At 39.6% G+C, this 72,089-nt stretch overlaps 1 protein-coding gene across 1 annotated transcript; it reads left to right on the forward strand.

Annotated features, from left to right (window-relative positions):
- Window positions 1-10,652: 10,652 nt before the first annotated feature.
- Window positions 10,653-51,242, forward strand: rtn4r (reticulon 4 receptor). The gene is made up of 2 exons (XM_010736838.3): window positions 10,653-11,191; window positions 49,521-51,242. Exons 1-2 carry the CDS (start codon window positions 11,170-11,172, stop codon window positions 50,900-50,902), a joined length of 1,404 nt encoding a protein of 467 aa, XP_010735140.1. The 5' UTR covers window positions 10,653-11,169; the 3' UTR covers window positions 50,903-51,242.
- Window positions 51,243-72,089: the final 20,847 nt, after the last annotated feature.

Consider the following 72,089-nt stretch of genomic DNA (forward strand, 5'->3'; position numbering starts at 1 on the left):
CTGCGGTGTCTTTTGAAGTCAACCCAGGAACTTGCTCACAAATTTGCATCCATTCATTACAATTAATTAATTGCAGACAAAATGCTTTAGTTAAAGAGCACTAATTATACCAAAACAAGCTGTCCTCATGCTGATGCTGTACAAATTAAATGCAATCAAAGGAATATAAATCACAGTGAATATCATTTTCTTTCTGTGACACCATGTGAACAAACATTCAAGATTCATGATTTAAGACATACCTGTGGAAAAAAGAAAAGAAAAAGCCACTCGTGTTAACATGCTTCTTTCTTTGATTTCACTGGAGAAAATCACAAAGCTAAGACTGCTGTTTACTCTCCTTAACATCTTCATGGAAATTTGAGTCTTCAGTGTGTTCAAAGGGGATTTTTCCACTTTACATAGTAACACAGGAAAAACATCCATGCTTATATGAATATAAAGTACACATGTTATTTTACATAAAAGATGTGTGCAATTACGAGATCTAGCACTGTGACGACTAAGTATGTCTCTGCATCAAAGACTGCCACCAAAGCATCGCAGTGTTATGACATTTATGAATGGACACATTTAAGCTGTACATTTCTTTGTTCAGCTCATGTGAATCATGCCTGAAATAACCTGTTTCATTATCACAGCATAATTACAGTCAACAACATAGTAGGATTAATCAAAGTGTTTTTTCCAAACCGGCTGGAATTGTCTCTTTCTCATTTAGAGGAGAACATCCAATCATGACATCACAGGCACATCACAACAAATTAGATGGGGCGGTTTCCATCTAATGATGTTTATCACTTGATGTGTAGATGTAGGGACTTAATCACATTTCCTTCACTTGGTGTGAAACTAAGTGTTTATCCTTGAGCCCGGCTAACACATTTGTGTTTAGTGATGCTGTAAGTGCATCATGACTGGAAAGTTATCTACAGAGGATGTTCAATTACATCTTGACAAGAAGGGAGGTCTTTCAAACTCCACGCAAATGCTTTTTTGCTTTAAGCCAATTAAGGGTTTCGACGAAAACACTTCTTTCATTATTCATCATAAAGCGTGTCGGCCTTGTCAAATAGGACTGCTCTCACCCTGATCTAAGTGTTGTTAAACACAACACCACTGTGAATAGTGAAATGTGTCAGAAACACAGATACTGGCTCCGGGAGCTGACGGTCTGTTTCCACCAGCCCCTGCCAAGGATTTAGTCCTGTGAAGATGGCCTGCCGAGCTGACGGTAATTAAACTCCACATTTCCATTGATCTCCTTCATCTCTTCCTACATCCTCCCAGCCTCCTCCCTCATTCCCATTCTCATCCTAAGGAGGAATCTTGAATAAATAATGCAGGCTTCCAAGTGCGAGCATGTTAATTGGGCTGTCTTTATGAGCCTAGAGGGTTCCTGCTGACCTTTTGCGGAGATAGCCAGTAGCCCGGGGCCAGACGCCTGCAGAGAGACAAAGTGTGAACTGTTAGCCATGGGATTGTGCGGAGACAGCTGCCCAGAACTTCTGCTCTAGAAGAAATTAAATCCAGCCTTTGAGCTCATGTAATACCATCTCACCTGTGATCATCCCATGAACATCAGTAATCACTCTGAGACCAATTGTTGGCCTTATTTCATTTGAACCTAAAATTTTCAAGTCATATCAACTGAACAAACATAAAACCACCTGATAATGCATGGACTCACATCCACGCAGTTCTACATATTCACAAGAGGGTGGCGTCCTGTACAAGTCTGTTGGCCACATACAGTAGGAGCAGCACAGCATGGGTTAAAGAGGAGCACATGCTAAATGAAGGGAGGGTGTTATTCATAAACTGTTCACACCCACTGTTTCTCCCCTTTACACCAGTGAAACCTCCAGTCACAAGCTTTGCTAACCATGAGACTATGTTGTACCAATCAATGTGCTGTACTCCACAGAGAATTAAAGCCCACCCATAATCAATCATCATGGTTGTTGCGTTCGAATTGCTTTGATTTTGGCTCTGGTCATACTCAAGTGTTCTTTTTCGTCAAAACTTAAATCTTAGCTATTGATGAATAATATCCATTCTGTCCACTGAGCTGAGATGTGACTAGAAATCCCCAACAGAGCCACAAAAATGCTAACTAATGGTCCATCCCAGTGTGGTGCCTGGCACTGCAGATGGCAGGTCCAAGAGCCAAATCTGTGACTGCAGGACATGTGAAGTGTGTCACCAGATGACATGTGAGACATCAATCACTTATGAATTTTTCAGAAATGTTTTGGACACGGAGAGATGGCAGTAGACTTCTAGCTGACCCTTGAACATTTCAGCCATATATCATTGTTTTCTGTATTAAAATGGCACAATCCTCTACTCTGCCCGTACATGCTCCCTTGGCGCCTGTTATGAGTAATGTAATGGATTTCAATCCATTGTTCATTAATTTCTGCACTAAGCACCAGGCTCATAAGTGCCTTGTGTTCAAATGATAGAACACCATGTTCTCCTTGAGAGATCATGCCAGTAAGAGAAGGAGTCATTATTTCATTTAGAGTGGATCATGTATTGGTTTTAATGTAAATAGTGGTAGCCGCATGCATCTCTGGATAGATGCTTATATCTACCAGAAAAGAGATCTGCCTGTTGTGAAATTCAGAGTAAAGTCATCAACATTAGCAAGCTTCTATTTTAACCTAAATTTTAAAAAAAGACCTTGGATTTAGGTTCACCTGTTTTTTTTTGGGATATCGAAGAAGACCTGACAGGCTTAGGGCTAGTTTCCGCTTTCACTTCCTGCTCAGGGATACACTGAAGCCCCTTGCACATGGAAAAGTTGCTTAAATCAAATGGACTGCCTAATCTGTAATTCATTTTGGCAGAGTACATGTGCTATGGATAAGAAAGATTTAGACAGTGTTTCTAAGAAACGTATCTTTATATGTTCTGCTAAGAGGCTTTTATGGGAGGTTTTGGCTGGCAGAGAAGATTGTTTTAAGGAAAAGGAATAGTTATGTAAGCCAGACTGGCACATTTCTGACAATCTGAAATATATAAGAATTTCTTTTTTTAAATTTGATTCATCATGTGCAGGCATTATTCTTTTAGTGACCATGTGCGCACAATCTTCTTGCTCACATCTTGTCACTTTTTGTAAGCATGTTGAGATTCTATGCCAGATTCTCAGTACAGTATCCCAGAAGGAACCATATTTTCATGAAAGATTTAACCGCAGAACACATTTAAATTCGAACATGCACATACCATCAGACTATATCAATCTGGATCTATCTCTGTGTAATACATGCCACCCTTTATTGATGTAATGGTATGATACCGCCAATATATCATAAGAAGATCTCATTATATGATTTCACAAATCATAAAGTCAGTAACTGTGGCCACTGATGGTATTTGGATTTTAATATTGGACTCCAGTGGATTGAAAGATCACCAATTGATAAAGCTCTCTGAAATAACTTTGTTGCGCATAGTGTTACATTTACTGAAAAGGAATGACTTTAGATGGTAATTGTCTTGAGGAATACAACAAATCTGATTGTGCTGGGAAAAAGCACTGCATCACTGCACTTCTTGTAACTCTTTTCACAAGATTAATACAATGAGAGAACGGGGGAAAAAAAATAGAATAAGCTCATAATCCAATATGATTCAGAACTACAATGAGATCTGCCTTCACTCAGCTTGTGAACAACAGAAGCCCCAAAAAAGCCTCAAATTTGGTGGCAAATCCTAAACTCCCTTAATAATTTGATAGGTGGAACTGAGGCAACTGTTGGGTTTAGGACCAGCTGTTGTTTGTGCTGTGTGTGTGTCTTCTGCATTTAAGTGATGACTAGTTTTGTCTCATTTGCCATGCTCTGGGCATAAAACAGCTTTTTTCTAAATCTGATAGTAAGAAAGAGAGGGAGTGGTTGAAGTGAGGTTGGCAGTGGAGATTACACTGAATGAAGTGAGTGAGGCAAATGACCTAATTCCATTTAGGAAAGGTGTATAATATGCTTTATCTACCTTGGACATGGTATTAGACTCCTAAATCATCTGTAATGAGAAGGATTTAAGAAATTAAGAACCAAAAGTGTAGTGCCTCAGCTTTCCTTGTCAGCTTATTTTATAGACTAATAATCTGACCTGAATCGACCTGGAATCCAAGGGAGTGCAATGTGGCTTCCTTAATGCGAGACTCCATTGCTCAGAATTGTTTCTTTGTCCAGGGCAAGTCAGGACAATTTATTCTGGTGTTACGCAAGAACACAAAACAGACTACATAAAAGACAAGTGTTTGATCTTAAGGGTGGTTGAGTGGCTTGTTTTTAAAATGCAGTGACCACACACTCCTAAATAAGAACCAATAAATCCTTGTCCTTTATGAATAAATAATGCTGAATTTAAGAAAGGCTTTCAAGTGACAAAGTGCAGAAAACAGCTCCAACAGCATTCAGGAGGTGTGGATAAGACCTTTACAAAATGTTCAATTATTGCCAGCTGCTACAAAAGGGGGCCTAAGGGTAATTATTATATGTCAGTCAGTCGGTCCGGACCAAGGTGTCTTGAAAACTTCAGGCAGAAATTGATTAAATCAAATTTATTGATCATGAGGCACGCATTAAGATTTTTAGGCATGCTTGCGGTGTGGCCAGGAATGGTAATATGCTGTCGGTCAGACAGACGTGACTTTGTTCCAGACTGAAATATCTGAAGAAAACAATTGGATTGTTTGTCACGATTTTTGGTAGAAACTAATCCTGATGGGTAGGTTTACGACAATATTTCCATTAAACTTAAATTTTGTGTTCGCATGTCAACTGGATAAACTAAGAAGGTGAACATTATAACACCATCATGCTAGCATTGCCATTCTGAGCTTGTTTAACATGCTACACTGACTATTAAACTACAAACAGAGACATAGAGAAAAGCTCCTGGATTTATGTTGTGCATTGATTTGAGTGTCCATCATCAGCACATTCAAAATCAACCAGAATTAGTATGCATGCTACAGAGTTTAAGTATACTTCATTTTGCCACTTTCCAAGTGTGAACACACTCTATATACTGAACATCTGCACAGAATTAGCATGTAGTACAGATTGGTCTTGTATTTACATATCTCATATACCAATGCTATGCAATTTGCTGAGCATACTCATGCCACCAAAGGGAACAGCCCAATGGCCTCTCATAGTCAGGAACAATAAAGGCTTTATATTTTTAGCCCTTAGGCAAAGTAAGAATAGCAAAATCATCAGTATGTTGTTCCAACCTTCCAACACTTCCACATGAGGTGTAAAGAATACTGCAGCCTCCGGGAGCTGCTAGACCGTAACCATTTTTTGATCTAATAAAAATGTAAAAGTGTGTGTACTTGCCAACAGGTTTCTTAAAACTTTTCTTTTTTGAACTTGTCTAAAAATTCATTTCAGAAACAGATATTTCTCATTAAGTCACAACATATTAACTAAAAGCCACCCAGAGACCGCAAATGTCTGCCAACAGTGAATTATTCTACACTGTGGAGGTTTCATTTTTAAAGCTGAAGGCAGCTGTTTTCTTTTTGAGTTGATGTGTTTTAGAGTTTGGAATCAAGTTTGTTTTTTCTGTAGATTTGTGTGCCACTTTTCATAAAGTTGTGCGATTTCTTGCTGGCAGACAGACAAGTAAACTTAATGGTAATGAGTTGTCATGAAGTCACAAACCTATCGTAACCTAACATATTTCTCAATAAGATGAAAATAATTTCCTTAAAACCATATGGTCATATTTACCTAGTAAAGTTTAGTTTTTTTTTTGTTTTTTTTTTTAATAATTTAGAAAATATTGCATTCATCTCATGTAAAATTGTAGGTGCTGTGAAGTGAAAAAGGCAGCAGTAAAAAGTCAGGGCTTACATCCACTATCCGTGCCCCTATCAGACAGTGGACAAGACAAAATCTAATCCATATGAGACAGATGCACAAAGCCTGTGCTCATCCAAGCAGCACTGTTTTTTCAGTCTCTCTATCTGTCTTTTCTTTTTTTTCTCTCCATCTCTCACTTGAAAAGGACAGGAAAACCAAGGTCAGGCCACCAAGCACGTGAAGTTGCAGGAGAATAAATTTCCACATACTTGTCCTTTCCGACCCACTGACAGTCTCAAGGAATGTAGCCTTGTCAAGCCCAGTAATGTATGACTAGTGAAGACATATGGCATGTTTACATGGGGCCCTTCGTTACTGTCTACCTTCCCTCTCCTCTCACCCGTCTCTCTCTCCTCCCACACATGACACTCAAATCCATATAGGAAATGATGGGAGGGAGGGTGCTTAATTCAGTCATTCATTTGAGTCAAAAGCAAGTCCACATTGTCAATGTTTGAGTAGAGGAGAATCTAATTAAAATGGCAAATGGAAAGAGAAGAGAGCGAGTGAGAGAGGGAGAAAGTTAGTGAATCAGCATAATTACAGCTTAATGCAAACAACTCCACATTGTCTTTATTCCAATGAGTTAATGAGGTTACAGAATGGAAAAAAAACAATTCCATCACTGCTATTGTCTTCTGCAGGCCACCAAGGAAAATGAGCTGTCACCCGATCTTAATGGCGACAGGGTTTTCACCCAGGCCAGAATTAATATCTGACTCCCAGGCCTAATGAGCAAGAGCTGGGAGAGCAGAGTGAACTCTTTGTCCTGCAAGTTTGGAGAAGAAAGGGGGGGAAAGCAAAAAAAAGAAGTAAGAAATGGATGGCACAGAGAGTAATAGCACTTGTGAGGGAATACTTTGCTGTGATTGGATTCTGCTCCTCAAGGGTGATTTCAATTCAAAGATACCTTGTCAGCATGACAATCTGCAAATTAACAATAATCTGAAAGCATCTCACCATCCACTTCAAAAATACATACAAAAACATAATAAACCTGATTACAGCTAATTTCACGAGTAGTATCCAGCACCTGCATCTGCTACTCTAAAGTCAGGTATTATACATTTACAACACAGTCTATTCTATATCCATTCATATTCAAACACTGGAACCCAGTAAATAGGTCAAGGACATTTAAGTCATGAGTTTAAATTGTTTTTCTCTGGGATTATTTGCAATTTTGCAAGCTTACATTACACATTACAAAAGTTCTATAAGCTGTGGTATTTTTTAGACTTTTTATATTGACAACTAAAATAAATGATTCAGTGTTTTTCTACCAAAACTTTGCACCTGGTGGTATAGTTTATATAGTAAACAGTATATATAAAATACCTCAGACCACACTGTTTCCAAATTTCTTGCTTATTGGCACTGTCAGTACAACACCAGTTCAAGTTTGCTGCTTGGTGCTTGTCTACTGCATTCTTTACTTGCATCAATAGGTAACCATTGTTGCATTGTGTTAGGTATATATACCACTGTATATGTACACATACTATATGAAATACACAAATAGCTTCACAAAGTAAACAGCTATTTTATGTTTGAATAGACTAAACAACCAGAGCTCTTTGATTTTCTTTATTTCTTCTTCTTTCTTTTCTTCTTTTTTATGCTCCTTTTATTGAATTTAAGAATTTCTCTTATCTGAGTAACCCCATGCTGCATGTTTTGGGGGGTGTGGAGTTGTAAAAAGGGTGGTATTGGCTAAAGTGCTAAATGTACTATTCCACCTCAGTTATGACCCAGCCATGGCCAAATGCAGAATGTGTTATGAAGGCAAACACATGAATATTTACATCTTTTGGAGGAGTGGAGAGATGAGGAATGCTCAGTCAAGAGGAAAAAACATGCTTGATGTGAGATGTGTATGGATGGATACACCTTTGACATGCAGATAACTCGAACCATCAACATTATGTTCATTTTGTAATCAAGACTGAGTAAAAGCCTTTAGATTTAGCCTTCATTTTTAGACTGTAATTAACACTGGTCCTATAGCTCCTGTGGCAGGGAGACACAACCAACTTTCCCATTACCAAAGGAAGTCATTTATGCCCTCATTCTCCTTTTGATCCATCCGAATTGTGATGAAAAGAATAGTAGAGCATAGGGATTGGCTGCCTTTGAGACTCAACAGCTTGACTCATTTCATTAGTGTCATGAATTAAAGATCCCCAATCTCTTTTTTTTTTCCATTCACATGGCAATGATCCACCCTTAGTTAATTTACAGTCGCTCATTGTGCGAGGCCTCCAGCCTCAAAGCTCCCATGACAATTTACCTGTGTCCTTTTCACTTGCTGGTGCATATCATTGTGATATACAGTATAATGGAATGAGCGGAGGACTCAGGAGTGAGTGGGCATGTTGTATAATGAGCTGGGGGAGGTATAGTAATCAGTTACAGTATACCTTTCACTTCCTGGCAGAAGAAGACATCTTAAGCAGTGAGCCAAATGAGTGTTTTTCTAGCTGGGGATATATTTAGGAGGGGTTATTCTCTGGGAATGTGTTGTTGTGGCCAATTTTTGTGATCATGTCAACACTGTTCACTGTGACTTAATTAAGATCCTTTTTATATGCAACACATGGTGTCTCTTTTTAATGATGTTTCTGTTTCAAGCGAAGAGTTACTTACCACATACAATGGGTTTCTCCAGAATACATTTTCTAAAGACTACAATTATAGACTACAGCCAATATAAGAATATTGATTTAGGAAATGCTGCATTTGAATATGTATTCTTTCCCCCCATCCTTGTTAGTAGTGTAGACAGCAGTTCATTATCATTATTTTTGTTTTCTCCTGTGAAAATACAACACAAGAAATGTCACTTTGCCGTTATCATACTCTCCATGGTACACGTAAACATCCAGCATACAAATGCATGGCAGGTTTATGCACACACACTCGTTTGCTCACATAAATACATTCAGATAAAGGAGGAGAGATGGAGATAACTGTGAACAGTGACAACATTTCCTTTTCTCGCGGGGTGACCTCTTCCCCAGCGTGTTGCTGCCGCAGCTTTGGACCGTGTCTCTACTGACCATCTGGCCCTGCCGGTCTCCACTGTGAACAAATACCAGGCGAGTTGCTCACTGACATATTCGGATGGTGTGATTCAATATTGATGGTAGTTGTAAGCTTGGGATTAGCCTGCTGCACATACCTCCATTTCACTCGACTACACCACCCACCTGGCTGTGGTTTCTATTCACCTGCTCCCGAAGGTAATTTGTTCATTCCTTACTGACTCAGTCTACATACTATAGTAATTAGCATTTCATCCGGTGCCAGTGTACTCCATAATACACACAAGCTCTTTTCTGTGTCTGTCACAACTCCAAAGCTTAGCCGTGATTTCAAGTGAATGACTGAGTGTGCAATTTGGACAGTTTCCCACATTTCATTATAAAGGAAGATGGAAATATTCCAGATTCCCTTATAGCAAAAGTAATGAATATACACAACATAGCCGCCATTGTGCATTTAGTTATGTATCTGCCAGGGTTTACGAACACATACAGCATGATTCCTCGCTGTCCTTTAGGGTAAACAGGAAATCATCCTCCATAGATGAGCCTTCTCTGTCTCTGTCCATGGTGCTGAACATCTATTTTTATGTTTGTCGGTAGGGGGCGTGTGGAACCAAAAGATAATAGCATCACCGCTGTTCTGAATCAAACCCTCCTGGGTCTCAGCAAATCGAGCATATATGGCTGCAGACTAGAGAGACGGTGAACTGGTCTTCGGTCTAATCACTATTTGCCAGTGTGTCTGTGCTGATCAATAGTCTAATCACTTTGTAAAAAGGAACCATTATCACATCAAATGTATGGAAACGGGATGTCTTTATAATGTCGGATTCTCTGCAAGGACATCCTATGCTTACAGGCACTTTGGATTCCGAAGTGGAGAAAAAAAAAATATATAATCTGCCTGATAATATACAAAAATGCAACTTATTTTCTAGTATGAACAATAAATTGTAATGTGAAAAGGATAAATGCGTTTTTATCTTTTTGAAATTCAATCAAAAACAGTCGTTGGTAAGTTTGAGGATTTAAAATGTTTCTCCGTCTGTCAGGTTAACCAAGCAGAACGGAAGTCTTTGTTGTTGTTTCTTTCCTGCCGGTTTATAACAACTCCGCCTACACCAGATCAGCCAAATTGTCCAGTCCCTGGGAGGAAGCGCGGGTTCCACCAGCAGGCCTGCCTGGCTCTACGCCTGTCTTTCGGGGGGTATTTTCGTATGCATGTGCGTGCCTGGCCGTGTCCGATCCAAATAGATTCGCCTCACGTCACCTCCCTACCCACCCAACCACCCACCCACCTGCCCACCCCTTGCACATAAAACATTCATTAGAGCGTAGCCCTGCGCTGCAAGAAATATCTGTCTGAATGAGTCATTAAGTCTCAGATTCACTCGGAAAATCTTCAATCATCAATCATCATTCCTGTGAAATAACTTGTTTTTCCAGTACTGTTTTTGATTTGTTTGCGGGGTTTACTATAAATAACTGGAGTGAAACCAGGCAGAAAACACAGCAAATGAAATAAACACACACACTTTGATTCATACGAACATTCCACTTTGAGATTTAAAAGGAATATTCTTTGCAGCGTGATATATACTCATAAATCATTCACCTCTGAATTCTCTCTCTCTCTCTGCTCTTTCTCTCTCTTTCCGCCAAACGCACCTCGCTGCCCCGCCCTCCCTTCCCCACCTCCCCAGTGGTAAACGCACACTGACGCTCACCAGTGCGGCCGACATCCGTGCGCATCCACCGCACTTTTCTCCGTGTACTTGGGAAATATACAGCGGGGCAAGTGATCGGACTGGATATGTGCTGCGATTTCAAAAACATGGATCAAATACCGATTTTTCGCCTGTGTCGTTGATTTCTCCACTCCTTGCGTTAACACTTTGAGCTCTTCTCTGTTTGTGCGTCCTATATTTTGGGGAGGTGTCGAGTCTACTGATCCCAGTTTGGATGTTTATTGCTGACTATTTTTTTTAATCCCTCGTCCAAATGACTGAGCTCGGGTGCAGCCGGAGACGTGGCTCCCCACTCGGGAAGACCTACGGCTAAAGTTTGAAGGGTGCAGGGGTGCTTTAGGTTGTCCGTCTCCCACCGTGCACTGGAATTGCAATTACCCATAAATTGCAAAAAAACAGCGGATATCCTATCTGTCTCCGCACACGCTGGGATTCATTCCACTTGGATTTATACAGCTTCTGGATTTCACCCCAGTCTAAATCATGAAGACCGTTATTATTGATGGTGAGTACACATTAGACAATAAGACGTCTTTGTAAAGTTTTCTCATAAAGCAGACAGGAGGACCATCCTGGGTTACTGCGCAATGAAAAAAATCCACATTCAGTGGCAGTGTTACTGCTCTGAGAACAGACACGACCAAAGATAAATCTAATGTCCTAATTGGAGTTTACTCTGCTGGCTCCTCCGGGGTTTGGTTAAACTGGTACATGACTGACAATATGCGCAAAAACACATCCAATCTCCTGGAACAAATTACTATTTTATTCTTGGAGCGGACTAACAGGCAGCGTCAATATCAGTTATGGATATTGCGGCTGTAAACGACCTTGACTCAGTGGCTCTTAATTGAGTCATAATTCAGAGCAGATTTTGTGCGTCCCTCTTCCTTTATCTTTTTGCGTGCGTGTATCAGTGCGCGAGCGAGCGAGCGAGCGCGCGTGAGAGAGAGAGGTGAGAGGCCGTGTAGTGTTTGCGGCCGTCAATATGCTCTGCATGATATCGCAACTTAACCCGGGCATCCGATCAGCCCGTCTGGACACTGTGGGCTGAGCTTTTGATGAAGTCTGCAGATGGTCCGCTTGGCGGCCCAATAATACCGCTCTACTCTCCAGCTCCTTGGCTTATAAGTGGTGTTTTTTTGGCATAGTTCCACTAAGGGTGCCGCCAAAAGGCAGGAAATTGGGCCTTTTTCTCTGAGTGGACGTTGAGCTATTCTAATGAGGACAGGAATGCTCTAACATTCCCGCCGGAAATGGATGAGATTTTCATTTCTTGGCAGGTGCATGCCATGCCATAGGCTGTTTGTGTGTGTGTGTGTGTGTGCCATAGATGGATGAAGGAAGAAGCACCTGGCATGTCAGTGCGTGTGTGTTCCTGCACGTTTGTCTGTTTAGTGTAAATATATTTAATGCAATGCAGGGAGAATAACACTGGCACGGCGTGTGCTGTTTGATAAACAGCACCAGGATGAGATAAATGCATGTATGTAACATCCAATTTGTTCCATTAAGAGCTTGTGGAAAACCTTCATCTCCACCCTGCCCCACCCCTACACACACTGCCTCAGCAGACACACACACACACACACACACACACACACACACACACACAGGCACACACAGTCACACGGTGCTTATGCAACACCCTGTACACACTCCCTCTTCCTCTCACGTTGTTCATTACTTGGGTAAAACTGCAGGATTATGGGAAGAAAGCCGCAGATTATTGTGGGCCTACAGAGTAACTTTGCATTTCACAAGTAGCAGAATCAAAGAGGCACATCTAGTTGTGCATTCCCTTTGATATGTCACAGGGTGATGCAAATTCAAGTGCACACCCATTCATTGGCACAGAATGGCTCTGGGTCCCTCAGACCCTTCAGACAGGTTTTCATCACCCAACTGCTGGTGTGATTTAGCACCAGGCTCCTGACACACACCTATGTCTGATTTTTTTTATTTTTTATTTATTTATTTTTTTTTCCTGTTGCAATTATAACTGGTATCCATCTTTCAGGCTGCTGATTTGGCGGAGAAAATATGGCCTGTCGTGTCTTGTGTTTAAGGTGTCAGAGTGAGGAGGGACTTTAATTTGCACTCTTTTTTACCCAGTCAGCATATGATCAAATGACTCTGTGGGAAAGCTGTTGCTCGGGGGGCGGTGGGGTGCTATTGCTCCCTATCTACTGCCAGGCAAAGCCAATAAAGCCTAAATGAATGGATAAAGCCATTATGGTGGAACTGAAACCTTTCTCTTTAAACACTACACAATGAGGGCATTTTTTTTAAATTAGTCAACTTTGTCATTTAGGTGGTGCTTTGCCAAAAAACTCTGCCCTATTTTAAAAATAGGCCACAAGATGCATCATCCGAGCTGGCGTGATAATTGTTTTAAACATATCATACCATAAAGAAAAAGATGACATGCAAAAAAAAAAAGAAGAAGTGAATAACAATAGGTCATTTGCATAGCTGTATTAGGTGGGATCAAACACCATACAAACAATAGGACATGGAATCTTCCGCATCCTGAAAGAGAATGTGAAATTGATCCTTCTTTGTGTTTGTATGAGTGTATATATATATGAATACAGGGCAAGGGCTGGGAACGATAATGTGGGTGCAGTGTTCTATGAATGTATGGAGAGGTCTGAAGAAGAGAGAGGCAGTGACAAGAAAGAAAGAAAGACAGCGGGAAAGGAAGAGAGGATACATGCGAGAAATGTGGACGTAATGCAACTCATCATGAGTTACCAGCTTGTGTTTTCCCGTGTCTCTCGTCACATATGTCAACTGCACAGATGGTAAAGCAAAGTGAGAGGAAAGGAAATGGTAGCTCTTTATTTTTTTTAACATGTTCAGTAAGGAGTGTGTTTTCATTCTTGTAAGTTCTTGCTCTCTTAATTGGCCAAGGTCAGCAATGAGACCAATAAAAGAACAACCCTTTTCCTGAGGATTTCAGGGGGAAATATGTAGGATTCTTTAACTCCCCAATGTACAAAATGACCATAATATATCTGTGGCTGGCAAGGTTGTTGATCAATACAACAGACTCATTGATTGCTCTGCCAGGTGCTGAGATTTCTGGCTTTCATTTCTAGGTTTTTCAGCCTCATTTTCCAGACCCTCCCAGTCTCCACAGTCTCATTTATTCACTTTTTCCAAATCTTTAACAATTGAGGATGGAACTATGAGCAAGACCTTTCAGCTATGGAGACTAATAAGCCTCATTATGTGTACTAGCTCCAACAAGAGGAGATAATAAGTTTTGTTAATGTTGTTGCAATTCCTTTTGGTCACCAATAGAGGTTGATAAAGGTCATAGATTGGTCACTGGCTGCTTTTTGTGATGTTTTGGGGGGTCAATAAGAGTCAACATAGTCGTGATCAGTGCAGCAACCCAAGACCAAATCACACAGAAGACAGTAAACGGAAGGTTTGGCTTGGAAATTCAATTGTGTTCTGCCACAAAATACATCAGCACTGTCCTCTGGGTTGCCAGTGGGCCCAGCAGACAATGACAGTAAATACAGAAGGTAGTTTTTAAAGGTAATTGGCTCCAATGCAGACATCCAGCCTTGGTTCCACTTGTCTTTGTCTTATCTGCTCAGCACTGCACTTTCTTTTTCTCCATCACAACAGAAACTCTGTGTTAATCTCACCAGTCAATAACATTACCATCCAATTATTTGTTTACCTGTTCAGCGAGATTCTTAATTAAATTTTTGTAGCAACAGATACTGCATAACTGATAACTGACTGACTGACTTTGATAATGGTATCTGGAACTTTCAAAAAGAGACTATCCTTATAAATATGTCTAAAATGTACTTGTTCATTTTATGTAATGCTCTACTGCACGATATAATGACACCTCTGGAGAGTTGTTGAATTAAAATAAAGAGATCTAGTTTTGACAGGTAATTATTTGAAGTTTTATGTAATGCATGACAGTTTATGTGGTAATGCTGTACATCATCGCTATAAAAGGGGAAAAAAAAAATCATAGCAGCCATTACAGTCTAATCACTAATTTATGTACATATCACAATTCACCAACTTTAACTAAATATTGCAAGATTATTAGTCATTAATGTTGTTGTATTATTGTATTAATGGTGAATTCAAATCCAAATAAATTAGGACCATCCAGTACTTGCATAATCAGCCACAACACATACAAGAAATACAAGCAAAACATTCCCAAATGTTTCTTATCCATTTATGACCCTGTGAACTGTTGTATTCATTTCTTATCAAGTGCTCAATGTCTAAAGGATTAAAATATCAATATTTTTGCTACATAGCCTTGGTGGTATTAATGCCTTAGTTACAGTGACAGACTGCAGCAGGTTATCTGAGAGCGGATCTGCTATGTTCACTGCATCCTGATGAGCGCGCTCCTTCAGGGGCCTCTTTTAATTGGCCGCGCCCTTCGAGTAGCACTGCATTTGTTTATACAGTACATGCACACGCACACACACACGCATACAGATTCCTATTGATACACACACGCATGCATGCCGGCCTCAGATATCCTTGGAACTATTTGCTCTAGGTTATCCCAGCCTCCCAGCTCTTCACTGCTAATCAGCAAGACAGAGGAACTAAGTGGATAAACGAGTACAATTCTATTTGTTTATATAGAGGAAGCTAAGGGGCGAAAATACACAGAAAGCAGTCGAAATGCAATACACTATTCCCACAGATTACCAGTCCTTAATCCTCTCTGTGGGTTATTATTTTACTGTCAGAAAATTTGGAGGGACAACGAGCATACTTCATACTCCATTCTTCTGAAATAAAAAAAAAATAAAAAATAAGAGTAAGTGTTGGCTCTTGTCTTGAGGAGGGTGTGGGAGAAAAAGGAGGACTTGAAGAATTAGCGTCATGCAATTTTAGGGTGGTGAGGCGGGTGGAGTCTTTATGGAGGGATTTATTTATGTCTTTTTACAAAAATCCACTCTGACACTGAATCATAATCCTTTAAAGGTGCCTACGCATGACAGAGCAGATCAAAACCTCTTATGTGCCAAAGCCCAACCCTTAAATAAAAGACAAGTGAAATTTGCACACAATGTGCAGTTGCATCAGAGCTGCGTTGACACCAGAGTCGTGATACATTCAGACCGGATGAGCCAGCAAGCAACACGAAAGCCTCCCCAGGGGAGCGTATATGCATCTGTTGATTCTTTTAACACGGCAATAACATTATACGGCTGCAGCTCTTAGCGTGCACAAACAGAACTGGCTAATTTGTTGAACACGTTGCCCATCTCACTCCACTGCGTAGTGTCATCTTTCAATCTGTGGTTTCACAGTTGTTCTAGCTGCGTCCTTGGAATGACTACCGTGCCCACTTTTCTGTCCGTGTATCCATGAAAGTTGCATGGTTGTTCTAATCCCATTGCAGATCCGAAAGTGTGCTCCGAGCTGGCTGAACGTCAGTGACGCTGATTATACCACAATGGGGAGGCTGACTGATGGCCTAGTAAATTGTTAATTAGACAGAGCAGAAGCCGCTCTTAAATTAGACGCATGAATGGAGCTGTTGTCAGCCTTATAAGTCAACCCTGCTCCGCTACTCTTCTTGCAGGGTGCAGTGCCACTCAGATAGATAAAGTGGCTGGCTGATCTAAGACGTGAGCACAAGCACAATGTCATTGATCACAGTGTTAGGAGGATGGTTAGCATAACTGATCAAAACCAGAACACACATAGATAGAAACTGTGTTTGGCACAGGTGTTAGCCTTTTATTAAAGACTAAATTGGAATGCAAGGTCACTTTTTGTCACACCTACATTGCAAATTGGAATGCAAGGTCACTTTTTGTCACACCTACATTGCAACAGTCTAAAAATCCTTGAAATCCCTGTTTTTCATTTGAAAAGCATTTTTTTTTTTTTTTTTTAATGGAGGTTGACTATTTTAGTATCTGTGCTGATTCAGAGGATAAAAAACTAACTACTTGTAATAAGAAATGGGCATAAAACCTGTCATATTAAAAGCTAGAGAGCTTCTCAAAACAACATAATGAATTCAAACATATCAGAGACAACGTCTCTTGCTGTATCTGTCACACCCTGATAGATTTACAAGTAATTATTTGAAAGATAAAAAGATGATTGATATGTCTAAACTTTTGATATACAGTGTACATTATGTGGAAACACAAATTAATTTCCTATAGATCATGATGGTAGTGTATTAGAAAATCCACATATAACTTGTGTATACCTCCAAACCAGGTGGTTGGGCAAACAGAGGGGACAGAAGTCAGAAGTCACGTAGTTTGGAGTCCAGCCAACGTTTGTTTAAACTCAAGACCATTGCCTTGTTCAGGAAAAAGTTTTGAGTGACACCACCAGAAAGAGGCAGGTTCATCAATACTTGGCTTCAGTAAACATGGAGGACATACTGATATAATTAGCCAAGTTTTGCTGACATATGACCTCATTTGAAGTCTGCACTCAGTCACAATGGGCTGCTGCACTTTTAAGAGAATATTTAAGCTGGGGGATACCCTGAGGAAGTACCTGAGATTTTGTTTCTCCATGGATTCCATTGATTCTGATTTTAATAGTGTCAGTGATGCAAAACAGTCCCTACCAATCCCATTGATCAGGCTGCTTGTTTCTGTGATTAGTTTGCAAAGACAAAATGGAAATCAGTGTTTTGATTCTGTGTTTTACAGGGGTCATCTTTCTCTACTGTATTCAGTACTGGATCCTGTTCTCATTATTTATCTTCATTCACTGCAAAGTTCTAAAGGGCCACGTCAAGAGGACTCTGTGACTTGCATAAATAGCTGCGTGTATGGCTGTTTTTTTTTTTAATGTGAAGGACAAATACTGTATGCTGAATTCGGAGACTGCATATTTTAACAGGTTTTCAAAGGGTAGCTGCAGCATGGGGTGAAAGAAAAAAAAGCACCTTGAGATAACGGAGTAAGGAGCCCACTTAATGACAGAGAAGGCATCTTATTCAGACAGACAGGCTAAAGAAACCAAAGATAGATAGATAGAATTCTTTTTCTGACAATTCCATCGCGGGCCATAACCATGCGGGGGTGGGGGGTGGGGGAGTGGGACTATCTGACTGGCTAGATACAATCACATGGGTAGTATGACTCTCACACGATTGGTTGGTACCTTCCAATGCTTGCTCAGTGCAGTGCTTGGATAGGGAAAAGTTATGTTACGGCATGAAATAGACTCGCCTGTCAAAAAAAAAAAAAAATTCTACAATTAATCTCGGGTCCGGATGATATGGCGATCCGGTCCGGATCCGGACCCCGGTCCGCGGGTTGGGAACCCCGGACCTACAGCGTGGCAACACACTGAAACAAAGTATCCACTTGAACAAGATATTGTACCCATTATAACCCCCTAAAATGTAATTTTCTTGAAATGGGTTTCAGCAATATTAGGTTTTAATAAAAGAAGAGAGTCAATAGTAATTGCAATCGTGATCTGATTTCATACTGCACAAAGTGCGTGTAGTCTTACACACAACAGCAGGTAAAGTTGGTCACCTGCAGCTTTTTATCCGACAGCTCACTGATTGCTGCTTCTTCTTGTTCCATTACACCCTCACAAATTAAAAAGGATCTGCCGATGAAAAATGAAAACTTGAAAAAAAAAACAGCCACTGTCTCGTTTTGTCGATGCATTTTGGATGAACGATTGCGGTCAGCAATATGTGGCTTTTCTGCGGCTGCTTCACAATAAAGTGTGTCGCCAGCTGAATGACTTCAATGTGAAGCAGCAGCAAGATGTAGGATAACTCAATACAGCTGTGACAAGGTGTAAAGAGAGTGAGCAGTTAACAGTGAGGCTGTTATGAGATAAAAAAAAAAATTGGTTGGATTACATGCATACCTCGTTTCCGAGGATTCCTGTGATTGCCTCGTGCTTAGGTAGGCATGACGGATTTACATCCGGATGTGGTATTAGCAGATGACATTACCAATGAACTACTATGTAGGGATGTGGTATTAGCAGATGACATTACCAATGAACTACTATGTAGGAAGATAATTCTTGAATATGAATACACTGAATAGAAAATGATGATAGATAGATAGATAGATAGATAGATAGATAGATAGATAGATAGATAGATAGATAGATAGATAGATAGATAGATAGATAGATAGATAGATAGACATTCACAACAGGGAATGCGCCTCCCTGTGCACTTGGTAGGTAGTTCACAGCTGAAATATGTATAGGGATCCCTTTGAAGGAAATAGGTCGTCACTCCTCGGCTCAGAGGAAATTGATCTGTTATAGATGTGAAGGCTCACTTTGTAGGTGCTAAACATACATAACATATACCTGTTCTGCTGGCTTCATACAAGAATTCCACAATTTTTACGTGGCAGATATAACTTTATTTCATACGCAAATCAATTGGCTTAACGGCACGCGGGAGTAAAAGGATTTGTCGAGCAGGAAATGCATAATCCTGCAACTGCTGCAGGAGCAAGGTAAGACTTTCTAGACATACTCAGAAGCACAAAAGTGGAATCAATAAAGATCCCACTTGTCTGCTACAATAAGAGCGCACTATAACCTCCTCTTTGAAAGAACAACACTATTTATCTGCATGTAATTGGACGGGGCTGCCCTCGCAAAGCAAAAATACAGTACAAGGAAAAAGTAACTCCCTCCAAGCTGAGATGTAACATCTGTGTTCAGGGCCATTTGTTTGAATCAGGTTTTGCTCTCAGTCATCTCAGGGGCCCAAAGTAGGTCATTCTTATTAAAATGCAAATCTGACAAGTGTGCGTCCTCTTCTTTTGTCCCTGTGGTTTGTGTGCCGAATGCTTATTCCATCTGATTCTTTCCAAAATTTCCTTCCAATCTTGCATTCTCTTACTCCTTTCACTTCGTGTTGGTCATTCCTCTCTTTATAATTCTATTACTGTCTCAACCACATACACACTGTCACTCATCTTTCTGTCTTCACTCTCAGGTGTAAATGCTGATTATCTTGTGTAGATATCAGGACATGGCAAATTAAATGTGACCGCAGCTAGCCTGCCAGGACGTCCATTATAATGATATCTGTAATCTGCTGGGATCAGGGGAAGCAGTGGGGAGGGGTGGGAAGATAGAGGGATGATGATAGAAGGGGATTCAGTGTGTATCCGGTAGCTGGCAGGAGAGTGGCGGACATGGATTTTCCTCCCCTGATGAGGTTTGCGTTGACTGTAGTACCATATGTCATGCGTGGGTTTAAGTCCCATGAACCAGTTCACCATTTGAGGCTGAAATATCAAAATTTTAGGTCATGAACCATTGTATACAACATGCTGAGTTGTTGAAAGATTCTTCCCCCTTATTTTAGTCTTTTTTTCTCACTTTTGTGCTAAACACTGTCTGTTACTGTGTTTCTACAAGATAAATGGTGGTCTGACATCTTAATTCTTGTATTTTCTGTTGTCAAGTGTCGGCTTGAGTAATGTTTGATGATCTTGTCCGTTCAGCCAACCAATCGTGCTGCTGAAATTCCTGTTCCCCAGGGGCTTCAGGATCAGTAAATATAGACGCTTTCTTCTTCCAAATATGTTATCAGTCAGCGATAGACTCAGAATGAAAATGTGTTCATTTGTGGATGGCACTGAGCACCATCAAAACAACAGCGTTTAGATCCTGCAGTGCAGCATTTTGACACAACTCTCAACACATTAGAGCGGAGCAGGAGACCTATGTCAAAAAAATTCCCATGGAATCCCTTTGAGATTCAGGATTGGAGAACACGAAGGAAGAATTGATCTGAAATGATAGTACTGATGATATGGCACCGTCGCAGGCGCGTCAGCTTGGGTCGGGTTTCCAATATCTCTAATCAGAAATGGTGCTTGTTTTCACATGCTTGTCCGTGTTCCCAGCAAAGCCTATCATCACAGCAATTATTCCAGTGAGGGAGATGAGCACTGCCAACACTCCATCTCTTGAGCTGTAAACAAATTATGCTGAGGGGTCTTGATGATGTCTGTGTGAGAAACAAAATAATCTGAAACCAATTCCTATGGTCCCACTGTGCCTTCTCAAGATCTTCAGCCAGCAGATACTCATGGGGGTGAAACTGTGCCACCACTGGAAGAAAGCTGGCTTTTAACAGCAGTGCCTTCCAGATGCATCTGTGATGTATTGTTGTTTTTTGTTTGTTTTGTTTTTTTGTCTTCCAAAGCTGTATTTACACATTTTGCATCGCTCATCAAAAGTGCAGACTCCGCTCCACTTGTTTGGATAATGAGTTTTGACAGATCCAGCATTTTCTCTGTTAGCATAAATCAAAGCTTGAATTTTCCACCTGGCACTTTCAAGAGGTAATTGATGAAGTTACCATTGCCATATGCGCCCTTAAACATCATATAATTCAACTTTATGCCATTAAGTCAGAGGAGGTTAATTTTACTGACATGATTTGTAATTAGTCAAACAACTGGTGGTTTGTGTTTTGATCTATCACATGTTTAAACTCTTTTGTCTTGTGAAAATTTCTGGTGGTTTTCAATAAATCTTTCAGTGGTTTTGCTGCGGGTAATTGACAGGTTATGTTTTCTCCCCCTCCATCGCTCCCTTGGAAGGCATTAGCATATTGAGTTTCGTGCCTGACTGTGAAGCGATTCCCACCATGCCTTTAAAAGGCATCGCATGAATAGGCGGCACATTATACCGCAGAGAAATATGAGACAGGAGAGAGAGCACACACTCTTCCTTCACTTTTCCTCTCAGCTCATACACACTTCAGCAAGATGAGCTCGACATGCGTGCAAACACACACGTCGGCTGCTAGGGCCCCCTGTCGCTTGCAGACTCACATAAGGTTTAGGAGGTGGACCGTATTTTCCAGAGGAGTGAGTAGTGCATGCTACGTTCCCATCTCCCACAGTAACTGCAGAGAAGCAGCCATGAAATAGGTATAACTTCCCCTGAAAGTTTAAGACACCTGAGCCTCACCTGGTTTTCCCCTTATTTATTGTTGCCTACTCCACCATGAAGCTGAAATTAGAATCGGAAATTCTGATCAGCAGTTCAAAATCACACCTAGGAATTCAACTGCAGGACTACTGGAAGCACAAAAATCAAAGTGTTGGACTACTTTTCTGAGTTTGGATTTACTGTCAACACCCCAGTGGACCCTTAAATATACTTCTGAGACGGCTAATAAATGATCTCATGCAATACAATTTTCAGGGTTTTAACTCACATAAATTAACACCAGAATGAAGAAAAAGAGTTGTACACTTACCACCAGTGCAACACTTTTATTCATTCATTTTCCTTTCTGCAATTATCATTATGTTCAACATAAAACCATATTGTACCAGAAATACACAAGCCACTATATTTAGCCCATAGGAACAGCTTTTCAAGTCAATCACACTACAGAGCATCAACATATGGAACATGAACATATGTAAATAGGATGTATAGAGAGGTTAGGAAAGGCCTCTTGCATCCATATGTTATGTTTTATTCCAGGAACAAGCAGATAACAAGAATCACAGAGAGATTACAGAGTAGAAAAACATGGATACATTTAAATAGACAAGTAAGTACTGTAAGAGAAAACAAGAAGACAGGGATGCATCACAATCAAAATCACAAACACAAATCCAGTGCACAATATTTTAAAAAGTTAAAAAGCAAAAGAAAATAAATAAATAAATAAATGAAACATGAATGAATCAAAATGAATTATATTGAATATCAGAGTTATAAAGCATAAAGTATTTGGACATAATTCTTTATATAGAAAAACGAATATGTCAATCTCAATGCGATGATGCATTTCCACTGATATATCTGTTGGTGAGATTTCTGTCTCAACACCACTTAATACAATGGAGCTTGATAGCATTTTGTTTCTGATACTCAAATAAACCAACTCTAAATTAACTCTCTAATACCACTGAAAAGCAACGTGTCCTTCCAGAAACAATGTCCCTGGCATTCAGGTTATTCAGGATGATCCCAATACCTAATTTTCAACAGTAATTCTAAAGAAGTATCTTTTATTACCAGTCATCAAATACAAGTAACTGGGCCTAAATTCCATGGGCCTGAAGAGCTATTCTACCTTATAAGATCTTTCTCCAGGCAGCCAAACTTGATACTGATTTTTTGTTTCATCAAAACATCTTGATTAAATAGGTCAAGACATATACATTTAGAAATTCTACGAGGTCACTTGTGGTATCACAGTATTTCCCGTCAGTGGATTCTATCTGTGCTCAGTGTCGTAATAGAGACCTGCTTTTTCAGATGTTATAGCATCGTGCATTAGAAACCATAAACAGCCATTAGCTTCCTCCAGTGTGAGAGTGCTGCACCTTACCATTGGCCCGGGCAAGGCATTACTCAGCAAATGGAGGGTCTGAAGACTGGAAACTTTATTGCAGATGAGCGGATGACAGGAGATATGGTTTACTGACATGGACTTTATGGGTCTCTCTTCCTCACAGCAGCCTCATTTACTGATTCTGTAGGGTTTCTTTTTGGTTAGCGTTTATTGGACAAACAATGTCGACTAAAGCTGATATGACAATGCCTTTTGTGTTGGCAGAGTTATTTTAGACACATTTCACTCTTGAAAGACTGAAAAAACAGACTCTTATTGTAGCTTTTGTTATTTTTCCAATTTTGCTGCACCCATGGTTTTTCTCTTCTAGCTCATCCCAAAGATATGTTTACTTTATTATGACAGTAAAATGTCATAATAAAGTTCCTTACACTCCACTGACAATAGGCCCTACTGATGTTTTGTCTCCTGCAGTGGAAACTCATTCTACATTATGTAACTGACATTGAAACAGCTCCTCTTTAAGGATTCCTCTGTCAATACAGCAGCTTTCTAATTATGTACTTTTCATATCAGAGTAGTGAGTGAGTACTGCCTGATATGGAGTATGTGATACCTTCTTTATTTCTCAGTGGGTTTATCCAGCCCGCCCTCTGCCATTGCAGTGCAAACTATCCTCCGGTGCATCACCTTCTCAATGAGATAGAGTTGGAGCTGTGCATATTGGGACTGTATTACAGTATCGACTCCTCATCCACTTAACAGGAGAATCAGCTCCGTTTACGACTAATTAAAGCCATTAAAGAGGGCACACGCTAATGCATTTTTGCACAGATAACAGAAACATGGGCGGCAGTGGCAGCCGGGCTCATTTTACCGGCAGGTCAAGATGAGAGTAATTAACTGGGTATTAAAGTCGCAGCGTGACACATTTGCCAGCTCTTAGACGAGACAAGATTGAGGCCCGGGTGCAGAGTCTTGATACGGGTGTCGTCAAAATTCTGGCAGATTGCCTCTCACACTTAATTCTTTTTTCAAAAGCTCTCCTCAAGGACCCTCAGGAAAAATAAAATAAATAAATAAACATGTCTGTAATGAAACAAAGACATGCATCAAATGTTTCGCTCATAAGATAAGTAGAACTCAGAACATAGATATGTTATTTAAATGGTGGATCAACACCTGCATTCATACTGCATCTGTGCTTTATTTATAAGACAGTGATGATAAGAATATGTGAAGATATAAATACAAAAGCCGCAGCAGGTTAAGATGGAGAAAACAGTAGAACTAGTTGCTTGAGGTAGTGATGTAAAGCTATTACAACTTCAGATGTAACTATTATAGACAGTCATTTGTATTGCAGTATTTGCTGAAACTCTGCCTCATTTTGGACCAATCCTCAAGAGTAATCTTTGGGACAAATGATAGGTTACATCATCACAATTTACATAAAATTGTCTTGAAAGTAATTGAGTTTTGTACCGCAATGTGCCAAGTTGTTTCTACTTTATACCATTTTCAATATTTGCAGTTCTAATGAAGGATTATGTGGGTTAAATGCATGAAGGACTTGCATAATGGCTACCACCGCACACAGTCTGTGCAGCCATTATTCCAGAAACAGCAGTTAACAACAGCCTGCAGCCTAACAGGAAGTGTTTCACCTCACCTGCTTGATGAGGAGGTTAAATTATGCCAAGTGGTGAAAAGTGACAGTACTTAAATGGTGTACTTAAGTACAATCTCCAGGCACCAGTACTTTATTTAAGGATTTATAGTTTATGCTACTTTTATTCCAGTACATTGCAACTTGCTACTTTTCACTACACTACATATACTGTATTTGATAGCTGTAATTACTAGTTACTTTGAAGATCAAGGTTTTACATACAAACTGATATTATATCATAATATCACACTGATAGGTGTCTTTGCACATAATGAGTACGTACCTTTGTACATTTTGCTGCAAATACTGCACTTTTACTTCAGTCAGATAGTCTTTTTACCTTGAGTCCTTTGCTATTTTACTTAAACAAAATATCTGAATACTTCTTCTTTACTGTCTATACCTTTGATAATCATGTGCAGCCTGTGTCTCTCAACGGGGAACAATGTAGGAATAAGCTGAAATTACATAGATAAATACTCAACGTCCAGATGTAGATGAACAAGACAAAACAATGCCTGGTCTCTGCCACAAGGAGTAAGATGAAAGTAGAGGGCTTTAAGAGTTCCTCCACCTAAGGAAAGCTGTTGCTAAGCTGAGTCTGCAGTTATCTCTTATCCACTGTGCTGAATACAGGAAGAGGGGAAAGGGAAGGGAAAATAAGGGTTAGGCATTCTGTTGCCAGATTGACTCCATCTTCAAAGAGATATTAACATAGCGCCAGTTTCCCTTTTATCTTCCTTTAATTTCAAGGATGCCAACCCAAATTAAAATGCAATGTGACTGAAATGAAACCAAAAATATCAAAGTCACAAAAGAAGGGGAGAGGGAAGGAAAATAACGATTGGAGACAGATTGGAAGCATCGATTTGAAAGAAAGAAAGAAAACATCTCTCTCATTAACTGCACCATCTCAGGTGTCCACATTTTATTGCAATAAACCTGATGTTCCAACACTCTAAACAAATATAAAACTAATGTAATCTTATTAACTCCTGTCTGATGGAGGAGAAGATATACTGGAATCATACAAGTTGGTTGCAGGTTTTTTTATTCAATCACAGAACTGTCAGTGTTGTTATTTTTACACTTGTTTAGAGAAATCATTATTTGAGTGTTTTTGAGGCAATGGCAAACAGGCAGTAAACCTAATAACACTCTAATAACACTGGATTTCAATATTTACCAAGGTGAGCTGGTTTGTGAATTCTCTGGATTGACAGTGACAGTACTATTACATCTGTAAGCAAGATGGGCTCCACAAACACTCCAAGTAACTGCTTTAATGACTGTTTTCCATGTCGACAACAAAAACTCCAGACCTGCAGCTGTTCCCCACTCAGTTTGTGAAAACAAAATTAGCTTCTGATGAGGCAATGCTGCCTCCCAAATGTGGTGTGGAAATTAAAAAGAGTTAAGCCAAGTGCAACTTGTTCTGAATATCAAACAGAGGCTTTAAATAAAGTCCATGTAAGTCGACACAGCCTTCCTATATGCTCAGATCAGCAGGGAAATGAAAATAGCCTACTCTGGCTCATATATATAAATATATATATATATATATACATATATATAACAAAACGCACACATCGAGCAGTATTACTGCAAGACAAAACTTCTCTTTCTCTCTGTCACCTCAGCTCCATGTCTTCGGCCTTGTGTTTCTTTGAAAGTTTCTTTGCCTTCTGTGTTTGTATCTCAGAACTTGTGTAAATTTTAACCATGTCCCCTCAGCAGAAGTATACATATTCCTATTCCTCCGTGGATCCAGCTGCCATCATAATGTTAGAGATTGAGTGTCACAACTGCTTCCTGAGCTTCTCAAAAGAAGATTTCAGCTGCTCTTTCCCCATGCGACATTGCTGTCACCAACATAGCATGTTTAAGATAAAACAGGGAATAAAGGATCTTGGAAGATGATGTAGCAGGGCTGGCGATGGCACAGAAGATCAGATCGCAGAGGAGAAATCTGGGCAACTGAGAAATGCAGGGAAGGAGAGGGGAAGCATGCATACTAATGCCGCCCTCTGGATCGTTGTCTCTCTTTTACTACTTTGCATAGGGGTCCTCGACTTTACAATTCACTATCTTCATGTAATGATACCTCCTACACAATATTCTTTTCACCATATCCCTTCACCACTGAAGCATTCATGAATCACCAAGCTGAGGTTGTTTCTATTCTGTGCCGTCAATCTGTCTTCCTGATTCCCCTCCAACTGCCTTTACCCTGGTGTCAACCCAATAGAGGTGTCTGCACTGCATAGAAATAATTTACCTACGGTATACTGTAGGTAATAACTGACACAGCATATTGACTGGGCTAATTGACTTAGAAATAATGGTAGTAAGAAGATAAATGGCGGAGTGTCTGTCGTATATTTGTGTCATTAGCTGCGTACTGTACCACAGTGAATACCTGAGGAGGTGCTCAAATTATCTGTGTGAGAAGAGGCGATGGAAGCCGATAAAAGTGACTCATGCTGGCAATCTCTTACCGTGGATAAGGGGCAGGGATATTATGGAATGATTTTCAAAGACCCATATGACTTTGGTCATATGTTGAAGTACACAGCAAAGGGACATTTTGATTTCATGCAGTTTGAGCCATCAGTCTCATCTTTAATAACGACATACTATCTAGGAAATCTAGAAAAAATAAATCAGAGAACAGAATATTATACAGAATTTTAACAAACATGCAGGCTAGGTAAACTTGAAAAATGAAGGGGAACAATAAACAATATTACCCAAAGTGTATTGCAAATATCCATTACAGTTTACTTCCTGGTTATTGTATGCATGCACACATGTATACATGTATATGCATTGAGGGATTATAGACATTTCTGACATGCACACATTTGGTTTTATGTGCACATGAACTGATGATTTGTTTCTTGCCCTGTTGAGCTCTGTCATTACATTGTTACCATGTTCCCAGAGCTCAGCAGTGACATGATGAGGGTTATTTACTTTGGAGTGCTCCTTTCAGAGCCATGGAAGATATTATTCAACTGTTTTCAGAGTTGCATTTACCCATCTAGAAAGGCTTTTCTCGATTCACTCTCTGTAGCACTGTTGGACTGACTAGAAGAAAAAGTCACATTTGAGTAAATACCACATTGTATTCCCTACATTAAGTAACTTTTTGTTCATCTTAAAATCCTTGGGCCTTTTTAAGATGGAAGGAATGTGACACACAACAGCAGGACTGTATTTTTAAAGTATTAAGATTTGACTTGTGTGAAATACCAAATGGCAATGTTTATCTGCAGGGTTCGCTGTTGGACAGAAAATGTCAAAATACAGTTCTGAAAGAGAAAGTAGGTCAGACGTCAGCATGGGACCTCTGTCTAAATACATTCACACCACCAACACAACACCTCAAAACCAGTTTCAGGATTCCCCAGCAATATAAAGGCTGTGTGCTTCTAAGTGGCTCACAGACACGTGTTCAGATTTTGGGTGACATCCGTAGACAACAGGTGGCAGAACACAACAGCTGCTGCTGCTGTGACTTGCCTGCTCTGAAGTTGCCCGGGGGAGACTGATGCCAAAACTGGTTTGGGTTCATCCCGTTTTGCATTTCTGCAAAGTTTGTTGTGGCAGAAATGAGACATGACAATGAAAAGGCTGAGGGAAAGTCTAAGATATGTTAGGAGAAGGGAGGGGAGTGAAGTGGTCTTTTAATATCTTTTTATTCAGGAACATGCTTGGCATTTGATTTCTTTCCTGGAGGCATGGCCAAATCTTGCATAGATCACTAAAGAAAAAGCTTGACTTTAGTGCAAAAAAAAACGAGAGCTCATCTCGGGATTCAAAAAGTGTTTGGCACTCAATCAACACAGCTGTGAAAAACCCAGAAGTTCTTGAGGGTATAATGACCTCTTGACCTCTCTCCAAATAAAAGAGATGGAGAAGGTATCCAGTTGGTTCCTTTGGTGCCTATTTAAGAATCCGCCAGTATGCGCTCCCTATTTTATCTGAGTTGCAGAGCAGCTATTGGTCTCCACATGATTGATGTCATCTCATCTCTAAGGCTGTCACGCTCTTCTGATGAGCAGATACTTTATCGACTCAGTTTTGGGGAGCGTGTCTAGCCTCACCTCTCACAAGAAAGTATGAGCTCTTTTAGGGAATAGACTCCAAATGATGACCTCAGCCCTGATCTTCAAGGTGTCGATTTAAGTTGTAAGGTTCCATCAGATAAGTTCTCCTGGTAGGATATTAGCCTCAGGGAGAGGGCGGAAACCAACAGATTGTTAGGGCCTGGTGCCAGATCCTATTGACAGAACAAGAAATACTGGAGTTTGAGTAATGGCATTAGAGAAGGTGACAACAATCCATTGATGTTTGCTTTTGATCTGGAGTCTTTTTTCACCCACACTATTGGCTTTATTCTACTGTCAATAATGCCTAGCTGGTCAGCTCATCTCACAATAATGCAAGCTTCTGAGAGAAATGAATCCCTTTATGTATGCACACACACAGTATGGTAATGCAAAACTATTTCAAACACAAACAGGTCTAATACAGTACATTTTAAAGTACAAGCAGATTCCCTCCTGTTGTTTGCTTATCTCTGCTTTGTACTGTGATAGTTTATGAAAAAAAAAATATATATATATACGTATATACATATATATTAAAAAAACAAACTGTAATCCACAAAGTCCCTCTTTTCTTGCAGTAAGATGATGGCTCTGCATTTTCACTCCCAAGCTGTACCCAGCTGTATCAGAGGGCAGCCATCACAGAGGAGATTGTACAACCCTGTTTAATGGGCTACTTTAGTTATAAAGGGCAGGTGCATATCTTGTCCATATAAGATCCTTTGGTCAGATTGATCTGGTGTCAAGACATTAGACCATAACCTTCATGTCCACTTCTGTGTCGACTGACTATCTCTAGCAGTGGAACATGCTCTCAAGTGAAAAAACTGAGAAAATACTGCTGAAAAAATCTATTGAATGAGATGCTCTCTTTTGTGGGGAACGTGCTTTTCTTCCTGCGTCCCTTTCCCCTTTTGTATCTTGCACTGTGTAAGGAAGTCGTGGTTAAGACAAGCAATTTGTTCCACTAAGGGAAGCAGAAATGCTTAGATAATAGGTCTAAGTATCAGGGGGTTGTCAGCATTGTTATTCTATGCCCTGTTAAATCATAATGAGAAGACAAGACAAGAGCCAAGACTAAAAGTTAAAAGACAGATAGAAATCGGTTAGCAACTTTTTTGATTAGGTTTTATCAAGTCAATGCTTCTAGCACATTATGCTACCGAGACTGCTTGTTTCACGCTGTTACAATGGTCATCTAGCACATCTATTCCTGTCTTGAATGACATTGCTTTTCCACTAGACTCATTAAAATCTGTTTTTAATTCTGGTATTTAGTCTTGCGTGACTTTGAATAATATATTTTTTAAATTGTGAAATCATACAACCAAAATAAGCATCTTGTTTTAACACAGACTGTTGGTGCATGTAGGCGTTTCCTGCCCCAACCAAGAACTGGCCCTCAACAAGCAAGAGTTTTGACTTGGAGCCAGCATCATAGACAGTCAGGGTTTCCGGTGTTAGGATTCCCAGACTGCCAAGGCTCGGAATAAAAACACCACATAGTAACAGAGTAATAACACCACATCAGCCAGGCCCACATGTTACCTTAGAATAATATATATATATATATATATGTATATATGTATGCATGTATCATGCAGAAATGTCAGACTTTCTCTGGTGAGAAGATTTATTCCTCATTTTCTCGGCTGTGGCTCAGAACAAATCACAGGTCTGGCGGTTTGGTCCCCAACTCATCCTGTCCACATGTATGAGTGTCCTTGGGCAAGCCACCAAACCCCAAATTGCTCCAGATAGTCAGGCCAGTGCCTTGCTTGCTGCCGTCAGTGTGTGTGTGAGTCTAAGTGTGCACTGGTGAATGAGAGACACATTGTACTTTTATTTAAATCACTTTAGCATTCATGATCTTTCTATCTTTGGGTTTGGGACTATTGGTCTTATTTTTAGTTGATGTATTTCCTGCCATTATCATTTTTGTTCTTTTTGTTTTAAAGAGGTGAACAAAAATGATTCCATTTTAGTTCTTACACCAAAAATATTTGAAATATGAATTCAATGCATTCATTACATATAAAACTTCCATGCTTGCCATTACAACTGGAAAAACACAGCCATATCATGCCTTGGTTTACTGTTTCAAGCAACTGTTTTGTTTACAAATGGACTATTGATCTGGGATTTGTCCTCTTATCTGCTAATATAATTGCCTAACCAGGTGATAAATTTGTTCTTGACAAGGGACTGATAACAGGAATTTACCTTGATTAGGACTATTGACACTGTCCAGTGATATTTTTAAAAACACCATTGATAACCGCTTTGAGCCGGTGACAGCATGAGCTGCTACAGTTACTTTGCTGTGATTTGTGTTTTATAGCTTTGGCTGCTGGGATTTGAGCTGTCAAACTGCAACACTTAGCTCAAAACAAACAGATGCAAAAGACAACAACATCTCTCTGGTGTGCAGCAGGGACACAAGGGCAGTGTTTCTCATGAATATTCCTTTTGACCCACCCACATACAGACAGACAGACAGATGTTGCCTGGGAGGCTGAAAAAGGTTAACAAAAGTAGAAATGAATTGCATGAAGACTAGAGTACTGAGGACATTTCTCTGCATTAGAGATGATTTACGTATGATATAAATGTTATATGCCACAAGTTTTTCTTAATTAAACTTCTGTACCTACTAATTTAATCTTTGGCTGTTTTTCATGACCTTTATGATTATAGTAGTCCATGTAATTTATTTCTTCATTAAATAAGTTATGTCATTTCCCTAGTCGAAGCATGTTGAATGTAAATAATTGTACTTGTTTTTTTCGTTTGCCTTTCTTAGCGTTGGCATTTCAGTGTTGAATCACACTTGTTTGTCAGTGTTGAAGCACATTTATTAAATCAAATCTGCTGCTGGCGATACAAAATGGAGAATTTCCAGAGCTGAGCAGAAGAAGGTCTAGTTAAAGGATAAAATTATTTTTTTTATATTTCAAATAATGACTCATTTTATTAATGTGGTGTCGACTTTGATGTTGAGCCACAGTTTACATACGTACTTATGAAGCTGTCTGCGTCTCACTGTATTTTTTTTTTCCTCAGGACATACTTCATGCCTTTGATGGTAGACTGCTTCATTCTTATTCAACATGCTAGTAAACATATCTGTCTATCTATGAAAATGCCCATATCCTATTTTAGGTCCCATATGATATAATGCGTTCTTGTGCTAAATACATTCATTATTGACATAGCACAAACAAAGACGTTATTTTTATGGCTTTAATAAAAACTGTTAACAACGAGCCAACACAAGTTTTAACCCCCAGGGAGGCCAGATAATTCCACTTGTTCCCAGTGCATCTTTCTTTGTTGAAGCACATGTTATAAAAATGAGCATCACTATCTTGAAACTGAAGTGTAAAAGGCAGATAGTAGAACAAAGAAAATGACACTTGGTTCAAAAAAAAAGAAAAAAATCAGGTCAAAAACCAACACCACTCTGTTAGCAGACCTGTTTTAAGCAAAAATAGATTTTAGGATGTAGTAACAGACGTAATACCTTGTTAAAATGAGATTTCAGTGTTGTCCTGCTGCCATCAGGGACTAGGATGAACACTAGGGGGCAAGCTTAAGCCTTTCTCATGTCCACAGCATATTTAGGCAATTAGATCTCCTCTCCCCTTTCCCATCCTTTAACACTTTAGATTGTGTGTGTGTGTGTGTTTGCTTAACAGTAGCGTGTGACAGACTGTGAACTCAAATCTTTGTTCATATTTGGGCGTGGGCTTGCGTGTGGTGAGCCACCCACATCAATCTTAATCTAAATATAATAGTCACTGGGCTATTTACCATTCTGATGGAGGCAAGTTGTGTGGACTTCTGGCATCTCAGATTGAAAATGGATTGCTAGTCCAAATCTTCCCCTCTCCTTCTTCCCCTCTTTCTCTCTGCAACCCCCATACCCACTGTTAAGTCCCTGTTGTTTCAGGCTGTCTCTTAAAATACACTAGTCTTTTTCTCTTTCTTGAATCTCTCCTGTTTTTATACTCCGTGTTGAGGCTCTCTCATTCTACGCCGGCTAGGTTCTCTTATTTTCTCTTTCTCCTTCGTCTCTTGGCCCAACCCATCGACTCCTTTTTCTCCTACTCCCTTGCTACCAGGAGTCTCTCTTATTGCACGGAGGATCCTTTGCAGTGCCTGCCTCAATTTGCATCATTCCTCGGTGTGCGGTGTCAGCTCAGGCCTCCTGATCAAATCCTAGCAGCTGACGACTGCTTTCATCCCACATTCAGCTGCCCTGCGTCCGTGTAGCTGCCTCCCTGTTTCCCACAATTCTTTGCTGGTGCGGGAGTGGTGCCCGCCTGTGTCTGCTGGTCTGTCTGCTTTGTTGGTCTGTCTGTTGTTTGTTGCTGGGGATCAGTGAACAGATGGCGTGCTACGTTTCCCCCTGCAGAGTGAATGTGCTACAAAGTGCAGCATCATGTGAGATGACTGCAGAAACGACTTCCACAGTAAATCTTTTATACTTTATGTTCTATCAGCACAGATAAATAGTAATATATCATATTCTATGCACAGAGTTTCCATCTCATTTCTATACTATATGTACCTCCCTGAATACTGTAGCATTGTAGCATTCCCTATTGTTTTCCAAAAGGTTCATCCTTGTATGATTTTGCTAAAGATTTAATCAAGGATGCTCACCTTGGTAAAAGTTTTAATACCAAATTAAAGCTGTATGATTGAAAGCGTTGTCCTTGACTGTTTTCTTTCTTTTTCTTTTTTTTTTAAGAATAACTGGTGAATTATTAAGAGCATTGTTAGGGGACCACTTTGTGCTAGTACTCTAAGATCCAGAGTCGTTTGACAGTTCTGTAGAGATCATGGGCTTCAGCAAAACTCCCTGGGCAATGCTGCTGCAGCTAGAAATATATTTGTTGGAAACTAGCTTTGGTTCAAGAATGTAGGCAGGACATACACCCAGGAGGATGAGTGGGTTAGCACGGATGGTAACTCTCAAGAGAATCCTTCTAAAATATTAACAAGGTGGATGAATTAATTTCACTTAAAAGACTTGATTTAATTTCCTGCCGATGAATGTTGCCACTGATATTAACAAAACATGCAAATGGTAGATATTGGTAGATTGGGGAATACAAACATCGATCTATGTAGCCTTCATCATGAAGTGCTCAACTGTGCCACTCATAGGAGAAGTGCAATTTTTAACTGCTAATGAATCAGTTGTGTTTGGGCCAATTCCTGGCACTCAGAAGCCAAGATTAAAACTCTGCTCTTGCTCATCATAACAAAAGCCATGGGATTAGTCACTGGAGATAGAGTCAAGGTCCTTGCCCACACAGCTAATTGAGCTCTTATCTTGGCCCAGCCGGTAATGCCATTAATCATAAATGGCATGTCATGTTCATGAGAAAGTGTGAAAGCTCCATAAGGCAGATTTGAAAGTGCATAGTGCTTTGTTTTCAAAATCCCATGCAGAGCCTTGTGAATACCATATGAAGATTAGCCTATTGGGGTGTTCTGTTAGTTAACTTGGACTTTAATACAAACACGCTGTGATTTGTTGCTCTTCTTTATGACCAAATTTGTGTTCAATTTCATTGCGGCACAAGCCTCTTGTCTTGCTGTCTGCTGGCTGGTGAGACTAATGATAATCTGTGGGAGCATGATTTGTTGCTCAGAGCAGACACAGAGCTTTTTCTTGTTTACTCTACTTTACCGGAGGCGGTTTACCATAGATATAGCCAACAAAAGTGGGAAAGCAAACATAATCTATTGTTAACCACTTCAGTTGCCGCATAGCTTTTTTTATAGATGCCCTGTAGAAGTTCACTCGTATACCTGTGAAGCTATGAACTGTAACTAACTCTCCTCGCTGTCTGTATTATCTGGCCCTGAGCTATTTTCTTCTTTGGAAAAACGTGTGTATTTAACCATGCGCTGTTGTCTTATGACCTTTGAGTGAATTTTCCTCAGGAGAGAACAAAATTATTGTCTTCTGTGCTCCTGTTTCAAATAAAGCATAACTTTAATTGCCAGCCCATGATGGGGTCTATGAGAAAAACTCTAAAAACCTGAGTGCTCACATCAGTGCACACTAGTAAATTAGCATGACAGTGGCGGGTGGCTGCGTTGGGAGTAAGGGGGAGGCGGAGATGGGGTTACGAGCTCAGCATAATGATTGAAATCCCTGCTGTCAGGTGATGGCTGCTCAGGTGATGCAGCACAACGCTAGTGCCTCTCTAAGCAGAATACAGACTGAGAGAGGAGACTTTAGAGGTTTTCATACGAGAGGTTATCAAGAGGGATTTTGTCCCGTGCTGTCTGTTTCTTTCTTGTCATATGTCACATGCAGCCATATGCATAATGTGAAGTGGCACATGTACAAACAACCAGCTAATACAAATGCATCACAAGGAGTACAACAGGAGTAAACTTTTCAGTCTATAAAAATGATCCGATAACTATAGTTATTAATTTCTTAGCAGATTCTGATTTTAGTTTATGATTAAATTTAAATGTGTTACATTGCTATTCATAAAAGTGCCAGTCAATGTGTAAAATTGATTTACCTAAACTAGACACTGCAATAAAATGCTGTTTACACTGTAAGAATTCAATAAGTATTAGCATTTCATATCAAATATAATAATATATAATGTAATATATAATATAATTTTCCTCAGCATACATCTGTGTTTTGACTTAAATAAAGGTCCTTATACCAGTGAAAAAAAAGCACTCATAGTATATCAATCTCCAATTGCCACACTATTAAAGTGTTTATTAGTGTGGCAATTGGAGATTGATATATTTTTGTTTTCTATACATATTATATATATGTAATATTTTCTTTGTAATATATACAAAGAAAATATTACAAATAATAAATGTTGTGTTTTTATACTCGTATGGGCAAAACAAGACTTCTAGAATACTGTCACTTTTATTTAAGAGTCTGAACACTTTGTCAATTACCTGCTGCTCCTGAGGTGCTGTGTAATTTAGGAACATAGAGTCTTTAGTTTTATTCATTTTTGCCCACATTTGTCCTATGAAGCATTATTCACATGCTTGACTCATACTGTTAAGCTCCTGAAACACTTGGGTAGATGGAAAAAATGCTCACTCACGTAATAATAATAATAGTGCCCCTGCCTTTTTCAGCATACAAAACACCTAAGAGTTATAACCTGACAGCACAATATTACCAACTGTCTACTGGTTAATTTTTTAACCCGCACATATATGGTATTTTGTTGCACCGTGCAAAGCATTAAGTCTTAATCAGCAGGGCATGGATGGACCAAAAGTGCCATTAAGAGCACTGTAATGCATTTGTATTATTCAGACATATCAGGCCCATTAGCACGAGCGCTAGAAATGGCATTCATATTACAAGCCACCAAGAGCTCACAAGCTTGAGCTCCAGGGAAAAAGGAACAGCTGAAGGATGCAGTTTAAAAATACCAGATTGTTTTTCTCCAGGGCTGGAATGACTCATTACCCAGGCAGCAAAGCAGGAAGTCTTGTCAGTTGGGTCGTCCTACAGTACAGTGACACGCAAATTGCGCCAGCGCATCACTTACAGTGCTACAGTCATCTTGGGACTGAGACAACAACAGCATTACACACATATGCTTGTACAAAAAATTTAAGATGAATACAAGTACACCTATGTTGAATCCAGAGAAGTGAAGTGTGCAGATTGCTGGACAGTTTTGATTTCTAGGAGGTACAGGGTAAAGTCTCAAATGGCTGCCATATGCTGACATGTTTATCCGTTCTTCTCATCTCGTGCCTTACTTGTTCAGTAGTGAGGAGATAGCCTGACCAACCCAATCGCTCAGATACTGTTGTGCCACAGTGACGATTGTCATCATTGGATCTTTACTCTGGTCTTATCTGATGGCTGCTCTGCCATGAGGGGTTGTGAAACTGGTGCTGTCGTATCACCAGCTCTTCTCCTATCTCTCTGGATGCAGCCCAAGGAGGTGTGGAGAGAGATGTTGATGGGTTTAGAGGGCATATGGGGGCAGACTGGCATGGCACTCAGCCTCGGATCATCCCTCATCTGGGAGATAAAGAGCAGGAATGATGACTTCCTAGCTTGATCTGAGCTTTGGGCCAGTGCTCGACCTTTCGAGTGAAAAAGGTGACTGATCCGTGGAGACCTCTGATGTAAAGAACTGCCCTTATCGAGCCAACAGGGACGAGGAGTAGGAGATAGGCTGAAGGGAAGAAATTTAACTGATTCTGTGCTTGGCTGGGTGGTGTTGTTCCTAATGTCTTCCTGTCTTCATTGCCTCCTTTTCTGTTTTCTATCCTTTCATCTGCCTATCCTTCTTATCTCCCCTGCAATAGGCTGCTTTGTCTGCACAGGGTGCGGCAGTACCGAGGCGGGCGGTAAATAATGCACAAGTCTTCCAAAGGAGAGAGTGCTCAGTATAAGACCCTCTCTGAAGTGGGATTATTAAACTAACCAGGCCACAGCTGTTTCTATTCCTTTTTTGGGGGGCGAGTTGAGGTACAAGTGAGAATGTCCCTAAAGAAAATGTCTGCTGCAAGGGCCCATTATCAAACCACTTTACCCATTCAAACTAAAAGAGGAATCCAAATGCTCCCTAAGTCACTGAGTGTGTCTTTGCTGTGGTGCACTGCAGAGATCCTGCAGTCAGGTTGTGCCTGATCGCTTGTCGAAAGATAAGACTGCCAACTTGTTTATGGATTCGCTGACATTTACAACAGAAAATATTAAAAAGGGGTGCAGATGGCCAATGTCTTCTGGGCAGAATTTAAAGCAATGGTTGATAAAAGTCAGCTTTGGTAAGCTTGTTCACCTTTCCCTCCAAGCAGCACTGTAACCTTGAAATTAATGTAGTGAAGATTTACTCTGGAATGTCCCTTTTTGGCTTTTGGCTCCCACTTCTGAGTATCAGCATGGCTTATCTTTTACTTTATTTTATGTTTTTTTTTTTTTTTGTCTGGTTTAGTTTGTTTCTTGTTTATATGTGGTCTACACATAAATAGAGCAATAGAGTTTTTCACCTCCTTAATATTTTAACTCCACTTCAGTGGTGTTTCGTTTTCAGCCAAAATGCTGCAATTGCTGTCATTTGTCTTTAAAGAGCAGTGGAGAATAGAGACCTTATGATGTGCTTGAAGGTCTTTATTCCCGTCTGTGCTATAATATATACAGTCAATACTGTTTGAGTCAGTAAAGGCAGCTAAATTCAGTTTCAAAGCTGCAGTTTTCACATGCGTTGGGTTTAAGTGGAAGGTCCAGGACAGAGAATGAATCAGATGTATGCGGAGGCAGTGGGAGATATGAGATCCTATACCTCACTAATGTCAAAAATCCACCTACATACACTCACAGAGTGTTCGCAGCCTCCACAAATATTTACCGGGTTTCAATAGTTTTCATTGCGCAACAAATCCCAACATATCCCTTTGACAGTGCTATTTTGGAAAAGAAAGACCTGTAAAAAATCCGATGTGATGGGTGCAAAACACTGCTGAGAGCACTTCTCCTGTTACAGGGCAGAACAGCAGAAGTAGGCCTTGTGTTATTGGCCCTAATACATTTGCTTGCAGGAACTGACTCAGAAGATGAAAGGAAGGGAGAGGTTTGTCTTTTTCAGGTCAACATGCCTCCAGGGCTGCCTACACATCCAAAATAGATGGATCTACAAGGAAGCTGGACGGAATTAGTTAGCACTTGCAAAATGATCTACCTAATTTATTTATTTTATTAATTTCTGCTACTCTCAGGATGTATTTCTCCTCTAGTCATTTCTTTCTTACAGATGATCATGGGTTTATTGTGTCTCTGTATTCCTTCCACTGTGTGTCATCTGAGTCATGCACAGCGACCAAAAAGGAATTAAACAGTCATTCTTAGAGATAATGGATAAATAATGGCCACCTTATGAGATGGTGCATGAGAGCATGTGTCGTGTGAGATAGAGAATATTAATATGCTGTAAATATGAATTGAGAGATTAAACATGCAGACATTTCGATGTGATGAAATAGACCATGTAAATACCACCCACACAACAATAAACCGGTCAGTCACCACAAACTGCAAACTGGGCGCCACCTGGCCACCTCTTCCCAGATATCGGCCTCATTCATCTTCTTCCTCTTGAGAACTCATTGACTTCCCTTTCTTAGACGGCAATGCAGTCGCTCTCTGTCATTCACACATCATTAAAATGTCCTGGTCTCCTAGAAGGCACTGGCCGTATATCCCGTCATTCCCCTTTCATCTCTTTGAAATGAACACTCTCCCATATGTCACATGGAATAGCTGAGCTGCTTTGCAGCTAGCATCACAAATAACAGCTTAATGAGCACTGTGCTACATGACATGTCATCCCGTGGAGAGCTATGTCATTTTGTCTGTATGTCTGTCTGCATATTAATGTGAAAAAGATAACTCTTCAATACTAACTGACTGACTGGAAGAGTCTGCACTGTATTCAACCAACGTGTTTTGGCAGAGGGTGTTTTAATGAATACTGCATAATACTAATATGAACTTATTAGTGGCTGTGGCTCAGGAGATAGAGGTAGACTGGGTCCGCTACTAAGCAGATGATTGGCGGTTCGATCCCCGGCTCCTCCAGTCTGCATGTCGAACTACAAGTAGTGTCCTTAGGCAAGATACTGAACCCCAAATAGTTCCCTGTAAGTCGCTTTGGATAAAAGTGTCAACTAAATGTAAATGTCTTATTTTCTTTACCAGTTATCAAGTTAGGACTAGATAGAGATGGCCAGCTGCAGCATAGACATTTTAAAAAGTAAGGCCACAAAAAATGTTATATAATTGTAAAATAAATACCACACAGTCACAGAATATAGAGTTGGATTTAAGACCTAAATAAATTTTATTTAATTTTTTTCACAAAAACTTTTTAAAAGTGTATTTTATTCGATAACTGGAACAAGTTACGTAATGCTCAACCAATGCTTGACCAAATCATCAACCACCGTGAAGCTCTCACCAACTAAAAGTCAACATTCCCTTCAGACTCTTCCCCATCATGTCCATAGAGGCAGCTGAAGCTGGTTACATTGCCTGCATCCCCAGTTCCGGTTCTGGCATGACACTGAATCTGCTCCCCATCAGCATTCCCCTGAACGATGAGCTTTAAAAACTTCCTCTTCCCGGTGGTCCAACATTAGCTAACAGCAACTATAGTTTGCAGCAGTTAACTTTACTGTCTATCAGAAAACTCTATAAATCAGTGAGAGTTGATGCAGAGCGGCCAAAAGGAGAACAGAACATTTTCTCCATAAAATATGATCCAATTTCACCAAAATAGGAGAAATAGTTGGTGGTGTATGACTAGGTGCCGTAAAGTGTTACAAAATCCTCGCAGGGGATTGTCCTCAGAGCACAAAGTTGCATCATGCACATGTATGGGAAGCAGAGTGAGAATGAAAGAGTTACCATTCACCTGATTACAAGTCAGGGTAGCATCAAAATTATTTTTAAATCATTTTTGTTAAGTAGAAAAGTTGCACAATGTTACTTTATGACAAAACTATTTAAATACCCCATTGACTTATGTAGTGACAATTTAGGACAGAGATGTCCTCCTGTCAATGTTACAATTTTACTCAGATAATTGAAAAAAATGTTATAAACATGCGTATGTTTAATTACATGTATGGATATTGTTATAACAGCTGAAACACCAGCCTCAGTATGCCTGCAGCAGAGCACATCCGTTATAATCAACTGAAGCTGCTACACTGACCACCTGCATGGACAGTCTTTCTATATTTCTCTCTATTTTTATGCAGCTGATCTATTTATTTTTCTCCATGCTCAGCTTTGTGGGCCTCTAACAGTTAAAAAAAATACACAGTTTAAAAAACAAGTACAATTTGTTCTGTATTGCACTAGAGGCAATGTACCAGAACCTTCTGTGTCTTTTTTTTTTTTACATTTCACATTAAAATAGGTCAACATGTATCCATGATCCTGTTGTTAAAACGATCTAGTTAATTGATTCAGTAACAGTTATGCTTCCAAATCTGATGAAGCTGTAACCTCACACTACAAAGATGGAGCCTGTGAAGCATGTAAAAAAAACACGGCTCTGCTTACATAACACATCACCTCCATGCCCCACGAATTTCAGTCATCACAGATGCAATTGCATGCACAAATCTTTTGAACCATATGAATATGTTGTGGAGGTTTTTCTTTTTTCTTTTTTTTATATGTGTGTGTGTCCAGTGACATTATGGACAGATTATGCATTGTATCCACCTCAGTGAGGATGAGTTCAGTGATGTTTGCGGTTGTTTGAGGCCGCACTTGCTGGTTAAAGCATGTCTTTCTGGGCTTGCCCAGTCTCAGTCAGTCTGAGGTGATTGCATATGACACATTTGCAGCCAGTCTGCATAGTCAGCTGGCCAATCCAGCAGAGTGCAATATTGCGAAACTGGAGAAGACCGAGGAAGGTTAGATGACACATTATGGCAGTAAAAAGGGTGTCAATAATGGTTTGTCTTGTGAAGCATTCTCAGGCTCATTTTCACCACCTCTCGCCTAAGGCAGTAGACCTACCTGTATCATTCATTGCATTATCACATGAATGACAAATCTGCCTACTCAAATGACCAATCTGTGCTGTACATTCACCTATGCATAACCTTGGAATGACTAATGTGGGTGCTTGCAATTGTTTCTATCCTGGGCACAAGGGCTTTACAAGGTTAAGTAGAGAGTCCATGTCAAGAACAAAGCAGCAAAGGTTCTGGCAATTTAGAAATCTTTTTTTAGTTTCCCCTACAGCTACACTTTCCTACACAGCAATTTTCCAAACCAACTAAATAGATTACTCAGAGAATGACTTTGGTTTAGTTCAGACTGGTCAAAGATTAAGTGCTTGTTTGATGTATTTGTAAGTCACACAAACACAACACTTTATCCAGAGCTAGTTTCTCTCCGACAAGCACAACAAGTGCCAGTCTAAGAGGGCTACTGCCAAACACAGGAATTTTGTAGTAATGAAGCTGTCAGAAGGATGTGGAGTGTGTAATGTTTGCAGTCGCTCTACTTCCATGCCTGGAAAAACAGAACAGACCATTCTTTTGCCTACAGCAAAGTAGGCATAGCATACAACGACATCAAACTAGCATCAAACTGTGTAACCACTCATTACAGCATGTCCTCTGCTCAGACCACCTCATTGTGTTTTCTCATCTTCACATGCCCAAATATATGAGGCTGCCTGTGGGTACTGTCACTGCTCTTTCCCTCTTCAGCTGACACTTCACATGAGGAGGTGTTAGCATTATCTGAAGCTATCATAGAATATGTATAGGGGCCGTTATCCTTTTTAGATGGTACACTAGTGATTCATTAGGCCTCATTTGCTTTCATGCCAGTGTGTTACATTAACTGTCAGGGCTCGCAAACCTCATCAATTTCAAACTGTTGACACAGTGAGAGCCCCAGAGCTGCATGATAGAGCAGTTTTGGCAGTGGTGGATCATGCTTTGTTTAAAGTACCTGAAACATAAGGACCTCATATAAATATGATTCTTCTCAGTGTCATAGTTTACTCAAATGGGAACACATGCACATGTTGCACTGCTGGAATCACTATTCAACAGTGCTACTTATTAAATCCACTGGGGTCACTAAGGCCACTAAACGTAAAGAAATAGAAGTGAAAAAAGAGGGAAGACTGTTATTTTTCTCACGTATTTACTCATGTATAACTATAAGACATGATCACATGTATGATCGAGCAAACACAGGTTAGAGTTTGATAAAAAAACACGTTGGGATGCTTTATATCATGAGTTTAAAAGTCTCAGCTGGTATAATGCTGTTACCTCATTGTTGTGTATTTCTTTGCAGGATAGATTTTTCGCACAAATCCTCTTAGTACTTGAAGAAGATGACACATACTGTTTTAAACAAAAAAAAGAAAAAAAAAAGATGCCTGCTAAAATGTTGTTAACACCTGTGCTAAAGTCTGCCTGAGTGCTAAGCAACACCAAGACACATGGGGCATGTACTGTAGCAGCTACCCTCATTTATTTTCTCTCCAGCCATGTGTAGATAAGATAAAGCCTTATCCACTCTGTTAAGCAAAAATGCTTGGCTGCACTACTGGCAGACCGCACGGCACAAAACCTACAGTAAAGTAGGGCATTCCGAATTTTTTGCTCCTCTGTGGCTTGAGAAGTGCATCTGGACACCCCCACACACTCATGCTCGGTGGATGCCTGCATTATTTTCAGCTTACATTACTTGAATTATGCATTTTACATGGTTTCATATGTGAAAATTGCCCAAGTCTGTGACATGTGGAGGCGGGTACAAAAGATGGATTTGAGCCATTCTGCAAAACCTCACGGGTAGACTTGACTCCCAGTGCCTTCTGTGGTACATTTCATAGTAAGCTGTAGCAGCACTGAGGGCGACTTGGTTTGCTGCCAACTACACAATAGAGTCATGAGGAATGTGCCATTTTTGCCCCCTAATCCAGTGGCTCTGTGCCACCACACTACAATTAATCCACTATAGTGGTATTTAAGCATACCTAACTCTATTTTAGCCATCTTTAAATGCAATTTAGAAGAAAAGTGTTATAGCAACTAATTTTATAGATAGTCACAGGAGTGCTGCCCATATATACCGATAGTGGTGTGAGAAGTATCCATCCTTTACTCAAAGGGACATTCCACCAATGTACATGCGATAGACTATTTAATCATGAGATGTATTACACAGCATGTCAAGCTTTGTTGTGTTGAGAGAATTATTCAGGCAGTCCTTACATCTCAAGAGTACCTCAACCTTGGCTTTTGGACTACACATTTATAATGAAAACCCCTCAATAGAAACGGTTATGCAGTTTGAAAGACATGGGCATTTACCAGGCAGAAGGGCAAATAAAGGATGGTTATTGATTTGCAGTAGTAAGTGTGGGATCAATCGTGCCTGGAGCTTGACCTAGGGACAAAAAGTCAGAATATCTCAGCCTCCGCTGCATTGATTTTGACCATTCTTATGTCTTATGTTTTTCTCAGCTCTCCTTTGCAAATTTGACTGGAGTGCAAATACAAAATCAGTGGAATCTCAAGTAATGGTAGCAATCCCATAGAACACTATGCTATTTGGTTGAAGAGATACAGTAGTTTGGAGGCATACTACTGTCTTCAGTTTCACAGAGGAAGAATGCTATAGAACATCCCTGTATTAGACAACTCTACACAACAATATAAGCAACTAGCTGATAGCTGTTAAAGAATAAGAAGAACATTTTCTTTCACTTTCAATGAACTGTACTTCAGTATAGTATTTGAGCAAATGTACTTAAGTTTCCATCACTGCTGACAGCCGCAAAAGTTTGTAAATGTTCAACAAAACACAGTCTTGACTGATTTCCCACTGAGTGAGGATCCAAGCAGTTGGGAGGTCAGTGCATCACTCAAGGGTCGATGGTAATTTGATGGCAGTCGTTGAAAGGAAGAACTCTTCACTCCCACTTTATCTTCCAATTGTTCGCCAGCTGAGCAGGGATTCGATCCGACAGCCCTCTGATTGCAAACTCATTCTCTCACTGTCAGGATATTGCCAGCTGCCTGTCTATTGTTACTGCTGTCACTTCTCAGTAGTCATATGACAACATATCTGTCTATTGCAGTTATGCCAGAACAGAAGTATTTACCTGATAGGCACTGCTATTGATTTTATTTTTCTAAGAGACAAGGAGAGACTTCTATGTATGTGTGCACATGTTCACGTGTTCACAGATGTATGTATATCCACTTTTTAGACACGCACATACACACATACACACACACGCAAACACACACACATTATGGCTCTGGCTCTGGTTTTCCTTCTGCATGCCGACCTCCGGTCCCCTCAGTTATTCATGAGCCATCTGCTTGGGCAAGTGCTGTGTCAGATGTGTGTCAAACAGGACCTCATCTGTCCCCCCTGTTCATCTTCTAATTGTGTCCTCGTCTGCATGCTGAAGCTGCTACTGATGCCCGTGCAACACTCCACAGTTAGCCAAGGGACTCCAGCTCGACTCTCTGGTCCATCATGTCCTAAATAACCTGTTTAATCTGATGTGTGCATCTTTATTTAAGATCATGGCATCTGGTTTATCAATGGTGCAAGGGCAAGCACAAATCTGTCTTTGTGTGCATGTGTGCTCTACTAGAAAAAGTGGGCGATATAGAAATATAGGAAACCTTTTTAATGACAATCATTCCACAATCAAGTCCATGCATGCACACTCTTTATTCCAACCAGAATCACATTGATGTATTTACATTATGACACAAATAGGAAGCAAAGTTTGTTCCCTCATAGTTTAAAAAGTACTTGAATGTACAAGTCAAGACACATTACTTGTCCTAGAAGTAACAATAATTGCATTGAAAAATGAGTAAAAGAAGAAAAGTAGCTCTTTTGAACAGTATACTCTCAGTGACAGGGTAAATGTGGTATCCATAAAAGGGCCAATGTGGCCTTGTGATCACAACCTTTTCATATGAATATGCCCTACAAACCAAAACCTCTGCTATTCACAGATGCTCTTGAAAGTGAAGACCATTTCTTCTCTGTAATAAAACTTTTTCACAGGCTTATGAAGGAAAAAAGTGGTTCAAAGCAAACTTAAATGGAATATTCTCCTGGTCAGCCATGACAGCATAACTGTAGGCTACTGTGTAATTCTAGCTCTTCCAAAAGTGCTTTATCAAAAATTCTGCAGGAGTGGGAGTAGAAGCACTGATTTGGAAGCTACTTTCTAAGTAGACACAAAGAAGGATTAATTTACAGTTACAAGAGTGCATGTAATTAGTTCGGGACAGCATCACTTAAACTCAGAAAGCCATCATAATCTTCAAGGGTGGCCATGAACTTGCTGATGTCCTCAATGAGTTTGATTAAGGAACATTTTGTAAATAGCTAACTACCTGCTTCATGCACGATTTTAAAGGATTAAATATGGCAAAATAACCGAATTGACAACATGTCAGATATATAGCACATTCAGACCGAACTAAACATCTTTGTGTCACTGTTTTGCACTATAAATTGTGAGTCAGACGCAGATTTAGAAGCTGGGTACATGAAATAAACAAAGCCAGAAAACAATGGGTAGAGTATCATAGTTTAGTTCATGAATCCACCTGGATTTACTCAGTTTCATGAACATTTCAGGCTGACTGTAAAAGGGTTTGACTAGCCTGATGGTCTGCCTGATGACTGATAATTCGGATCTGTCTTGGATCCGAACTTCTCCGCTGTAGGTCACTGCATTTCTCTACAATTCCTATCTCTGAAAGTAATGAAGAGTCAAAGTGTTTAAATGTTTGAAGAAAAAAAAAATCTTAGTGGAGGAAAACAATCTTCATATTTTTGTATTCACTCATAAAATGCACAGAGTTACTGGTCTTTATTACTCTTAGCTCACAAAGTCATACACGTGTCATACTCTATATAGTTACTTGAAGTTATTTCTTTCAACATGATATAAAAACAATTTATGTATGCATGGATGGATTCACACAAGATACATGACCTTAGAGAAAGGGATCATGACTATATTAAATGCAGGCCTGCCTCTGAGCAATACAATAATGTATGATTTCAGAAAGAGGCCAGGAGGTCCCTCTGGAGAATTACTGTGATTCATCTCTGACAGAGACATCACTTCCACTCCAGGCCAAGGGGATAAGACTGTCATGTTAGCCGTCCCAGCCCAATCCCCAACCCTTCAAAGTAAAGCCACCGTGATGAATCGGAGTCCCTCTGAATGTGCTGTCCCGACATGCCCTGTGTGTTCATTGCGGGTTTCAGAGTATGAGGAAGGGTTAAAATGCATGTTGTGTTTTCACAGTAAGACAAATGAGCGTTGAGAGTTTGTTTGGAGCTTTCAAACATGTCAGAGACACATGGAAAAGAGTGAGGAGTCTGGCTAAGTGATGCACTTATACAATAAGTGTCTATCATTCCATTCCTGTGGGCATCTCTCTGTTCCGAATGGAGTGTCTTCCAGCTGAAAACTGACACCTTATTTTTACATCATTGACCACTTTAAAAAAAAAAAAAAACAACCTCCAAACCAGAGGAAGGACAAGGCAGGTTTCACTGCAGGTCTTTCAGATTGTCATGCCTGAAGCTGGCTCATTCAATCCAAGCAAGAGACACCGAGTGACCAATATCAGTCTAATTTAATGTCCCAAACAGCAACATTGCATGATTTTGCAGAATTTGTTTTGACGTGCAATTTAATTAGTCAAGCATGGAAGTCGCATCACTAAGAAACACAGGTTGCCCTCAATTCTTTTACCTGCCAGATATTGTCAGGCTCATATTGGAAACAGAAGTGCTTGTCCTGGAGGAGAGGGAGCAGGTTAAGTGTTGTACTCTACTCAAAGCTGAAGGGGCAATAGTGTCAGTCAGGAGGAAACAAAGAGGCTTGTCTGCTCTTAAACAGAGTGATGATTGCTATTGTACAATAATATAGCTCTCAGAAGAGAGGCCACTGGCAGAGTCTGAAACAGGAAGGCAGTGCTTGGGGCCTTGTTTTGACACAGCAGATAGGGGAAGATTAAGTGTTGAAACCAAAGCTGGCAAAAGACGATAAGGAATGGATTTTTTTTTTTTTCACCCAAAACCTTGATGCTGTATTTTAGGATATTAGGGTTCGTGTCAACAGCTGTGAGGACAAACAGCGAAACATTAGCTCCTTTTTTGCTCCTATTTAGATTTAAAGCAAAGACAACAAAGTAGTGATGAAAATAGAAGGGGAAAGTCCAGCATTGTTGACCGATCAATAATGGAAACACAGCATACAAGTCTCTAGAGTGAAAGGTGAGAGGTCTAACTGTGAAGTCATGCAGAGGTTATTAAGAAATGTGGTTATGAAAGAGTGAAGGAAGCCATGACTGGGGATTATGTTTGTATCATATGGTAATGTAATCACTGTGGTGCAGATGTGAAGATGCTGTTAGTGAGCAAAAAATAATTGGCACGGAGTTGATGACATTATGGGGCTTGTGCTGTCATTCAACAGATGCTAACAAAGACAAGAAATATTATGCCGAGAGCTGAGGAAAGCAGGCTTTGACATGCAACGCGTGGGTGGAAATAGCCTGTTAATGAATAGACAGCACAGGGGGAAAAAATGAAGACGGCAGAGGAGATACACGAAGCGTGCTGTGAGATAAAATATTGCTATTGTTAGGCAGTGCTGAGGGAAAAGTGCTGCGATGCAGAAAGAGTGGAAAGTCTTGACAGCTTTCCGGTGGCAGTCTGACGGCTGAGCAGGGAGATTGGAGGGAAAGTGCAGCAGAGGGCTGCTGTCAGGCCACACCAGAGCTCCGTTTAACAAGGTCCAGAGATGGGCTGCACCACAACACATTGCAAGGGAATGAGGAGAGGGAGAGTGCGAATGGAAGGAGGGCAGAGTCTCATGCATTTTTCCCGAGCCTCACTACCTGTCATGCCAGCAAGCTTGGGATTCCTCACATGTGCATAGGAGCAGAGTTTGGAAATCCTCAGTCAGAACAGGCGCTGAAGAGGATTCAGAGATTTGGAGGTGTACCTGCCTTTATATGCTGATACTAGACATGCCTGTGACACTTTGACACTATCATCTCTACATGAAAGAATACAGGAGCCCCAATATATGCACTTATTTTTTTAACTACAAGAGTGCAATGTCAGAAGTAATCATTCACGTGGTAATCCAGCCCATTACACTTATGGTACTGACTTGCAACCTAATCTGAACCATGTCAGAGGACAAGCAGAAATAATTAATACAAGCAAATGCGGAATACGCCTTATTTTAAACATGGATGCCTTCAGGGCAAACACATACAAGAATCTTTACAAGCTGTGCTCTGAGTGCTACCACACCTCTTGTGTATCTCATCTTCATGCTGCACTTAGAACAAAATGCTTCAGTCATGGCTGCACAGTGGAAACTCTAGCAGGGTCTCTGTAGCCCTCTTTCCCCAGGCATCAATCTCTTAGCCTGGCATGAAAGCTTATCTCCCAGCGTCAGGCTAAATGTCAACCTCAGGAACGCTGAAACACCATTAGTTATGTCCGCCTTATTAGAGTGAGCTAATTCCACATAAAAACCACACACCCAGATTCAAATGAGTCTGCCTTAACAGGACTCTTCTTCAGCTCTTTAAGTCTTCATGTCAGCAGAGCCAGGAGGGAGATGTGTCCCCAGATTCAAATAACATCTCTGTTAAAATACTTGCTGAATCACTGTTATAAAGAGGATTCCCTATTCTCAGATTATTTTGCTGAATGTTACACTTTATGCAAAAAAAATTGTTTTGGATTTTGTTGGTTATGTAATTTAATGGTGTGTGCAGTATCATTGACTTAAACTGTGCATATTGAATATTGCTCACACAGTGGCACCCCTGATGTTTTCAGAAATGTATTTTCAGGCATTTGAATATAAAAAACATTAAAAATCTATTTCATCTACTCTTCATGAGAGCTACCCCCATGCTTTGTATCAAACTGATTCTCCAATTAGGTTGTCTGATTAAAATGTAGGGTGTTCTTTCAAAGGTTTATGCATACTACATTCTGTCCTGAATTTGTGTATTTGTACAGATTTCTGTGGCTATATTAGAACTGTGACTTGTAATATTTACATACATTATTTACTAATCGACTGTTTTTTTTTTTTTTCTGTCTCTGTAGGGGGGCGACTCCTGTTTCTGGTGATGTGGTTGAACCTCGTGCCTCAAACTGACAGCTGCCCTGCCAAGTGTGTGTGCTATAGTGAGCCCAGGCCCACTGTGGCCTGCCAACAACAAGGACTGTTTTCCATCCCTACTGAGATCCCTGTGCGGAGCCAGCGGATATTCCTCGAGAGCAACAAGCTAACAGTGGTGAGGTCTACCAGCTTTAGCTCTTGCCACAATCTTACTGTTCTCTGGCTCCACTCCAACAACATCACCTACATCGAGGCTGGAGCCTTCTACGGCTTGGAAAGACTGGAGGAACTGGACATCGGAGACAACAGCAACCTCCGCACCATCAGTCCTACAGCCTTCCGGGGCCTAACTAAGCTGCATACTCTTCACCTGCACAGGTGCGGCCTATCAGAGCTCCCCGTTGGGGTTTTCCGAGGAATGTTCTCCCTACAGTACCTTTATCTGCAGGACAATAACATTCTAACCCTGCATGATGACACTTTCCTGGACCTTGCCAACCTCACCTATCTTTACCTGCACAACAACAAAATCAAGATAGTAACAGACAACATGTTTCGAGGCTTAATCAATCTGGACCGGCTGCTGTTACACCAGAACCGAGTTATCTATGTCCAACCAAGGGCTTTTAATGATCTTGGTAAGCTGAAATCCCTCTTCTTGTTCTTCAACAATCTTACTGTCTTGACGGGGGAGACCATGGACCCACTGATGACTCTTCAGTATTTGCGTTTAAATGGGAACCAGTGGATCTGTGACTGCCGGGCGAGGACCTTGTGGGACTGGTTCAAACGTTTCAAGGGTTCCAGCTCTGAACTGGAGTGCCATGTTCCTGAGTTCCTGGCAGGGAAGGACCTGAAACGACTGAAAAGTGAAGACTTGGAGGGGTGTGTAGAAACGCCTCAAATCCAGACCAATCTCTTCAGCTCCAAGGCACAGTCCGGGAAATTTCCCTCCACTGAAAATCCTCTTGGGGACACCATTCCCAGGTGTTGCCTTGGAGATAATGACAAGTCCTCTATCCTGTCTGGTAAGAGCCGCCAAATCACTAACAACCCCCTGAAGGAAAAGGAGAACATGTCAAAGACTAAATATAAGGAGCCGGAACGAACGAAAAACGAGACCCAGAACAAGCAGAATGATGGACCACTGGGAACCTTGTCCAACACCCTGGACAAATCTTTGGAAAACCTAAACCCTGACCTTATAGACAATCTGGAATCATCTACAGCATCAAACAAAAAGAAAAAGAAGTGTTCCAAAAAGCCCAAATCAGACACACAGTGCATCAAAGGCCGGGGATCTACTTTGCAAGTGCTGCGCTTTCTCTTCATTCCCATGATCTGGATATCTCTAGCCATGTCTTAGGACTCCTGATCTTACTCTGAACACAGGACTCAAGATTGTTGATGCTCATGACAATGATAACAGAAGATGCAGTGACATCCACAACAGACAGTGACTGAAAAGAGAGGAGTCACATTTAACCCATCATGGGTGAGGACAAACAATGATGAGAACATTAGAGTACATTTAACAAAATGGATGCCTTTACAGAACACTACAGATCTAATGTATATAATGAATTGGTGCCCAAAATTGTTTGTTCTCTATGTACTTACTGTACTGTGTCTAAGCTACACTTCGGAGATTCCTCCCCTTTTCCCCCTCAAAAGCTTTTACTGCTTAGACAGACCACTGGAAGAATTAAAAAAAAAAAGAAGACAAAAACAAACAAACAAACAAACAAAAAAAACAAATACAGGAATCAGATACAGAGTGCAGATAAAGAATGTTGGGTCCGTTTAATGAAAATACCCCTTCCCCCTCCCATTATTTATTCAAAGTGATGCATTTGTTGGGTAATGTTATGTTTTTTTATGTTTATAAAAACAAATGTTTTACCTCCCCCAATTTTAGTTCTATTTTCATGACAGAAAGGGTATATGGGTAGCATTTACCAAAAGAATGCTGTCGATTTGTTTATGGAGATTGCAATGGAACCATAGATATGCATTTTATTTTACTTGTGTACAAGTATGAATATATTATGAATAAAAGTTCTTATTTCGTAGATCTTTTGATATTGTGTGGTATTTTCGTGTATGGCATTTCATTTTATCTAAATAATCCAAAGAAGCATAGATCAATCAAACTAACTTTTTTATTATTATTAAAAGAATCATTCGTTGCTGCCCAACCCTAACCTAGCCTAACCCCAAGAAGAAGAAAAAAAGACTATACCTTTTCCTGTACTTTTTGTTCTTGCAGCTTGTGAGGATCTTTTGTACTCCGCTGCTGGTGCACTATTTTAATGAGCTGAAGAAAAGCTACATTAGAGGGGACTGTATCCTAAGAATGCGTCAGCAAAACTATTCTAAATGAGTACCAAAATGCATTCGAATTTACAAAATGCATTTGAATTGAGCAAAAACAGCAGCATATAATGTCTCACTAACCATATTGAGAGCCAAAAACCATATTCCCCCCAAACAGATGGTGAGCCCACTGTGGCGTGTTCATTGTTTTCAGGATTGTTGGGAGAGTGATGACTGACTGCTTTGTCAAATCTGGCCTCATCCCAAACCTCAGGCGTCCAGATTTTGTTTGTTTTCTCCTCAGCCTCTTCAGGACTTTGGCATCGCAGTGCTCGACACACTCCAGAGAAGACCAGTGTGAGCTCAGTTGCAGTGAAATAAAGAGCAGAAATGAAGGGATGGCATGAATTACCCTCTCATTGAAATGCATTTTGAACTTTTCACCTCTGTTTTTCAACTGATGTTACCCCCTATTTTAACTTTCATCTTATATTGGTCAAGGAACCATTGGTCTAAGAATAACTCATATTGAAGTTAAATTAGCAAGCCTCTGTTTGATCTTTATGAGTTGCAACTTCTGTTCTTAGTATAATCTCCTAAGGCTTTCTGAAACATCAAACAAATCAATGATGAGACCATAATATGCAATTTAAAACAAGGTCACCATCCAACGTCAACATCCATCCATGTAGCATATTTACAACTCTTAAGTGACTGCTGCACATGCAGTATGATGATATTGAGTGAAATGCCTCAGGCAGCTTAACAAAATTCAGCATATGATTAGGTCTAGTTATGTATATTACAAACACCTGCCACATTTCCTGTAAATTTGGGTGAATTATTAACCAATGTATGGAAATATTGTGGGAATATTCAAAAAGTGACTCCTCACATCACAACCTTGACTTTGAGAGCAAAGCAACACCCTCAAGGCATCATTTTAAGTACTGTTGCTTTCCTGACATGTAAATTACAGCATAAAAATTAATACAAAATAATAATGTAAGCTTTGTGATGTCACTTTGTCAAACAGTTCTGCTGGGGTGAGTTCCCTGTGGTGGGTCCATGCGGACATGTCCACAGGCAGGGATAAAAGATATTCTGCACCAAATTAAGTCAAGATCTTGTCAACAGCCCTCAATTTATCTCGCACAAAGTGAAAGGATTAGAAGGCAGGGTCTCCACAAGTCCCTGGAGCTCTCCATTGCCGTCGATTAACCCTGGAAAGTAAGAGGACTGAAGGGGACCTGAGAAGATATTGATCTTGAGAAGGAATCAACAGTGAAAATCAACAAGGCTCCTCCAACAGAGTCCCACCACTTTCTACTGTGCACAAGCTGCTGCAGGCTGAAAGAATGCCAGTAATTGTGTCTTACTCAGTCAAACTTTTTCTTGTGTATCTGCTCAGGAAAAGTATTCCCTATCTGAGTCCAATGTTAAATGACTGTAAAAATGGCTGCATAAAGGCCCCATTTACTCTGCAACTACACTGTAATGTGTAAAGGAGTCTGGCTGTGATAAAATCTAGAATATTTTTTCATACTAATTCTGTGGCATGTCAGTGGACATTGAGAAAGACTACAACCTTGCCTGCAATCACAAGTGTCTTGTGTTAACAAAATGCTCTGTTCCCATCACATAAAAATTTGCCCTTGTGTCACAAATGAGAGACTGATGAGTTCAAGGATAAAAGTAAAGGATTCAATTACTAATGCTGTTCACAAATTTTTCTACTGTCAATGGGCCATCTAGCTGTCATGGCTCATGCTACAATATATATCGTTCATCACTGATGCTTTTGCAAACATGAACTAGAAGGAATCACTGGGATAGAAATCCTTGTCCTGTATTATTACTGCAGTTTTAAATTAACTTGATCATCAGAAGCATTTCCATGCTGGCGAACACAAGGCCTGTGGATCTGCGACTTTGAAAGAGAGACTCACGCTGGGAAGAAGCTAGAGTTCCTCCTAGCATGAATACCATTTGGAACATTGGACAAGATACAAGGATCCGCCCTGACGAGGACATCACATCTCATTCACACATTGAAGGATACAGTATATTTCTGCTCTGCATTCACACATACTTAATATTCAGATTCAGAGCTCTCTCAACCTTCCTCATCTTTTCTCTCAGCAGTTTCCTGGTTTTCATGCAGCTCTATGTATTTTCCAGTGTGATTTCTTTAAAGCAACATTGGGTGGAAAATGGTATTTTTATGAATTAGCACCCCCAGAAATACCACTATCAAGATGTTTTTTAGACATTGAGAAAAATGTGTAAAAACATGCACTTGGATACCTTATATAGAATAAACAGAGCATCATGCAGTGTCACTGTCTGTGCCCATGTCATTTTGGAGCAGTATACAGCTCCTTAAGGATGTAAATTACCACAATACATGGAGGACAAAATAATTGGTGCTATAAGCACAACTTTCCAACGTTATAAAAATGTCTAATAGTATAATTATAACTGTGCAGTTTGATAAACCTTTTAACTCGGGGATGTAACCTAAACCGGACTCAATAGATTTTATATCATCTTCATCTATGTTTCATTCCCTTGCTGCAGTTTGTTTGGGTTGGTGTGACTCTGAGGCAGACCAGAAAGTGGTTGTTCGAGACCAAAGGGATGGTCTCAAAATACTGTCAAGTGATCTCTTGTTCAGTTCATTTCTGGTGTGAACATTTTTTGAAGCAAAGGAACCGTACCACTGTAGGTGTCATTTCATTGGTTGGAAAGAAGTTTTCTTTTCCTGTGTTGGTGACTGATGAACCAGGAGTACAATTGTTTATCAGAGCCATCCCTCTTTTGTGATAAGGCCATCTGATGGCAGAACGTCTTTCCTGAAATGACTGCATTATTAAATTATTTAATACCCGCATCATCGATTTCCATAAGCAACAGCCAACTACTCATTTAAATCCAGTCGGCTAGTGCTTATTCTCAGAACAAATGTATTAAGTTCCTGCTAATGCAAACTGAACATTTCCTTATGCCGCAGCTTCAAACTGAAATAATTTACATGGTGAAAGAGAGGATGACTTTTATTATGAAATCACAGGAAACCCTAAATGTTTATCAATGAGATTAGCACTGACTGCTATCAAAACAGATATGTTTTCCCCCAGGATTTTGTGACCGTAGTGTTAAACAATACAGTATATGTACAACCTGTAACTATAGGTAACTATAGGTAAATTCAACTGGATAAGAACCAACACTAGATCTTTAACTGTTAGCTTCTTTTTAATACAGTGCTATTTTCGGTGCAATGCATATGGAGGTTCAGGTTTCTCTCCCTTCAAGTGCTCTGACTATTTGGACTCACTAGAACAGTGACATGGACACAATCCCTCACTGGCTCTCCAACAGTATATGCTGCCAAATTGTGTTAGTTTTGATTCCCAACCCAGCCAGAAGGAGGTATTTTTATATATACACACACACACACACATGTCCTTATTTCTGGACTTTCAAAGTGTGTCTTGCTGCAACACACACCATAACACACCAACTCACACACCACAGGATCATTCCAATTTTCTTCCAGCTGGCCGCCCAAGGAGACTAAAAACCCATCAGCCCTGGCCTCTTTACAAGCCCCCTAAGTTGTCGACAGAGGCTGTGAGGTCTGACAGCAGTGCCATACTGGGGCCGTAGCTCCATTTAACAGTGCCTAGAAAACATGTTGACCTCAGCCCACGGGCTCCTGCTGGACATCAAGAACTTTCTCAGCAGACGGTGCAACAACTGAAACCCACCCCTTAGTCAGAGTGCAGTTTTTGGTTTCAGAAACAGATTTACCCTCCTTTTGCACTGATGAAGGGAAATGAAGCTAATTATGGGCCCTCCATCTGCAGTGAGGGTCCGGATGCAACATGCATTAACATCTTGGCAGCAAATCAAAATAACTACAGGCTATGGAAGAAACTCTGGTAAAGGAAAATAATCAGCATAGCAAAATGTTGTATTTCACTATTTTTCTGCACTCTGCAGCTGACATGCATGTAATCGTGCTTTCAACAGCGATTTTTGAGACCTCTCCCTTTTCTAAAAAATTATTAGTTAAACCACTATGGGTTTGAATGTGAATCTTTTTGAATAAAATAAACCAGCATTCACTCTTATCAAACTAATCTTATTAAAGCAAGAAAATATGGGGTGTCGTTTGTAAAGTGGCTCACACTGAAAATAACAGCAACATTTTGTCACATTTAGCTTCAAACAATGTTCAAAAAACTGTGCGAATTTTTGAGAGTCACTTTTGCACATTTATAACAATATTTGTCAACTTAGAGATATTGTAAATATTTAAATCTAAATGTTAAATATTAAATCTAAATCTAAATGTTAAATATTAAATCTAAATCTAAATGTTAAATATTAAATCTAAATCTAAATGTTAAATATTAAATCTAAATCTAAATGTTAAATATTAAATCTAAATCTAAATGTTAAATATTAAATCTAAATCTAAATGTTAAATATTAAATCTAAATCTAAATGTTAAATATTAAATCTAAATCTAAATGTTAAATCTTAAATCTAAATCTAAATGTTAAATCTAAATCTAAATGTTGAATCTAAATGTTTCGGGTGAAACTAAATATTTAGCTAATATGCAAATTCAAATGCTGGTAACTGGAAGTACCAAAATAAAAGCTCGAGGAGGTCAGAGCGTGTTTATAGTGGCAAATAACGAATAAAACCCATCCTCTCCATGGAAATGGACTCTTGGACATGGATTATCGTGATAATAACTACCTAAAATAACAAACGTTTGGAGAAACTTTATTTGAAGAGTACTTCAAATTTTTTGTGTCACTTTTATGAAGGGTGCGGGACTTATGACCTGTAGCCACTATAGCCAGCCACAAGGGAGCTCACTTTGTCATGTTCGCTTGCATAAGCCATGGTCGCTCTGCAAACATGTCAGTGAATGAATCGGCGTTAGCAGAGAGTATCAGCAGAGCCGTTCTGGTGGCAATACAAAGTCTTTCCACAGTGATAGCAACTGCCACAGGGCTACCACAGGCCACCTCGGTAAGTATGTTTTCCAAATGCAAGCGAACATGACAGATCAGTCAAAGTGAGCCCCATCATGGCTGGCTATAGTTACCGGCATTTGAATTTGCATATTAGCTAAATATTAAGTTTCACCCGGAACATTTAGATTCAACATTTAGATTTAACATTTATATTTAACATTTAAATATTTAAAATATCTCTAAGTTGACAAATATTGTTGTAAATGTGCAAAAAAAAGTGACTCTCGAAAATTCACACCAGTTTTTTAAACATTGTTTGAAGCTAAATGTGACAAAATGTTGCTGTTTTTTTTTCAGCATGAATCACAATCATTACAAATGGCACCCCATAAGAAAATTACATAAGAAAATGCATCATTTTAATTGTTACAGAGTATAATTATTTATTTATCTTTTCTTTAGAAATTATGGACCACATGACACACCAAAGCTCTTCACTAAACTCAACAATCTTCAAAAAAAAAAAAAAGTAGGGGAGAGGCAGGTGTTAACTGACACTTCTGAAGCAGGCTGAGTAACACTGACTGACTGAAAAGTCAAGGAGATGTAAACCAGCCAGAACAGTTGTAAGCTTTTTATTGTAATTTGCTGAGAAACCATGTAATTCTACTTACAGAGAGCACAGCCCTGCTGAATCTCCAAAGTAGCAAATATTTAAAAAATATTGCCTAGAAATTTATGTTATAGTACTTTTTACTATTGGGGAAAAAGCATTTAAACTGTCTCAGGGTTCAATAGGAAATATAGACAGCAGTACATATGTATTGGAGATTCTGACATTACTTAGCCAACCATCAAGCAAATGCAACAACACAATATATGGCAGCCAGTCCAACAGCACAGGGGCCAGCTTGGTACCTGTCTTTCAGCTTTTTATGTCACAAAGCTCTCACTGACAAAAAGTCAGTCCTAGATTTACTCTTCTCCAGCAGCTCCTTGCTGACTTACTCTCTCCTTCACTTCGTAGCTTCCTCTGTCTTTTCACCTCTGTCATTATGACTGTAGAGGCTGTGGCGCCCAGTTACATTGCCCGCTTGCCCGGCTCCAGTTCTGGCATGATAGCCCAGTTAATAAACCATCAGAGATACCAGCAGCTATAGTTAGCAGCAGTTTGCTTTACTGTCTATCAGGAAACTCTGTAAATCACAGAGAGTTGATGCAGAGCAGCTGGAGGACATCAGGGGGAAGGCAGAAAATATAATCTCCATTAAACATGATCAGGTTGTACCAAAATCAGTGAAGTAGTTGGTGGTGTGTGCCGTGACCATGGCAGGTAATCAGAGCACAAAGTTGCATCACAGTTACATCAAATGTTATTTCTTTATTATCTTCAATGTAACAAGGAGTGCCAAAACACTGTAAAACAGGAAGGAGATTGATGACAACTCATACAAAATGAGGCAAACTAAATCTGTAACAAAATGCTTGTATGAAATAACAATGCACCATCTCATACTATAGCTTCTGATCATTCAGGGCAGTCCGATAGATCTGCCTGATGGGCCAGCTCCCTCTAACAAACGGAATCACCATATAAGTAATTTGTAACTTCCTTCAGAAGGACATATAGCATTTTCTGGTCTGAGACACCAATTTTTAGGACAACTTAATTTGTCAGTGTCTCACTGTCATAAATTCTGTAAAGAGCATGGCTTGGATTGGGAAAGAGCATGTCTTGAGTTAAGTTATAGGACCTTAGTTCTTATGGTTAACATTAATAACCACTTGGTTGAAGCTAGAGAACTATTGTGGTCATTGTTAAAAGAAACCATTCTTGACTATTAGTAGGAAGTGGGAAATTAACAGCGGTTTCCTGTCCCATGTCTCCATTAATCCACCTTGGCCTCCTCCCTTCATAGACATTGTGGCTCTAAAGTAATGTAACCTGACTTCCATTTTTGCTCCTGATGGACCATAATCATAATTACGACAGCTGCTAAAAGGCTCTGGTTCTTGGCTGTAAGAGAATGTTGATTTGGGGCATTTGCCAATATGACTGATGCTGTGATTTTTTGGGGGAATGGAGAGTCCGCTCATAAAAAGGTCTTGAGTGGTGCAAACCAGGACCAATATAAAGCACAATACAAAATGTAAGGGGAATTCTCTAAAAAAAACGCTATTGGTGAATAAGGTATGTCTATCGTCATGTTGACATTCCAACCCATAGATACTTAGCTGGCATTACTATGCAGTTGCAAAAACCATCAAATGCTATAATCAAACTGGCTCTCATGGGGACCATCTCGGGAAAGGAAGACCAAGAGTTATCTTCCTTTCCTGAGATGGCTTGAGATGGCCAGTTTAAGAGAGACATGGGAGAAGCTTTGCTGCAGAGTTTAAGTAATGGACATATTTCAGCTTCCACTGTTTGGGAAGAGATTGCGTGAATCCGGCCTTCGTGGTTGACTGCTGTGAAGAAACCATTACTGACAGAGACCCACAATAAGAAGAGAATCTCTTGGGTCAAGAAACACAAGGAATGGACTTTAGACCAGTGGAAATCAGAATACTTTGGTCTGATGAGTCAAAATTTGAGATTTTTGGTTCCAACTGCTGTGTATTTTAGAGACACAAAGAAGGTGCACGGATGGTATCTGCATGCGTGGTTCCCACTGTGAAGCATGAAGAAGGAGGTCTGATGGTGTGGGAGTACTTTGCTGGTGACACTGTTGGCCATATTATGTAAACCTAATCAGCATGGCTACTACAGCATTCTGCAGCAACATTCTACTCAATCTGGTTTATGTGGGACCATCATTTGTTTTCCAATAGGACAATGACCAAAAACACACCTCCAGGCTATGTAAGAGCTATATGACCAAGAAAGAGCATGATAGAGTGCTGCATTAGATGATCTGGCCTCCACAGTAAAGGAAAAGCAGCCAAAAGCTACTCAAGTCTGAGTGTTAGAAAAAAAAATCAGATGACTACACCATGAAGCAGATTAAGAGAATGCCACAAAGTGTGACTAGTGGCTATGAATCTAAAATATAAACCACATTTTTGCTTCCTTCACACTTTTTTGTTTATCACATAATCCCAAAGCATGTGTTGCATTATCAGTGTTGTCATCTTTGTCCAAATTGCAACCTTGACAACAGTAAATTTACACCATACATTGCACCTACAGTACTTTTTGTATCTTAACATTTTGACATAAAAATACACATTTGCAATTGGTCATTTTTAAACTGAAACCTTTAATAATGCCGTCATTGATTTGTTTAATATTGGCCATTTTTGCCATACATTTCATGACATCATCGAGTTTAAGTTTTAGTTTTATGCTGTGTCATGTGTTCTCAATGCCAGAAGGACTGGACCCCCCCCCCCCCCCCCCACCAAAAGGGACCTACATAGAAATACATTTATTTAAGAAATAAAGGTCAACAAGACTTTTTGTCTGCAGCTTAAGGGGTCATGTGACTGTTCCTAATACAAATATCTAGATTTAATGTAGCTCTGTTTACCCATGTAAACTTTCTTCAAAAGGAAGAGAGTTAGAAGCATGGAAAACAACGAATCCTTGCCTGTTTCTGAATGTCTCTCTATTCACTGAAAATGACCCGCCTTCAACTCCTAATGCAAATTCTAGCAGACGCTCCATGTCTCCTCCAGAAAACACCAACCTTTGATCATAAGTAATAAGGCATTTTTTTCCTTGGCTTCAGTGAATGTGACTAAAATATTTGAGTTCATGGCTTGAGGCAAAGACTTATATGAGAAAGTTTAGACCGCTCACTGCAGAGGAGTCCCAGACTTCGACAGACGGGCTAAAAGTGTTTGCCTTCCGTTCTGCATACTAAAAGCTCCAAAACTATCACACTTTCTTTATATCAAATCTCAATCCAATTCCCTCTCTATCTATGTCTATGTATTTCTGTCACTCTCTACCTTGTTCCTTACTATGCTTGGAAATCTTCTTTGAATAGCATCTATAAAGATCAGCCACTCAAACAAATGTTTGATGTGTTTTAACATTTGTAGCTTTTGTAAACACTGCATGACTATAGAGCTAGATTAGGGTAAAAAGTTTTGTACTTGAAAACATTAAATCTGAATCAAGTTTTGATATTGTGTGTCACCAGCACACAGGTGAGAAAAGTAAATTTCAAAAGTGAGAGGTCGTTTTGTGACAAGCCAGAGTTTGTTTAGCGTTAACATAGTAACAGCATTATCTGTGTTTTTCACGCGGTAGCCTACCTTCTGTCTGAATATATCGTAATGTTAAGCTACTTGATGCTAACGTTAGCCCTATGCTTAACCTCTAGTTTTGCCTATTCACCACTTATCTCTGAAAATGTCAGAGCAAAATTCAAAAAGGCTGTATTTGGATGAACTGACCACGTATTGAAGAATATTAAAAGTTAATAAGGTGACATATTAACAGCCTTGGCCTTACAGTGGAAATTAAAACAGTTTTAGCCATGCAGGATATTCTTGCATGGTGTGCAAGTGGAAGTTAGTCACTGACAGCAGTTTTTTCACTGCCAATCATGTGGTGTAGCCAAATCGTTTTACCAGGGTTGATCATAATTGTATTTAACCTGAAAAAAAAAAAGTGTACACTTATTTTTATTTTGAATACGTTGGTGTTCAAGATTCAAGATTCAAGATCAAAACTTAAAATTTCAGTTTCAGATTTTATGTTTTCAAGTACAAAACTTTTGACCCTAATCTAGCTCCATTCATGATAATTAAGAGTTCAGAAAAGTTTGAAAAAGAAATTATCTGCAAGTATGCTAAAATTATTACACATATGTGGCCACAGTATACTATTGTCCTTAAATTGGCTCATTTATTGTTTTTGACTTATTTGCTCTCTGGCGTGGGGTTAAACAAGAAAATTGATACCATTCTCTTGTATGTCTAAATATGAGGCTATAGCCAGCAGCCAGTTAGCTCAGTACAAAGACTCCCAGACTCTGAGTGATCTGAGTCTGACTCTGAAGTCACCAAGAACTCCAGTTCTTTCTGTTATTGTTCACAAAATTCTGATTACACAGCAGAGATCAAACTACCACTTTGTGCATTCATGTCATCCAGACATTTCACACATCAAGTGAGCGGTTCACCTACATTATAAACACTACGAACCATCTCCAATATCAATGGCCTCTTGGGCCCCAGAATTGTGACTGTATTGGCTTCAGCCCGCTCGGAAGGTCACATCAGTAGGACCTTCATCCTGATCCTCTTTTAAACGATAAGGATCATGATTCTATTTTAGCCATTAGTGCTATCATAGCATGAAATGCTGCTAAGGGATAATCTATGAGCATTTTAGATGGGAGTGGTCTGAGGTTTTAACTATCCAGGGAAGCTCACAGTCTACAGAACTATCACAGCATTTGCAGCAAACTGGAAATGATGCAGAACATGATGTGTTGGGCACAAGGTTGGAAAAACCCAAAATATCACAAGAGAGTGAAAATGATTGTCTGACCGAGGACATTCGCCTGATTAGGACAAGCCTATCTGACTCACACAAAGACATGTTGTTTCTGTGATAAGTCTGTACAGTACGTTATGAAACAACTGGACTTCTAGGTCAGGGGAGAGGTGAGCTGTCAATTCAGAGGAGGATGATCTCCTGAACCATTTATGTGAGCTGAGCTGCTCATTATTTCTCAGTCATGCCTGGATTTGGGAATATGGAATGGCAATTTGTTCTCAATCCTAATTCAGCCAAATTAATGCTGCATGTATGTTTATACCCAGGCTTGCACTGAGGAACACAGAGTCCTCACCAAAGCTGCAACTGGAGGCTGCAGAGCTTTTTTTTTAGTAGATTAGGCTGATATCCAATAGGATTTGGTCCTGTACACCTCATGAAAGCAGTGTGTAAATGGGTCCATCTAATGATCCAACTTAATATGATTAAAAAGAATAAAGCTACCCATTTACATATGCTCTCTCTCTCTTTCCACTAACACAGATGCACACATACACAATGTATTACCCAGAGGCCTTCACAATACCCAGTTACATGCCAGTTTGTGCGGCAATGTGTGCTGATGTGTGGTTATCCTCACAAAACCAACAGCGCACGCATAGCCCCATAATCTGCTCCGAACCAAATGACCACAATCTGAGAGCAGGACTCACACCACGCCTACTGACAAACACCCACCAGCACTCTGAGCGACTAATCCACTGTGACATAACACACAAACCAACCAGGATGAATGTAAAGTGATAATCTGCAAATTCATGTACTTTATGAATTCATAATTTGTTTTTTTTTTCATTAATTTCCTTATGCAATCTGCAATCTACTGTAATACCTGGAAAAGCAGCTGCTTTCAATGTCTAAGAACACAATTCCATAGGTGCGTGTTTATGCAGCAGGGCACAGTGAGGATGATTGTATCTTCCACAGGAGATCCTTGACATCAGCACTTCCTGTTTATCTGACCCATACTAAATGCAGTTAGCAATTTCTAAGGCTGGCTTTTTTTATTTATTTTTTTATTTTAGCATCAACCACAAATCAAACCAGCATCAAACTAAAACATGGAAGATGGACAGAAGCACCTATGATAGCTTGAAGAACAATACATTGATGAAAATTCAAAACCAATCTTGTCTTAAAAGAAATATACAAAAACACTGATATATCAACACACTTTGAACGTTTGCAACAAACACAGTCTCTGGAGTTAAACTGAATGTGCACAACCTGGAGCATTTATGAAGTGACAGAGACATGAAATCAATCATACAAATGGAGGGTAAGTGATTGACAGCAACAGACTACCATCACCTTGTAGGTGACTTCTCTACAGATGATGGATATGCTGATTTACCCAAACTTTAGATTGGACTGTCAGTATAGTCAAAAAGTGCATGCTGATATCAACGAGTAAATAAAACATACCCCCTATATTTAGAAAGATAATAGCTTGAAGTTTTCTTTCTTTTCTTTTTTTTTTAAGCTGAACACAGGTGAGGTGAAGATCATAAATTACAAAAGTTTCCTCCATGTTGATTTTTGTGTTTGTTTGTCACAAATACATCAGCCACATCATTGGTCATGCCTATAACCCAGTTCTTCTATTTTTCTATTTTCTTTTTTTTTGTTTTTGTTTTGTTGTTGTTACTGTTACAGTGAAATAGTCTGTTCCTGACTACCATCACTGGATGTTTAAAAAAAGCAAACGAATCATAAAACATTATCATATTATTATTATATTAAAAAGTTGTATTTATATGAAAATATCATGAATTATCTATTTAAGTAGGACTGCTGGATTAGAAACTGTGAGTCTTTTTTATCAGGACAAACCAAACCCATGAGTTACAGCATAAAATATAACACAGTACTCAGCTGGTGTGGGGTAACATGTTGCATTAATGTACTCTCTTCTGTGAAGCCATCTTCACGGGCAGAACATGCTCTTAACTGGGAAAGCTTGGCAAGCCAGCATTTCTTGATGTACCTCAGGGGCTTAGGAGGACTGATGTCCAATTCTTTACACTCCCATGCCTCCAATTTTCACTCTCTAATGGAGTGAAACATGTTTCAGTACTAAGGAGTTCGAAAAAAGTCCCTACAGCACTGTGGGGCTTCAGAGGAGCAAAACAGTAAAAACACAAATGGATCTATTTTCTTCTGTTGATTTACAATGAACAATTCTATGAATGAAATGACAATGTTTTCATTCTTAAATCCTGTTAATGTTCTCATTAATATGTATGCATTTCCAGGATATGTAAACAAACAAGACCTATTCCTGTCAAACGCAGTCGGGACACGTTTGTAACTCTTTCTACCTTTCACCAGGATCAGGTTGCTCTGCTGCCAATAACCTGCTTGTTCCTCACCACAGGCTGAATCTGTCCTGCTGTTCACTCCTGTAAATATGACTGATTCCTTTTAATCCGCACCATTGTGTACTCATTCTTAGCTTAGGTTCTTCTAAACCTCCTCATTCTTGGGTTTAGACGGTGAAGAAAAAAAATGGAGAAAGAGAGAAATGGAAGGAGGCAGGCAGGGAGTGACTTGTGATGCTGTTTATTGCTGGTGTGACTCCAGCCCAACCTATCTCATTAGTCTGTTTGTGATTAAAAACTACTCTCAAGCTGATATCATTAACCTGCCCACACAACCATGCACTCTCAATGGAGCCCTACAAACTAGCAAGAAGAAATGAGCTTGCGCCTTGTGTGTGAGCTCTGATTCACTCACTTTATTCACAGTTGCACCAACATAATCATGGAGGGAGATTTTTCTTCTTTTTTTTTATAGATACACTGGAAAATAAATACAGATATGTTATCAAATATTGGATTAATGTATGATCTGTAGACTGTTATGGGATTGAGAGAGGACATTTGCATTATCAATGGTCATGATGGAATCTATAGCCTTTTTCCCCACTGTCACCATTTATAATCCCTTCCTATGTTCCCTTATCTGATTGCGACCCCAGTCACAAGCTTCTCAGTATGAGATTACAAACATCTGGCGGGTCATCTACTCTCAAGCTGTTACGATAAACTTGGCAGCAGAGAGGGCTTCTGACAAACCACAGGGAAATTTAGTGATGGAATATCCCACACAACCGAAGCCCTAATGTAATGCTTCGTCATTGCAATGCGATCCACCACCTAATGCCCTGCTGGTGTGGATATGTGATTAAAAAGCGTAATCTGAGAGGTTTGTATAGACTGATATGCAGTATATCACTTTACAGCCAGAGTTTCTCCTCTTTGCTGCATCTCTTCTTCACAGTTATCTAGTCTACTAGGGTGTCAAATGTATCTAGGTGGCTTAGTGAAAAAATAAAATGAAAAAAATGCTCCTGGATGTTTAAGAAAAAACACTGAAATGTGTGATGAGAAATAAATGATATGTTACTTGTGGATTTTCTAGTTTATATACAGCCATTAATATCTTTAGATCAAAAAAGATTTTTGAATCACATCCAAAACATCTGACAGGCAGGGCCTGGCAAAAGATCAAACCAAGCACCAACTGGAGAATTGAAGCTTGTTATAAAGTTCTTGCAGGGCTGGGCTATACTTGAAAGTTGAAGAGAACATTAGTACAGTTTACATTTCAGCTTGTGTGCTAAATGTTAACATTTAAAGCTTAATCCTGTAGAAAATGGGTGTTTGGGGTTCCTCAGAGTTCCTGCAGGGGGACCACCAATTTGTCGTTTGATCTTCTTTTTTTTAAATATACCATGTATTAAAATACACATGAACACAAATCCAGTCCATAGCTCTATAGGCCACCCTATACTGTACATTGTAGGCCCAGTTTAGACTAGGTCTGTGATAGGGATTGTCATAAATTTTGTTAAAGACATTTTTCTTCCCTAACGGCTGACTCATGATGACTTCACCAGCGACGGTGTTCACTTTTCTAGTGAAATATCTTAACAACTACTGGATGGATAAATAATTTCCCCCTGGGATTATTAAAGTATTTCTGATTCTGAAATCATGCTCCACTTTATGAAGAATTGTGATTCCTTCCATCTAGCACCAAGTCAGATTTGTCCAGCAGTTTAGTTTATGATTAAATACCTGCAAACTAATAATATTTCCATCAGCCTCAGCTGTACTTTGTGTTTAGTGCTAAATCTTAGCATGCTAAGCTACAATGATGATCATAGAAAACATCACAGCTGCGTAGCATCAGCATGACAGTTTCAAGGTGAACGTGTTAGCATTTAGCACACAGCATTGCTGTAGGTCATCATGTGGGTCAAATCATTAAAAAAAAAAAAGATAATACCAAACAACTAAAAGAATAATAAACATTCCCAGTTGGGGAATAATTAATTGCATTCTTCATTATATGCAGATCACAATCAGGCTACATGTTCAATTAAATATTTTTATATTTTCCCCAAAACCAAAAGACATGCAGATTTGCATTACTAATTGTTTATCGTTTCAATTAGAGACAACAACAAGTGAGCAGATGTCCAAACAACAACTGTGGCTTTAAACTATTAATCACTCCAGAGGACCAAATCTGACTCAATTTTCCATCCACTTTCATCAAGGCTGAAAAAGGACAGATGCACCATAAACTGAGATTTTACACTTTGGGCAAAGCTTGGCTCCAGCCAAGTGAGTCTACTTCAAGGAGCACCTGAAACACAAATTATACATCTGTGCCCTCAGCCCACACTGCTCCAGTCTCCTTATAACAACTTCATAGACATTCAGGAAACAGAATTTCACGAACACCAAATATAACTCGTGAGTGTGGCAGGAGACTCAACTAAGGAAACTTTCAAATGAATCCACCTGCTAAGGCAGCCTTCAAGGTCTCGATCAAAATTGTACTGTTCCCTTACAGTTAGCAAGCACTGCAGTGCGGATGGATGTGAAGACTTTTCAAGGAAGAGGAAATGAAGGGGAGGGAGGCAGGGACAGGGTGAAAACGAACGAGACATTAATTAACAAATTGTGAATCCTCCATGTCTCTATCATCCGACTCCTTTTTTCTGTTATTCTCGCCCAAATCTAACAGCTGGTGGCACAAAAAGGGAGAGAGTTTGTTTTGATGTTTGTGCAGAGTTGAGGCAATAAATTGGACAGGGATTTAGTGAATCAGAATTCATTGCAGAAACTTTCTGATCCTGGAGGTTCAAGGGCTCTGGATAAACAAGACTGATTGTTTCAGAGGCATGCATAAATTACCCCTATTTGAGCCCGAGCTATTACACACAGACAGCTGAGGGAATATAAGCCGGTCTCATATCGAAGCTATTTTACAGGAAAACATGGATAGATCAGTAGGTGTCTTTATACAGGGGAGGCAGGTATTGAGAGACATTTTGTACAAAATGTACAAGTCTTTATATGTGACAGACATGATGTTAAATGTCCTGAGCATTGCTCAAACGATATGCATGACAGAATAGTTTGTCAGGGGCCAAAACAAAAAGAACAGCTGTCACGTTTTCTTTTTATCAGAATTGTTACTGACAATAGCTGACAGCAAAATTCAGAAAAAAATAATATGAAAAGACTGAAAATACCACAGTCATCATCATCTCCATCCTTTAACATGACCTCAAAGTTCAAAGGAAAAGAAGCATCTCTATTAATACCATACATAGGGTGCTGACAGGCCAAATTCACACTGCTGAGGACAACAAACTTAATACTTATTCAGTTCACCGAGTTAGTTCACGAACTTTCCAGTAAGACTGAAACCATATTTGAGTTTTTTTTATTTAACAGAGAACATAATCAGGGAGGTTATTTAACAGTTTTGTCAGGAGTAAAAGGCTCCTTTCAGACATGTGGAAACTCCTTTTAGCAGTAATAAGTATGATTTTTACAGCCCCATTGCACCAAATGTTCATAAAGGGTTTGCTATTACATCGACTCAATGATTACAGGTGCTGAGATTTATGGCCTTCAAAAACAGAAATTTAAAAGTCTCTGCCCAGTGGGATATCAAGGCACTTCCACCCCGACTCTCCACTCCACTCCCATGCACAGCAGTTTTGTTTTGTTTAGTTTTTTAAATATGTGAACGTCTTTAAATATTATGTAGTACTGCATTTTCATCTTTCTTGCTGGCCTGTTCTGTTGTGAAAATGTCAGTTAGTAGTGAACGTGATGGTTCAGAGGAGGCCATGTCAGTCTCCAGAGTCTGGAGGAGGTTAGTTGTATTGATGTGGTAAATCCCGCTGGTTGCCAAAGAGGTCACTAAAGTTCACAGATTTTTACATTTAAGTTGTGTTTTGTGCTATAAGACATGTTTATATATATATATATATATTGTATATTTAAATTTGGTTCAAAAATTAAATTCTAGAATGTGAAATAAACAAGCATCCTGCACATAAAAAGCTTTGTGAGCCTTCTCGTATCACCTCAACTCTACTCTGCAATTAGGGGAGTCGTGCATCTGTGTTACCAAACAAACATTATAGCAATTACAAAGTGGTTACTGGAAACTTTGCATCTGAGGTGCTGTCTAAAGAATGTTTTCACTGGAGCTCATGTAAGGAGGAAGACCCAAGCTCTACATGTGGTAACCATAGAAACAGCTGCAGCCAGATCTGCCACAGGATTAGAAAATAAGATAGCCAGTTACTTTTGTTTTTATCTTTAATTCTAGCATTTTATTTACCACTTTGGCAAACATAATTCAAAAGGAAAACTAAAGAGGCCAATTAAAGTCATTTGCCAAAATTCACAGGCTATTCTGGTGAGCAGACAGACTCACTGTAACTTTTAACTTCAGACGTCATCACCTCAAGTCTCTCTTCATTGTGGATAAATTATTTTAAAATTGGTTTAGGGGTTATTATCTCAAAAATTATGACCTCCATTATGACTGTATTAACCAAAAGGAGACGTTCAGTACAAAAACGGACAAATGGGGATGTGATGGATGTTAATATGTATAAAGGGATTAATGAATCATTTATCAGTGTTGACATCAATCTTATTTTTTGGATTAAATCTTTAGGGTCTGCCTTTAAATACACACACATATACTAATTTAGCAATTGTCATTTATCAAGTAATAATGCCCCAAAATAACTGGTTTCTGGTTCTCAAATTTGACAATTTACTGTCTTGATTTGTTTCTTATAACTGTAAACTGAGTTTCACTAAGTTTTGGAATCTGAAAACATAACCCTCATTTATTGTATTTCTCACCATTATCTGACATTTAAGGTCTAATCACAGCATTATCTTATTCACAGTTAATTAATAGATCACACATCTAAGAGCATCTCTCTACTGCAGCTAGAATTTCTCTTGTCCTGGTTGCAATTTTCAAGCAATAGCACTGGGACTATACAGCCTCCACTTGTCTCCTCCTCATCTGTACTGCCAGTTCTATATTGAATCTATGAGAGCATTGTGCAACATAAGCAACTCCTCTCCTCCTCCCTTGTTTCAGTGAAGTACATCTATTTTCTCTTGCAACTGCAGATTAATTGGCTTGAGAGCAGAATGCCATTATTAATAGTATCAGACGAATCTCAACCCCTGGGGTGAGGGGTACAGTGGGAGTTCTATTACATTCTGCCAAGCTCCATCTACTACTTTGGTACACTGATAAAAACAAACCATTTGGATGCACTCACCACATCAATGCCATGCATGCCAGATCAGAATTGCCCTTTTTTTCCCCCTTGAATGACTTACTGTAGCATATATACCTGCAAAAGATCAGTGTCAGAGTGTGGAATATTCGATTTCATAGCCATTGAATAAGCTTGCATCCCTCATCCATTCTAAGAAGTCTATTATGTGTTTGCTACATCCCATATGCTTTATGTAAAGCTTGGGTGAAAGTTATTCTTACAGTGTGCCCCACTGCATATGATGTGGCCCCTTAAATCATTCTGAAGGAAGGAATCAACAATCCACTACTACAGAAAGGAGCATATTATTGTGCCTGATTCCTATTCCTGAACACCTCAACCTTAAGACAGGGGTTGTTTTTTTTTTTTTTTATAAAACCAAATGTATGCTGGCTTGACTTGCACCTGACAGAACATGACTTTTCAATATGAGTGCTCCGAGTGCTGTCGCAACACCACAGGGTGATTTTGCAGGGGAATTCATCAGCAGGGGAAGGTCATCCGAGAGGCATTCACCCTACGAGCCCTTCTTGGAATAGAACACATTAAGAGGGATGAGCCTCCACTCAGGGAGGAGGTTTGCTGTTTTCGTACTGTGGCTGAAATATCACTGTATGTCAGCACAATACTGATCTCTGATTTGTCCAGAGATGACGAAAGACATCTTTGTAACCAATAAAATATTGCCTTCAAGCCACCTTCTGTCAGTTAGTCGACACAGTAATATTTTTAATTAAATGACAAGGTGCTAAGGTGTCATACAACAGCATTAATTAATTATTAATTAATGCATTCAAAGTCTGAAACATTTGATAAAATGCACACAGCTAAAAATGAACTAAAGTAATCTGGAGAGTATATTTAGCACTCCATATTTTATGCCATTATAAAACATGAAGCCTCAGTTACGCTGCTTTAATTGATTTATTTTTGGCCACTCGGGTACAGAGAAACAAAGTGAAAACACAATGTCTGACACATAACCTTAAATTGGTGAACCTGTTAGCCAACAATTGCATATCCAGCTGACACACAACAAAATGTATTGGCATTTGGATAACATTTCTTTGGAGTTGTGTTTCGGGGGTCACCTGATGAATGTCAGTCCAATATTCACTCCTGGCTGGAAAATATCTCATCTTCAGCTGTTAGATGCTCCACTATGTTTGAAACCACCCACTGGAGCTACACATTTGGATGATAACCATCTTTCACATTACACATAATTCCATCTATTTTCCATGCTGCATAAGAATATTGATTAGAGCAGCTTTAACCCCTGTCACTTGAAGCAGAACTTGTCTATACTGGATATATTCTGCTGCTTCTATTGCTTTAACAACATATTCTTCGCAGTCTGTTTATCCTGATGGGATTACTGGTCACATTCATGAGTGCTAATTATGGCCTAGACATATGGGCAATACATAAGGGTGCATGTAACATATTTCACAGCTTCGTAATGAACGTGTAAGAGATTTCCATCTAACAGAATTTTGATCATTTGAAATGCTGTTATAACCACCATGCAGTAAAACATCCCCCCCCCTGTACCACATGAAAAATGTTATTGTGTTGCAGCCTCTCAGACTCCTCGTGACTATGGCTCACAAAGTTTGATGTTACTTTATGGTGGCGCATAAAAATCTAAGCTGATCAACTGAAATGCACAAAATGACTTTGGAAATTGGTTAAAACATTGCAGGGATAGAACCATCAACTGCCTTAGTGAGTGTAATTGCGTTAGCGTACTTTATAGCAGATTGCCGTGTTTCGAGAAGCTCAGTTGAGCTTTTTAGACAACTGAGTTTTTTTTTTTTTTAGCTTAATGCTGCATGTAATTTCAGACAAGCAAAAAAAAGAAGAAAAGAAAGAAACAACATACTAGTTCCAGTGCTGCTTCAGATGCCTCATCACATCATACTAGAATAACACATTAATGATGGCTGCCTTTTAGCACTAATATAATCTCTGCTGCTTTCAGAATGCTCTGCTTTACCCGACTGGTTGTTACCATTTCAAACAATCTACCACTTTTGCAATCATTCAGCATTCATAATGTGTTCTGATTACCTCTGTGTGTTTAAGAAGCTGC

Source organism: Larimichthys crocea, chromosome III, assembly GCF_000972845.2.
Source record: "Larimichthys crocea isolate SSNF chromosome III, L_crocea_2.0, whole genome shotgun sequence".
NCBI classification, from domain to species: Eukaryota; Metazoa; Chordata; class Actinopteri; family Sciaenidae; genus Larimichthys; species Larimichthys crocea.

Excerpts from the sequence above, each read along its gene's own strand:
- rtn4r (XM_010736838.3), top strand. The coding sequence starts at position 11,170 with ATGAAGACCGTTATTATTGATG. Across the intron at positions 11,192-49,520 it reads GAAGACCGTTATTATTGATG|GGGGGCGACTCCTGTTTCTG; the intron begins GTGAGTACACAT and ends CTGTCTCTGTAG.